Source organism: Rutilus rutilus, assembly GCF_951802725.1.
Source record: "Rutilus rutilus genome assembly, chromosome: 1".
In the NCBI taxonomy this organism is placed as follows: domain Eukaryota; kingdom Metazoa; phylum Chordata; class Actinopteri; order Cypriniformes; family Leuciscidae; genus Rutilus; species Rutilus rutilus.
The window spans coordinates 15,170,203-15,242,291 of record NC_140209.1 but is presented as its reverse complement, the minus strand read 5'-3'; the positions used below and the strand labels follow the sequence as shown (position 1 = coordinate 15,242,291).

General features: G+C 38.6%; 4 protein-coding genes across 5 annotated transcripts; 3 read left to right on the top strand and 1 right to left on the bottom strand.

The window, feature by feature from the left end:
• Positions 1–15,136: 15,136 nt before the first annotated feature.
• On the bottom strand, positions 15,137–22,626 carry LOC311306993 (uncharacterized protein). The gene is made up of 3 exons (XM_084435674.1): positions 22,535–22,626; positions 18,095–18,365; positions 15,137–16,322 (listed from the first exon to the last, which is right to left on the bottom strand). Exons 2-3 carry the CDS (start codon positions 18,150–18,152, stop codon positions 15,166–15,168), a joined length of 1,215 nt encoding a protein of 404 aa, XP_084291800.1. The 5' UTR covers positions 18,153–18,365; positions 22,535–22,626; the 3' UTR covers positions 15,137–15,165.
• Positions 22,627–28,101: 5,475 nt separating this feature from the next.
• LOC311290975 (uncharacterized protein) lies at positions 28,102–52,799 on the top strand. The gene is made up of 4 exons (XM_084409789.1): positions 28,102–28,139; positions 31,857–32,047; positions 46,835–48,569; positions 52,372–52,799. The coding sequence occupies exons 2-4, from the start codon at positions 31,990–31,992 to the stop codon at positions 52,439–52,441; spliced, it is 1,863 nt and encodes a 620-aa protein (XP_084265915.1). The 5' UTR covers positions 28,102–28,139; positions 31,857–31,989; the 3' UTR covers positions 52,442–52,799.
• Positions 36,377–41,906, top strand: LOC311297840 (uncharacterized protein; the record flags this gene model as incomplete). The annotated part of the gene is made up of 2 exons (XM_084420307.1): positions 36,377–36,578; positions 36,761–41,906. The coding sequence occupies exon 2, from the start codon at positions 36,966–36,968 to the stop codon at positions 41,904–41,906; it is 4,941 nt and encodes a 1,646-aa protein (XP_084276433.1). The 5' UTR covers positions 36,377–36,578; positions 36,761–36,965.
• An 11,551-nt stretch (positions 52,800–64,350) lies between the features above and the next one.
• On the top strand, positions 64,351–66,315 carry LOC311305775 (uncharacterized protein). Of its 2 annotated transcripts, XM_084433616.1 has the most exons (6): positions 64,351–64,858; positions 65,046–65,260; positions 65,400–65,461; positions 65,553–65,650; positions 65,742–65,860; positions 65,968–66,315. In XM_084433616.1, the coding sequence occupies exons 1-6, from the start codon at positions 64,519–64,521 to the stop codon at positions 65,995–65,997; spliced, it is 864 nt and encodes a 287-aa protein (XP_084289742.1). In that variant the 5' UTR covers positions 64,351–64,518; the 3' UTR covers positions 65,998–66,315. The 2 variants fall into 2 exon arrangements, with proteins under 2 accessions (XP_084289742.1, XP_084289741.1); XM_084433615.1 differs by lacking the exon at positions 65,968–66,315 and having other exon boundaries at positions 64,471–64,858; positions 65,553–65,646.
• Positions 66,316–72,089: the final 5,774 nt, after the last annotated feature.

Here is a 72,089-nt window from a genome sequence, read left to right as displayed (position 1 = left end):
CAGCGCCAGCATGTCTTCAGCATCCCAAAAGCTCTCACCACGATGTTGTGGGCACGGGAGTGCTTGCTGTTGAAACGAGCCTGCACAGGGTTATGTACAGGCTCTCTGTACGGGGTGATGAGGCAGATGGGGGCACTCAGGCAAGGATAGCCTCCATCCCAGAGGATGCACTTGCCTGCAGGTGGATAAAGGCTGCCAGCATACACAGGGCTGTTCCTCAGCACCCTGGCATCGTGCACAGACCCAGGATATCCCACAAAGACATCAAGGAATTTCCCCCGGTGATCAGTGATGGCCTGGAGTTGGATGGAGTGAAACAGCTTCCTGTTGAAGTAACAGTGGGTAGGCCTGTCGCGATAGTCGATAAGTCGATTAATCGCACGATAAAAAAAAATGAGCTCGATAATTTTTCCGGCCGCGATAATTCCATTTGCATGATTGTTTGTTTTCCTCGTCTCTCTCTCTCTAACAAAGAGACTGGATGACCACTCTCGCTCGGTTCTTTAGCGTATAGGAGGAGTGAACCCTCTTGTTGTCAGTTGCATGCGGTCTTTGTGTGGGGAGGCGGCGCCGCGGGGCTTGTCAGTCACATGGTCTTTGTATGGGAAAGCGCCGGCGGGACTGTTTGCGGCTACTGCCGGGAGAGAGAGAAGACGCTAGTTGTGAGTTGCGACAGCGAGCCCGATCACATGAAAATGCGTATCTATACCACGAATGTTATTTCTCGTGCCATTTATACGCCAAAAATAGTTTTTGCGTGCATATGATACGCTCTTTATGGCGTGTAATACGCACGCACTCCTCACCCCTAATCCTAACCAAGCATTTTCAGTGCGTAGCATACACGCAATAAAGCGCGTCTCCGTCTTCCCGACAGTACACAATCACTTGACAAAGTAACAGGAGGACAAAGTAACAGGAGTAACAGTGCAAAATTGAGCGATATGGCTTGTTGAGGCTTTTTTTTATTTGTTTACAAAGGTCCTAACTGTCAGTTTTGCCTGTTATGGAATGTATCTATTTAATAATGTCTAAAGCCTAATGTTTAATATTTTTTGAAGTGCAATTTTGTTTCATTTTATTTATTAACAGACATTTATTTTGTTAACAGACACTAAGAGTCCATTGCTTTCATTGTTTTTGGTTGTTTTGTTCATTTTTTTGGATATTTAAAATGTTTTCCGTTTTCAATGTTTAATATTCTTTAGAAATAAAAGTTTATAGATCGTTGAAAAGGTGTACCTGCATTATTATGCCATTATAATTTTATTAAATGAAAATGGTCTCAGAACGACAATATTATCGTTTATCGCGATAATTTCTTGGACAATTTATCGTCCAGCAAAATTTGTTATCGTGACAGGCCTAACAGTGGGAGTTATTTGATGGAGGTTTGATATGGATATGACAGCCGTCTATTACACCCACTGCTCTGCTGAAAGCTGCTGACCCAGACAGCTGTGCGAATCCTGCTCCCACTGCCTCCACGTCATCTCGGATCGGAAAGCAAATCACCCTCCTCAAAATTCCCATGATGGCCTTGCTCAATCTGTGCACAATGCCATGCACAGAGATCTTGGGGATATCGAAGGTCTGCGACGCCACCCTGTAAGATGCTGCATGGGCCAGCCAGTGTAGGAACACAAGCCCCTTGACCCATCCATGGTCAGATTCCAGTCTGACTGCAGCAATCAGGGACCTGATGGACGGCAGAGACAGGCGAAGGTGGGCACGGTGGTCAGCCGCTTCATCAAAATAAAGCCGCAGAATGGGAACAGCTCCGTTGAGATAGCAGTAGGATGTGGGGTTCACCGTCTGTAAATACATGATAGTTTGTTAGAACAAAAAGCTTGAATAAAGCGATGTTCATGTGGTATTAACTTGTATATGTATTTATTTATTGTGATTATTTCTTTTATTCATTCATTTACTTATTTGATTTCATGTTTCGTATTGTTTTCAGTAAATCAAATATATTCATTTCATGAATTCATGCATTAATCATTGCTTGAATAAAAATTGTATATGTATTCATGCATAGCTATGACAATACAATAGTTTGCTTGTTTTCATTTCATTTTCATTCATTTCATTTTATTGTTTATTTTTACAGGGACAATGCACAATTAAAAGTAATTGCACCAGAATTAGCTAATAGCTAGTTTACATCTGCTGTCCCTGGGCAGGTAAACAAATAAAATAAAATAACATACATTACATATACACCACATAAAAAATCACAATACATACAGGTCCAGGAATATAAAATTGAAAACAGATAATGTACAGTCACACAGTCGTTAGTGGTTGCAGATCTGTTGTGATAGTAGCCAGTACTTAAGCTTATTTTTAAAAATTGAGAAGCTATTGAGGCTTCGAATGTTTGTAGGTAAGGAATTCCATTTTACCAAAATATATCATTTTCATTAAAGTCCGCGTGAACCGGAAGTTGCAAACGACTTTTCTCCAGTGCTGTGACGTATTTCCCAGTGAAAAGGAATATTGAACAGAGGGCAGGGTTTTACTCTAGCGCTCCTCCTCTCCATCTCTCGCTCATTACAGACTAACGGTTTGAGGGGAGTGGTTAAGCGTTTCCCAAACCAAGCCGTCAAACATACGTCATCAGGGAAGGTCCTCCAATGCAGAGGGGAGGGGCATTTTCAGATTTTGATTAAAGATTACAAAGCCAAAAAAAATGTTTGTGTGGATTGACTTGCACGGATGAACAATTTAGGCAAACAAAGTAAATATGGTCAATTTTGAATTCATGTGGACTTTAAGAAAATGTTATATAATTAAGTGTTGGTCAGCTTTTGTCATTATTATTGTGCGTAAGTGTTGGGGTGGGCTAGTAAATCAATTCATTCTGGGGTAATCTTAATTTGGGTATGAAATCATGAGTCTTCTCCAAAGGCGAGATCTTCGAGCGGCTGCCCGACGTCTCCTTTGTGCACACATTCGTCTAACAATTGCAGACATGCCAACCATTTCAGACGCTGATGAAAACCATTCTAGTTAGGTTGTACAGATGCAATCAGATGTCGGTGCACCTGTTGCTCATAACTTTTAAAATGTTGCACTTGTGATAACGTCATAGGTCACATGATAACGCCAAGATGCCGGATGATGTCCGGATCGCATTCATACTCAAACGAGATTTGGCTATAAAGTACCTACTCTTTTAGTGCTCGTTAAGTAAGTACTTATTGAAATTAAGTATCTACTCGTTGAATTTGCAGTTTCGAGCGCAGCCTATGTGTATTTAAGGCTATAAATGATCGGCCACCTGCAGAAACCTCACACGCAGAATAGCCTACTAGATGGCAGCATCATTATTTTTTGGTAGGTCTATCAGTTATATCTGTTGACTTTAGCAATCTTTGTTGCATAATAAACAAATGGAGACAGTTGTCTCCAAAAAATGGGGGAGAAGCACTTTTCATGTTTAGTTTTTTTTTTTTTTATGTTAGACCAAAACACCAATACAAATACATTTATAATGCTTTCTCCTCAGCGTCCGTCTGTCTGGTGGTAGACACCAGTATTTCACAATATGAAATTAGAAAAAGAAATCAAATGAAAACTTCCTTGCGAATGGCCCGTAGCTAGACAGAGGCCAGAAAAACCCGGTGCATGAGCACTACATATAAAAACAAAAGGCAGATTAGGTAACCTAGATCAAACTTTATTACATTCATGAATCAGGTATGATTGAGATGAATTCACCAATAGCCTACATCTTAATGCGGTGGTAAACAGACGTCATGGCTTTTCAAATAGTAGGACAATCTTGCATAGTACACAAAGCCCCACGGTTTAACACTAGGTTATTGACCGGCAAGTTATTGAGCTTATTGAATGGCTGGTTGGATTCCAGGAAAGATACACATGTAATGGTGATGATCCATTCAATACATTACAATTGCAAGGGCTCTGCAGTGTTCAGCATGGTTCAACCGGTCATTTGCCCACTTTAGTGAGTAATCGGACAAATAGTGGGTTCATGGGATGGGGGCGTGGCTTGGTAGTGGTCTGTGGGGGTCAACCGTACATTACCTCACTTTAGTGGGTAATCGTAAAAGTAGCTGGTTAGTCGGATCGGGTGTGGTTTGGGAGCGGTCTGGGGGGGGGTAATTTGCCCACTATAATGGGTAATTGGACAAATAGTGGGTTCGTGGGATGGGGGCGTGGCTTGGGAGCGGTCTGCGGGAGACATTTGCCCACTATAGTGGGTTTTCGGACAAATATTGGGTTTCATGGGATGGGGGCGTGGCTTGGTAGTGGTCTGCGGGGGTCAACCGTACATTTGCCCACTATAGTGGGTAATCGGTCAAGTAGTGGGTTCGTGGGACGGGCCGTATAGTGCTATAGTACTAGGTCCTAATGCCCCATTACTGTGCCAGGGACACTATACTGTCAAAGAGCACGTCCTTCGGATGAGACGTAAAACCGTGGTCCTGACTCTGTGGTCACAAAAAATCCCAAATTTGCTCAGTGGCCTCTGTCCATCATGGCCATCATATATATATATATATATACTAATTGGCTTCATCACTCTGTCTCCTCTCCACCAGTATGTGTGTGGTGGTCGTTCTGGCACGATATGGGTGTCGTCACATCATCCAGGTGGATGCTGCACATTGGTGGTGGTTGAGGAGATTCCCCCCTATGTAAAGAGCTTTGAGTGCAGAGAAAAGCACTATATAAATGTAATGAATTATTATTATTATTATTATAGCATTGTTTGAAATTCAGCAGATCAACAGCCTTGAGGAAACCATCAGTTTAGTTCTAAAACGCCCTTCTTTGAAAGGGGGAAGGATAGTTAATGTATCAAATAATCAGACTAAGTTTGATACTTGCATGTCTGTCATTGGCTGATTGCTGTAATGAGTTCTTTCTTAAGAATAATTCTTAATATAAATAGCACACAACGTTGGCTATTTTTTAAGCAGTGTTTATTTGTGTTCGGGATCTCTGGTAGGCCTTATTGCAAGTTTAACTCCTTTACCTGTTTTCATCAATAGTAATGTTATGATGATGTGCAATTGCAGTGCTGTCACAACGATCAGACAATGTTTTAATACTAATAAATATGAATAGCGTTTTACCCTTGGAACAATAGTGCAACTACATGGAACAAAGTTTTATGATCATTTTCAATTTCTGCGCATATAAAATGTTAGTATTTTAATGATCTAACTACTTTTATAGTGATTAATGTAGTTATCATATGATCAAACTAGCTATGTTTAGATTAATTTGGACATTATGCTGCTTTAATAATTTTTCTGTAGTGGTTGATGAAGATGAGAGTGATTGTTTTTTTGTTATTGATGTTTTATCCATGTCATAGTGTGAGAAATAACAGTATTGTCTTTCAGTGGAGCAGTTTTACAGGCTTTTATCATGTATCCTGACTCAAATAATGTGTTTCTAACAGCAAACACTCAGAATAAAGTGAGATGATCTGCTGATGATCCTGAATGGCTTGTTGAATGAGTGTTGATAGTCTGAGGCTCATCAATATTAACAGATCTGCTGAAAACACTCTTTATTTCATGACAATAGTTCCTGTTTTCACTTCATTTATTATGCTGATGTCTTCAGATCTCCTGTGAATTGACACTTAAAGCTCATTTCATTGGTGTCAGCAGACTGAGGGGATTTGTTGGTTACTATATATACATTTATTTATGTGTTTATGATTTTAACTGTTTTTCTTACCATTATTTATATTTGGAAGAATTTGAATTATTTATATTCTTTTCTATATTTCTAGATACCTGTATTTTAATGTAGAAGCAGAATAATGCTAGGATTAGCAATACAAATAATGAATGGATTGGCATCAGTTGTGTACTGTATGATGAATAGATAGATAGACATAAATGCATAGATACAAACATAAAGCTCAACATATAACAAATAATAATAATAATAATAAAATAAACAATCCACTCCACTTGAATGCTAAACGCTTGTGTTATTTCTCACAGGGTTATTCACTTGAGCTTGTGTTTCTGGTGTCCCACTTTCACATGCGTATGAATGGAATTCAGTGCAGGGAAAAGTCTAGTGTGAATGGCCATTAATAATTCAAACATTTTTAGTAAAATAAATATCAATCTCAAAGTTGGTGTCAAAATACTAATGTAATACTCATCAAAATAATAATGATTTGATTGAACAATTTTGAAAGCTTTATTTCTAACTTGAATTGCTTCCTTACAATCAACTGACCACCAAGGTACCATTCTCTTATTCCTCATCCCAGAAGATTTGCCAAACACCTCCTCTGCTGCATTTTATCTTACCACTAGGAGTACTCCTAAATCGCAGTAAAAGATTTTAGCTAGGCTAAAAATTACAACTTGTGTCAAAAAAAAAGACAAAAATGAGTCTTCGTTGCTATGGATGACGTCATTACTCATGCACGAGCTTGACTGAAGTGACCACCTTTATTGGCTGATGATTGTAACGCGGGAATGATTCCAAACTCCTCCCCTACGATGATGAGTGACAGGTGACATGTCTGAGAATGCGTGCGCTACACAAGTATTGCGAAGGACGGAAGATGATGAATAACTGAATAAATAGCCTAAATGAATAAAGAGTAAGGCAAAACAAATAGCCTAGTAGCCTAATGAAACATATGGATTGATGCAATATCTTTGCAATATTATCGAATTAATCAGTCACTATATGCCTCTGCCTACGTTTGCAAAGAGAAGAACATTTTAATTTGATTCACAATCAAATGTTACAATTAGTTTACATGCAATGAGTAGTTTTGGTTGTTGGTGGCGTTATTGCATCCCTAGGCTATGCCTACAATGCAAAATTGTTCCCTCGCGATTGGAAGCTCCTGTAGCCGCCGCATACGCATTTCAAAACATCGCAACGTGAAATGCCACAAAAAGTGGTTTGTGAATAGGTCTTAGTGAGTTAGGAGTCCTCTCGACTTCTTTTAAGTTGTCCCAGGCTTAGGTGTTACTTTTAGGGCTAAAATGCTTCGTGAATTACTCTTAGTCAAAAATATTAGGAGTCCTAAAGTTACGAGTGACACGCCCATTATTTTTAGGAGTTGCTCCTAAATTCGCCAGTTAGGAGCTACTTTTAGCCTTAAAATTATTTGTGAATACGGCTCCAGGGCCCGTATCCCTAAAGAATTTTTGTGCAAAAAGTGGCTCCTAGCGGCCTAATTCTAAGAAAATTCTCAGAGTCATGACGTTTTCTTAGAATTTCCCCTAAAAGTGACACGAAAATCCCAGTTAATATAAAAGCTATTCCTCAAGATTCCTACCGCTTAAAAGGGCTCCTAAGGCGAGATCTGCTAAGAGCAGGGAAGAGGACTTTTAGTGGCTTAGGAGTTCCCCTAAGCAGCTGCACAAAATGGCCAACAGAGGAGGCAGGAGAGACATTTTCTGTGTTTGTAGGATATTTGTTAACAAGCCTTCATAAATAGACCAGCCAGCAATCACAGACATTGATAAAAGCTGAGCCGCGTTACCCTCGTTAAGACCACACTGAGTTGTAACGTTGCAATTTCTACTTCATTAAGGACAGCCCCTTGAGATAGGCCATCTTGTTTTCAATGGGGTCCATATGGGAGTGAAAGTACAAAATATGCCAGCTAGGATATTAATATGAGCAAATAAGACACGAATCATTATTTGAACAGGGTGTAATGAGCTTAAGTTTTCACATATTTTAGATTCTAATGTTAGGCTATAACCCCTACAGCTTACTATTCATTTTCCAGATATTTTCTTGAATGTGAAATATTATTTACAATTACAGTCTGCATAAGATTAGAGTGTATAATTATGTTTATTGATTTGAGGGTACATCCTTTGCTCATTATAACCAAAAGTTCATTTTCATCAAACTTGTAGGATCAACCAATCACGGCTTTTGAAATGATGATTCATACCTAGCAATGGGGTCAACCACACCTCCTCACTAAGATAGGATTTTCCATCCATTCCTTGCTCAGAGTTCACTGAAAATGTTCTGGAATCACTTCTAAGCTAAAACTCCTGGCAAGGAATTTTTAGGTTAAAGGCAGGGTAGGTAGGATTTTTCTAAAAAAAAAAACATTCCAAATTTGTTTAAACTGTCTTTATATACCAATACATAATTAAAATGTAAGTACTCTGAAAAAGAGAATTTAAAAATCGAGTGACTGTAGACCTTTTAATCTGCAATAAACACAGCTCATTATTTCCATTCACTCCACCCCCTCCCTTCTGAGCTCCTTCCAAAGCCACGCCCCCAAAACACATGAACGCGCGACGCCAAACGCTCAGGCTCAGCTGGAAGACGCATTTATTACCTGAGACGAGTGGAGAGGAAGGAGCGCAGTACATACAGTGACATCATGTCAGAATCACATGTAATAAAATACCTAACTTTTCATATATGAATATATTCATATATTCATATATGAATATAAACAAATAAGATTTATTTTAGTACTCACTATCAAGCAAGCATATCGATACTGGTAAAGTTTGATTCGGTAACTAGCTATATTTATAAGGCAAAACTAAAAACAGGTTGCATTGATACACGTTTTTCCATTACCATCAGTTACACTGTGATGAAGGTGAATTTCGTGTAAGATTCATAACATATACGGTGTTTTGCAAGTAAGAGTTTCCATGATGAAAACATTGTTGACTCTAATGAAGACTAACGTACACTCCGAGTCCGGAGACAAGTACCGCATCGTCGGTTCGAGGACAGGTCCGGGGTTGAGGGAGAAGCAGAGGAGGTCGTTCAAGAGTGCGGGCAGGGTCCGAGGAAGTTTTTGCCTTGTTTGCCTTCGCTGACTGCATATGCAGGTGCTTTGAGCTGAATATTTCCGGGAAGGGTGACATGTGATGAGTGCACGCAGGGCAGCGCGCGCAGTGGGGCTCGGGCACGAGACATGAAGGCATCTGATTGGTTCTTTACACTCGGACCGAGTGGCAGTGATTGGTCAGAGTTTTTACTGTCCTGCAGCTGCTACAAAGGTCTGATTGTTTTCATTCCTTTTTCTGAACACATAATGTATTGACTACTCTCAGGATGGAAGGACCATTTCACCCAGTATAAAAAAAAGTGTTTCTGAACAGGATTACCTACCCTAGCTTTAAGTTAGGAGCTCTCTGAGAGGATTCTCAGAATCTTTAGGGATACGGGCCCAGTAGTGTTGTTGTTAAAAATATTTCTATTTGAAAAACAGCTCTTTTTATTCATCAAAGTATCCTTAAAAAGTATCACGTTATGAAAAAATATTAAGCGGCAGAACTGTTTCCAACTTTGATAATGAATCATCATATTAGAATGATTTCTAAATGATCATGTGATAATGATCCTAAAAATTCAGCTTTGCATCACAGAAATAAATGATAATTTAAAGTATAAAAAATTAATTGATTTTCATTTTAAATTGTAATAATATATCACAATATTACATTTTTTTTCCTGTATTTTTGATCAAATAAATGCAGGCTTGATGAGCTGAAGAAAATTCTTTCAAAAACATTAAAAATAGTAATGTTTCCAAACTTTTGACAAGTACTGTATGTCTAATACTGCACCGCCTGTCTATACAATATAATACCAACCTTCCTTTGCAGTTTCTTCAACTAATACTGCCTTCTCTCTTCTCCTTTGTGCTCGTTTCATCTTCGTGATATTTGTGAAATGGCTGTTGCACTCCCTGTGGTAGCCAGTGTTAGCTGGTTTGACTAACTGGTTTGTAGGTTTCTGGCTTTGTAACTTGTATGCCTGTACTGCCTCTTCTGCAATGATACCTTCTCTGCCCTCAAGGTCTTTCCACAGAAACACTGATTTAATAAATTTCTCCCAACTTATGTCTGTGAAGGGAATGGTAGGTCCACCACTTCCCTCAAATATATGCATATACAGCACTTCATGTTTTGCCATTTCTTCCAAGTAAACATGGGCGAGAAAAAGAGTATTGTCTGTCTCGTTTTTTCATGACGTTGTGTTTTCAAGCAATACCATTATGTCAAATGTGTTAAATCAGAAGGGTGTATTTATTGAAGATTACAAAGAAATGACAGGACATCGTATGACAAAAGGTGGTTACATAAAATAAAAACAGTACGAATGGATAACGTTACCTCTACATTCTTGTTGTGTCAAACTGAATATGTAGCAAAATTAGGTAAAATAGTTCTTATCTTAAATAGTACAATCTTAAAGGGGTCATATAATGGTACATGCACTTTTACAAGTTGATTGCACTGAAATGTGTGTTGGCAGTGCCTGTACACAACCATCATAAAATGATAAAAATCCATCCAAATCTTCTTATATGTTTCCCCCTCTCCTGAATCAAGCTGTTCGATTTTGTGACGTCACAAAATCGACGCCCCTCCCACGATGGTTGATTGACAGCAGCGTTTCAACACAGACCCGCCCTCACGCCCTCGTGAGCGTGCTGTCAATCATCATAGCCCGTGCCAACCAGCGCGTTCATTGCTGATAGCTGGAGCACTGAGTAGAATGGCTTCTAAGCGATTGTGGTGTTCTTGGGTGTAATAACGAACACAGCAGTCATTTTGATGTTCCTAAATCCGAACCGCTGAAGACGCAGTGTCTGAGTTTGTTTTCGAAGGGAATATTCCCCACAACGTCAATGCTTTCATGTTTGCGCGAATCATTTCACCAGACTGCTTTACAAACGATGGTCAGTATAAAGCTGGTTTTACTAAGAAGCTGCTCCTGAAAAAAGGATCGTACCAACAATTCGTGTTCCTCCTGCACCTCCAGAAGAACTGAAGTGAGTGTAACGTTTTATTAATCTTTATATTAATCTTTGCAAATCGCTTGCTGCACGCTATTTTTACGCTCAGGGTACATTACGGCATGTTTTCTATGTACGACGTTCTCAATATAATTCATAATCCCATGTTTGTAATAAACAACGCATTGGTTATTGTGTTACAAACGGTGTCCGCACAGAACAGAGGGGCGGGGTGAGCAAAGCTCATTATCATTTAAAGACACATGCACTGAAACGGCGTGCTGAAAACAGAGCTGTTTTTGACCAGGTAAAATGAGTGTTTTCTTACAATACTAATGAGAATTTTTAATTAAAGTATATTACAAACTTTTAATTTATACCCTAAAGAATCATATTAGCTTGTACAAAAATGACATTATATGACCCCTTTAAATCCTGGGCGCGAAGCGCGCCAGTGTGTTCACAAACACCGCGTCAACAATACCGACACTTTCCACGCACGCTATTGGATGAAGGCAACAAATACGTCATGCAGGTCGGACCCCGCACATAGCTGCTTGATCTATTTGCCGGGAGAATAACCTGGAGAAAGTTACCGATATTATAATAATGGACAAAGTGTGTGAGTGGCAACAATTTTTATTTGCTTTGTTGAAAAGCGTAGCGGTTATATATATATAAAAACACTGGGTTATTATTGTATAGGCTATGTGTTAAAAATAGTACAAAATGATGCTGCATTGCTGTAGGCTAACATTACTCAAAGACAATAAAGGCCAATGTCATGTAACATAGTTATACTGGTGGTTGTATGGAATATTTTTACAAAGGTTTAGAGGAAATAAAGTTAATATTACTGGCATATAAAAACACAGTTAATGTACACCGTTTGTTTTTATTTGTTAATGTATCAAATGCAGTTACTCAGATCATTTAATTGGTTTTACTTACATTTACTCAGTTAATATACAGTGCATGTAATTGATTTCACTGCTTAAAAATGTTTATAAAAAATGTTAAATCATATTAAAAGTTTTTAGAGTGCATCACCACCAGAGTTCATGCCACATATACAAAAACATATTACAGTCAATTTTCAACATTTTAATCACTGTTCTAGAAACATATTTGACACAACTTTGTTCATTTGCAATAATATGTTATGATTTGTTCACAAACAACAGGCCCAGACAGTTCACAATTAATGTAAATACACGGTCTTACAAAGTCATTGCTTTATAACTGCTCTTTCAAATCCTGTGGGAAAATGAACAGTCTTCATAAAGGTCAGTGATACTCTGACAGTAATCCTCAAACCGGCTTCTGCACTGTACAATTTACAAATCTGCTAACTGCATATAAGTGAATCAGATGTTGGTCATCAAAACATGAAATCTGTATGAAACACATACACAAATGACAAAAAATGTGTATAAATTCAATATGACTTTAACTTGACTAGCACATGATTCAATATAAGAACTTTAAATGATTTATATATGAATTTTATATGAGTTTTATATATTTATCCTAATACCATACACATTTGCATATACTTTTATCATGTAAAACTCATATAAGACTTTTAACAGTATTCATATATAATGCAAACATCCCCTACAAGTTGTATGTGTGCTATTTAGTATGAAATGGGCCATAATCGGTCTGATTTTGTATAGGACATATATTGGCCTTACATGAAACACAGAAGGTAATTCTGGCCGATTTAAGTAAGGAAGATATATGGTTGCTGTTTATGAATCATGCAGGTTTTTTTCATATGGGTCTTTCCACACTGATCACACGTGTGTGGTTTCTCTCCAGTGTGGATCCTCTCATGTGTTTTCAGATTTGTTGACTGACTGAATCTCTTGTCACAGTAGCCGTGTTTCCATTAAAGATTCGCGCAAGACTTTTGCGATTTTTCCTACATATCGATAAAAAAACTATTGCGAAATGATGGCGTTTCCATTAAGCGATGTTATGCGACTAAAACGTAATTTTTTCCTCTCGCGATAAGTCATTCCAAAAATCATGGCAACGGACGTTGGTAAGTTTATATATATATATATATATCACAGCCACGTACCGCACTAGACATTATTATTAATGGAAGGAAACAGGCGTGTTATCCAAGCATTAATGTCCAGTAAAGTTATACAGTGTCTGTGAGCAGCACATATGAGGTGTTTCTGGGTTTTTCTCACTCATTTCTGCTCCGAGGTCTCTATTGTGGCATTTCTTTGAGGTTTAGAATCCAGTATTTCTGGATCAAGAAGTCCATCTCGTATTCTGTCCAAACACACCGCGCCTTCCAAGTCAGGTGACCTGTAAATGCGCAAAAACTGTTTCCATTGCAGTTTTGCGAAATATTTCTTTTTCGAATTGCCTGAAAAACCAGCTCATGCGAGCTAAAAACTTTTTTGCGATAACTGGGAGTTTTTGCGAAATTGACGTTGTAACAACAATGGCATCTGCTTTTCAGATTAAGTGAATCATGTGATGGCGAACACATCGTCTTTGTCCTCAGGAAGACAGCGCTGGTTAATAATTGCCCCACGAGGACCAATTTACCAGCACCCATGTGACCTTCTCCCCAACTTTACAACCTCGTGACATTACACACACACACACACACACACACTCGTGGACTTCCAACCAGAAACCCACCACGAGATGCAACTGAGGCACATTGCCATATATGGACTTCCACATAGTAAAATTTAATTTTACCATTCATTACAAATTTATAATAAAGGTGTGGGTTGCTAAGAGTAAAATCTTTAATTTTGAAGGTTCATTGAAAGAAAATCACTCAATAGTGTCTTGTAACACGACCTCGACCTGGTCATAAACTTTTATGGCTCCAAAGCTGCAGCTCATCCTTTTCCTGCAAGCCCACATTCCATACACTTCCACACAGGCAATCCAAGAACCATGTTTTTGATATGTATGTTTATGTGTGTATAATTTCCATGGTAGATTGAGATTTTCTATGTTCTATCATAAGAAATCAATTGACTCTTAAAATGCTCAGAATCCTACATTAGAAATGCATATCTGTATTCCCATGTTCTGTACACCATGTCTGGTATCATTCTAATCGTAGTGATCTCACGGAATTACATATATGTATGAGATTACAATGAAATGTATTCTTACGGGTAGTATCTTGTCTGAAAGAGGAAATACGAATTCTATCTCTCACATGACAAAGTCAAAGTAGGCGTCTTCTTCTTCACACAAAGAACTTTTTCCCGCTTCATATCAGGAGAGCTGATTCGCTCTGTCACAAAACAGGGCGTAAACAGATGTCTGTTAAAAGGAAGAGACTCCCACTTCTCTCTCTTCTCTCTGATCTCTCTCTTCTCTCATCGATGGCTCTCTTCTCTCATCCCTGACCTCTGAACTCCTCCTCTTCTCCCCGGCTTCAAGAAACATCTAAAAAGGCTCAGGCCTTCTCCTCGGACCAACACATGTTTGAGTCGTAGCTGCCGTCCTTTGCAACGAAGCTTTTGCAGCCTCTCCCTTCCCGGGAGACGAATCTGAACTTTCTCGGTAACGTTACATTCAGTGAGCCTTTCAAGCTTCCCGCGGCACCGGAAGACGCAGCAGAAACAGGATCGACACTGTCCACGCTGTCCTGCCTCAGCCTCACCAGAAAGAGCACAGAAACTCGCAAGTACATTATCTGATAAAAGCTGTTTCCAGGTGTCTCGTGAACCTAGGTTTCTGTATGTAATAATTACTAGCTTTTCCCTTCTCTATATTTCTTTCTTGCTTTCTTTCTTTCATTTCATTTTATTCTGATCACATATTTTCTTGTTTGTTTAAATGTTTGTTTGTTTTATTGTTTGCATTTTACGTACGTTTATATTTGTAGCTTATATAATCTCTTAGTGTGTGCCATTTTATTAATAAACCCATTTATACTTTTAACTGTCCCTGTGTTTGAAAAACCACTTTTTATGAAGTCAATGAAATCAAAGATCTTATTTAAGCTACACGCTCTATATTATAGGCTAGCCTACTTTGAGTAGGCCTAGTTTTAATTTATAAACCCAAAAAGGCTTTATCTTCGTGGCCAGAAGATAAACTTTCTTGGAGTTTTGTAAACAGGAATACTTCTTCTTAACTGTGATAGTCTTACATTTATTCGCTGGACGAATAACAAATGACAAGACCAGTTACAGAACGAGGCATTTCCTATAACTGATAAAGTAAATGCATATGCGATTTATGAATTATGACCATGAGTTATGATTATTAATATTTCTAAAATTCCCTATATCCTTGAGCTAATTCGCATTAACCCAGAGGCATTTACCCTTACAACGTGTTTCCATTGTGCGTATTTACAATTCGCAATTTGCGCAATTTGAAGGGTAATGGAAACGCGGCTACTGTGAACACTTGTAAGGTTTTTCTCCAGTGTGAATTCTCTGGTGCCGTTTTAAATTGCCCACTGTAGTAAAAGTCTTCTCACACTCAAAGCACATGTACTCTCTCACACCAGTATGAGTTTTCTCATGTCTATGTAAATTACACTGCAGTGAAAAACTCTTTCCACACACAGAACATGAGTGTGGCTTCTCTTTCGTATGAACTGTCAGGTGTGTCTTCAGGACTGATGTACAGATAAATGTTTTGCCGCATTGATCACATGAGAACGGCTTCTCTCCAGTGTGGATCTTCATGTGTCGCTTCAAGTTACTTTCAAAAGCAAAACTCTGTCCACACTGATCACACCTGTGCGGCCTCTCTCCAGTGTGGATCAAGATTTCATGTGATCTCAGAGATGATGTTCGACTGAATCTCTTGCCACAGTGTGAACACTTGTAAGGTTTTTCTCCAGTGTGAATTCTCTGGTGCTGATTTAAACTGCTCGCTGCAGTAAAAGTCTTCTCACACTCAAAGCACATGTACTCTCTCACACCAGCGTGGATTTTCTGATGTTTATGTAAAGTTTGCAGCCGTGAAAAACTCTTTCCACACACAGAACATGAATGCGGCTTCTCCTTTGTATGAACTGTCAGGTGTTTCTTCAGGTCTGATGCCCTAATAAATGTTTTGCCGCATTGATCACATGAGAACGGCTTCTCTCCGGTGTGGATCATCATGTGTTCTTTAAGGTTTGCAGATTGACTGAAATCTTTCCCACATTTATCACACTTAAAAGGCTTCTCTCCGGTGTGGATCCTCATGTGAACATCAAGGTTTGATGATTGCGTGAAACTCTTCCCGCATTGATCACATGTGAACGGCTTCTCTCCGGTGTGGATCATCATGTGAACATCAAGATTATCTTTACGTGTGAAACTCTTTCCACACTGATCACATGTGAACGGCTTCTCTCCTGTATGAACTCTCATGTGGCGCTCAAGACGATCTCTGCGTGTGTAACTCTTTCCACACTGAGAGCAGGTGAAAGATTTCTTGGCTCTTCTTTTCTTTAAAAATGTCTTTTTACTCTTTGAGCGACTCAAAGGTTTTTCTCCAGGTTTGACATGATGTTCCTCCTTCACTTCACTCAGTTCTTCACTCTCTTCCATCAGGTCTGACATGAAAGAAAAATGTATTAAATAAAATTTTCAGTACATCAAAATATTTAATTGAAAGAAATATAAATTGAAAGTGAGCCCTATAAAGTAATAATAGAAAGTAGACAACTGTTATAAAATATTATGATAATTTGATGCCTTTTTATAAATTGATTATTTATCAGCAAAAAAATAGTATTAACTTGATCTGATGTTGATAATCAATATAAAAATGTCTCAAACCTCCCTTTACTGAACATTTGTTGAAGAAAAACCCAGAACATTCTGTACCATTTCATAGAAAAACTGTTTGTCTAAATGTGATGAAGTGCTTGAATGTTTCTAACATGAATGTTCTTCAGCATCATGAATGAATGAAGAATAACCCTTAATCGCTGTTAAAAAAGGATACCACTTAAGATGTTTGGGGTCATTTTGACCCCAAACTTTTAAAGAGCGATTGCATAAGGAAATATACATTTTTTAAATGGAAAACTATATATCATTTTTTTTATTTACTTCTCAACTATACATTTATGCTGTGTTTTTGTGGAAATTTTGAAGTTTTTTACCTATTTACTGCACAATTACATAACTAGGCCATAAATCGGCTCATGAAAAAAGTTTTTTTAAAGAAAAAATCTAATTAAATCTAAATAGTTTTTGGACATTGCTCTATGTGTTAGGGATAGAATACTGACATCTGCTGGTTTGTGGAAAAACTTTAGAAATTATAATTAAAGAAAGAAATTGCAATGACCACATATATCCAATAGAGGGCCATAGAGACTCATTCATTTTCACTTCATTTTTCTTGATACTTAAACTTCTCCTAACAACTTTATGATATATATTTTGTGAATATTTATTTAAACATTTTGAAATACATAAAAATATGTAGTTTTGTCAGAGTTATAATTTGTTGTTGTTTTCAGTTATATTTTGAATTATCTTGCTTTTGCAGATTATTATACATACATTTGCAGTAACATTACAAGTCACCACTATGACATGACTGTAATGTGTGTGTGTGTGTGTGTGTGGTGGTGGTGGTGGTGTGGGGGGGGGGGGTGTTGGCAAGCTTGTTCCATGTTGCATATGTGACATTTTTCAGATTTATGCCAGTTTAGTTGATTTTATTTGCCAATTTCTATAAAAATGCTCTCTGTTGCAGTGACATACGTGTGTGTGTGTTTGTGTGTGTTTGTGTGTGTGTGTATGAGATAGAAAGTTCGTTCCACTTTGGGTTTATGCTCTAGGACCAGACCTTTATTTAAATGTAACATTTTTTTGATTTATGCCAGTTTTGTTTATTTTATTTGCCAATTTCTGTAAAAATGCTCTCTGTTGCAGTCACATACATGTGTGTGTTTGTGTGTGTGTGTGTGTGTGTGTGAGTGTGTGTGTATGAGATAGAAAGTTCGTTCTACTTTTTATTTATGCTCTAGGACCAGACCTTGGTTTATTTGTAAAAAATTTCAGATTTATAATGGATTTACTTTTATTTTTTTGACAAACAAAATTTTAAAAAGTAATTTTTTTCATTTTCCCATTCATTTTCAATGTGGGGTCATTTTGACCCCAAACAGCTTAAAAGGTACTTTTTTTTTTACACACCTTTAGAACAACCAAATCAAGCCCAGTTTTTTTGTGCATGTTTAGATAGATTATTTAGGAAAAGTCACAGAGTTTCATGCCCCTGAGATGAAGGTAACACTGTTAAAAAATGAAGGAAAAGTCCATTGGGGTAATTTTGACCCCAAACAGCGATTAAGGGATAAACACCAACCTCTTTGTTCTTCAGGATCTTCAGTGTGTTTCATTCTGCAGGGTTCTGGATCACTCATGTTCTCACTGTCCTCTTTAATAAACTCAGTCTTTGCAGATTTCAGCTCTTCCTGATGCTCTGATGCTCGTCTTCACTTGCAGCTGATGGGAATTTACAGCATTTAATGGATAATTGATGTGGGAGGAGCTTCACTGACCATGTGACTGGTGTGGGAGGAGCTTCATTGATGATGCAATTGGTGTGGGAGGAGCTTCACTGATCTGCCCAAAATCTAAAATATATCAGTTACTGAGTTTGTTTTTATACTAAATGACACTTCTATGCAACAAATAAATGGCACTTCTAAAATATTATGATCATTTGCAGAATGCATTTTTATAAATTGATTATACTGTATGTCCTTGAAACTTTCCTTGAATGAGGTAAATTTATCTTCCAATTATTATTTTTAAAACATTATCAAATCTGAATCCAGGGACAAATCCCATTGTTGCCATATTTTGACACCAACTTTGAGATTGATATTTATTTTACTAAAAACGTTTTGAATTATTAATGGCCGTTCACACTAGACTTTTCCTTGCACTGACTTCCATTCATACGCATGTGAAAATGGGACACCAGAAACACAAGCTCAAGTGAATAACCCTGTGAGAAATAACAACTAATTCATTATTTGTATTGCTTATTCTAACATTATTCTGCTTATTCTAACATTATTCTGCTTCTTCATTAAAATACAGGTATCTAGAAATAAAAAAAAGAATATAACTAGGCTAATTTAAATTCTTCCTAATATGAATAATGGTAAGAAAAACAGTTAAAAGTTCCTGTTCTTCATGATTCCATTTTTCAAACTTTAGTTAGTGTGTAATGTTGCTGTTAGAGTATAAATAATACCTGTAAAATTATAAAGCTCAAAGTTCAATGCCAAGCGAGATATTTTATTTAACAGAAGTCTCCTTTCAAAGACTACAGCGAACGGTCGGTTTGGACTACATCCCTCTACTTCCTGCTTTAATGATGTCACTAAAACAGTTTTTTTGACTAACCTCCGCCCACAGGAATACACAAAAAAAGGGGGCGTGGTCTTGTTGCGCTCCCACGGAGAATAGGAAGAGTTGCGTTTGTAGAGTGTTTGTCATACTAATGAATCATTACTAAACCATTTTATATGTACTCGCGTGTTAAATATGCGTTGTTGAGACGTTTTAGACAATAAAGCACAACTTGATTCTTGATTCTACTTAATGTTTCTGTTCATTCCTCAAAAAAAGGATTAATTTTAATTAAATGCATATGCTTGTAAATTTTAATAAATAAATTATTGTAATGCATGGCAACGATTTTTTTAACATAACATGGCAACTTTTCAGGCTATATTCATGGTGAAAATAAAGTGTATTTATATAAAATTGTTTGGATGAAAACAATTTCAAAAGAACTATACACAACAAAAACTTTTAATTAGGAGGTGTTACAGTACTTTCTGTATTTCTCTGCAGCAGATGTTTTCAATCTTCGTTGGCATTTTTTCAGTTACCAGATGTACTCCTATAAAACATATATTAGGCTACTAATCAAAACTCGTGCTCACGTGTAAATAAGGTAGGAATAAACAATGCACTTATTTAAAAAATTCAACAACACCATCGTTAATTCGACAGATGGACAAAACCATATACCACAAGCTTTTATAACTGTTTGTAACATTTAACATTACAATTTAACCAATTCAAGGTAACAGCTAACCGTAAAAGTATGACAACTTCTAAATAAACTGATTACCATTGTGAAACATCCTGCAAAAGTCGTGCTTGAACAGGTTCTAATTTATCCTGTTCATCTACGTTCTCCGGGTCTGATTCCGGCTCAAATTGATATGGTAATATTGAAGGCATGTTTATAATAACACTGAGCGCATGCATCTCCGTTATGGTAAGAGGCGTGACTGTTCCGGCAATGTGCGCTAAGTTGCTGTCCAATGCGAATTCATATCAACCAATTCCAACACAGGAACCGCTGGCACAATCAGAACTCGTTACGTATCTCTGAAGGAGGGACTTTATAGAACAAGGAAGTCATCAGCCCGTTTTTCGGACAGTGAAAACAGCGGTATACAGATAAGTAAATTGTGTGAAAAATACTGTGTTTTATACACGCGAAACATGAACACATGTTATATAGCCTACTGCACACTGTAAGTTATCAAAGCTTAAAAAAAAACAGGAAAAACGGGACCTTTAAAATCATAAACAGAAATAAATGTATATAACCATCAAATTCCCTTCAGTCTGTTGACACCAATGAAATGAGCTTTAAGTGTCAATTTACAGGAGATCTGAAGACATCAGCATAATAAATGAGGTGAAAACAGGAACTATTGTCATGAAATAAAGAGTGTTTTCAGCAGATCTGTTAATATTGATGAGCCTCAGACTATCAACACTCATTCAACAAGCCATTCAGGATCATCAGCAGATCATCTCACTTTATTCTGAGTGTTTGCTGTTAGAAACACATTATTTGAGTCAGGATAGATGATACAAGCCTGTAAAACTGCTCTATTGAAAGACGATGCTGTTATTTCTCACAGTATGGCATGGATAAAACATCAATAACACAAAACAATGACACTCATCTTCATCAACCACTGCAGATAAATAATTACAGCAGCATAATGTCCAGATCAATCTAAATATAGTTTGATCTTATAAGCTAATAACTACATTAATTACTACACAGTAAATTTAAAATCCGGAAACAAACACCAATATACTTAATTTCAACACTTTAAAAGTGTAAATATGGGAACAACCCTCAAAGTGTTAGTTCAACACTTTCAAGAGTGTTGCCTCTCGCAACACCGACACAGAGTTACAACATGAACACTAAGAGAGTAAAATATGAACACCAATTCTGCATTACCTACTTTAAATAACTGTAAAATACACTGACAAATCATGTAATCTGAAAAAAATAAATTCACTTTGAAATAAACACTTCACTCTCTATTACTCTTTCAAAACTATCCAAAAATTTAAATTGTAACCTTAGTCTGGGATCATAAAAGTGGTTTTCTCAAAGTAGTCATTAAAATAATTATGGATGCAACGATACAATTTTTTTCAGAATCGATCCGATCCGATCCCAAAAATATTTTTCCAAGAGTAAAACACTTCATATTTATTAGTATTGATTTAGGGCCCGTCCACACGGAGAGGCGTTTCGCTGTATATGTATACATTTTTTATCGTATTGGCGTTTCGTCCACACGGATCCGGCGTTTTGGGAGACTGAAACCGCTATTTTTTTAAACCGGCTCCCAAAGTGGATAAATCTGAAAACGACACCCTTGCGGTTTCGTGTGTACAGCCAATCCGTATATTTTGTGAAACGATGATGTCATCACATCACGTGTCGTCTGTGTCACGAGTAACAGCAACAACAATAAAGGCGGACTAATATGATCGTATTCGTGCTGCAGAAGCTACTAAGCCTACTAGCTTTATTACAGCAAAATCTATTGCTTCTCTGCAACTGTGGTGAGCAAAAAGCGATAATCTTTGTCTTCTTCTTCTTGGTTCGTATACAGCGCGCAAGGTTATGCGCATGCTCAAAGTCTTCTTCTCCGTGTATAGTGTATCTCTGTGGCAGAATTACAGCGCCCTATACTGGTCTGGCATATATACTACACCGTTTTCAGTCGGTTTCAGTGGTTTCGTGTGTACGCAGATATTTCTTGAGACGACGCCGTTTACGGAATTTTTTTTTAGAACGAGAAAAAAAAAATATCGGATCGGGAACGCACCGGCTTCGTGTGGACGTGGCCTTAATGTCTCACGTGGCTCATTATAGGCTCAATGTAAAGCATAACAGTATCTTTTCCTTTAATAAAATGCATTGCTATGCATTTAAAATTAGTTTAAAATTCTATATCTATAACATTTTGATTATTTTAAATCATTTTAATCAAACACTGGTGAAACAACCACTGATGTCTGTAATGGTGACTTGATAGCTAGGACTGTAACTGTAGCTAGTTGAGAATAGGTGACCACTGTGGTGCATCAGTAAGAAGGCAATCCAATGCTCTAATGCTCTTCAATGGATTTATTGACAGCCAGCAGATGATTATCTGTCTTCGTGAGTGTACAGTATGTGTGATTCTACAATAAGTAACTTTAGCTGCTTATATCAAATAACCAAATAATATACTAGATAATTAGCTCCTTATTAAATTAAAGAACAGCCTTTTACTGTTGGGTCTCAATAACAGCAACCCAAAAAACAGTTATCTATTACACCATTGTAAAAACTCTGATAATAACTATACAATGTCAGGTGAGTACACAAACACAATAATAGTGTAACACTAGTAATACTAGGCATTAGCATAATGCTAGCGAACTTTGTAAACACTTACACCAGGGTACTCACATGTCTCTGAACGCACACATGCACAGATAACGACACAGACGACAACTATGCACTTCAGAAATATCTACGATGTGCTGCACGTGGTCTTCTTCTCTTTCCGGCAGTGTAGACGCTACTGGGCGTATTACTGCCCTCCACAGGTCAACTTATAAACTAAATTCTTAAATACAGTCCTGTCTCATGCAAGAACTGGATGACTGCTTCAGAGATCTGTTTATGCTTGTCACTGTGTCCAAATAAAGAAGTAACAGAAAAGACTTTAAGTCCAAGTTCTGCCAATTTACAAAAAAGAGTTCTCCTTTCTACATTATACTTCCTGCATTCTAAAAAAACATGTCATATTGTATCCATATTCCCACATTCACATAGACCAGAAATGTGCTTTCCTATAATATGCAAAAAATTATTTAACCCACAATGCCCCAACCTCAATCTGCACAATTTAACTGAGTCCCGTAGGGGACGGAAAGGTACAAAAACATTTTTTACTAACTTTTCGTTGAATAGAAAAATAGTGTCTACCCTTGATTACCTTTTCCCATCCATTCTGCCATTCTTTAATTAAGCATTCTTTAACCCTTTCCCTCAGTTCCACCCTCCCCAAGGGTATATAAATAGATATTTATCTTCCTAGGCTCTCTTTTTGCTGCCCGTGGTCACTCTCACTACTAACTCAAAACGAAACCTATCAGTCAGCGCAAACAGATGTCCTCTCGGTGACCCCAAAACGAAAGCGCTGATTGGCTGATCCCCATTACATAAATAGTAAAGTCCTTCTTTACAATGTCTATATGGTGTGAACAATATTTTAAGTAACATTTTGTTTCGTTCTAAAATGAGCAGGGATATGCAACTTTAGGTAATAATTCATAAATAAATAAATTACTTTAAGGACTCAGTTTCACTGATCATTTAAATTTCATTTTTAAAAGAAATGTTTCATTGTTCAACACACAGCAATTAAAACCACTTTACAGTCTAAAAACATGAAACAAGCAGAAAAAAACAAGCAGAAAAACATTTGTAAATCATTCATGAAACCATTCTTATGTACACTTGTCTAGTTCAATTCAATGCAACAATTTATGTAAAAATGGATAAATATTCTGTTAAGCTCCAAAAATGTCCCAGAAAAGATCCTAAAGATAATCAAATGAGTTCACAACTCTTGTGTTATGGGTTGTGCTGTAAGTGTTCTGAAACCATAGTTTTTTTTGTTTTTTTTTTTGGTCTAAAAAGACTAAACTTGAAGTTATAATTCAGAGTTCAAATGTCTTATAATCAAATGCAAATGATTAAGGTATAAGAAAAAAATGCATAGCATTACCTGTAACATTGCCAAACCTGTGATATTATTTTACATGTAAAAATAATATGAATGAGATTTGAGAGCATGAGGGAAGATTTTCATAGAATAACTGATTAAAAAACACAAGAACACAGTCAAACAATACAATTTCACACAGAAAGGTTGATAGTAATAAAGTACTTGCTTGTGGTGCAGGTGTTAGGGGTTAACCGTTTAGGACCCAAGGACCAGATGTTTGAAAGAAGACCCGGAGTCAGAATTATAAAATAATTGAAGAAATTTTTTACTGAAGATAGTTTTGCAGTTTCATCAGCAGAAGTCAGCTTCAAGACTCACACAGGAGTTTGTAGGCCGTCCCGCCAACAGTTACAAAGATCACAGCAGTTATACCATTTCCAAGGGCACGAATGACACAGTACACACATGTGTTACACTAAAGGAGTCTCTGACTAGACTGCAGTATTTTGAAGTATTTTTATGAAGTTTTTATACTAAATAAATAGCACTTAAAAATATAATGATCATTTGCAGAATGCCTTTTTATAAATGTACTATTATGTCCTTTCCATGAATGAGGTAAATTTATCTTCCAATTATTATTTTTAAAACATCACGAATCCCATGTTTCTTTAGCAAGAACTATTAAATATATTTGATAAATGACTTATCTAACATGCTATTAAAATTTAAATATACAATACTGCCATATTTTAACACCAACTTTGAGATTGATATTTATTTTACTAAAAACGATTTAATTATTAATGGCCGTTCACACTAGACTTTTCTTTGCACTGACTTCCATTCATACGCATGTGAAAGTGGGACACCAGAAACACAAGCTCAAGTGAATAACCCTGTGAGAAATAACACAAGCGTTTAGCATTCAAGTGGAGTTGATTGTTTATTTTATTATTATTATTATTTGTTATATGTTGAGCTTTATGTTTGTATTTATGCATTTATGTCTGTCTATCTGTTCATCATACAGTACACAACTGATGGCAATCCATTCATTATTTGTATTGCTAATCCTAACATTATTCTGCTTCTACATTAAAATACAGGTATCTAGAAATAAAGAAAAGAATACATAATTCAAATTCTTCCAAATATAAATAATGGTAAGAAAAACTGTTGAAATCATAAACACAGAAATAAATGTACATATAACCATCAAATCCCCTCAGTCTGCTGACACCAATGAAATGAGCATTAAGTGTCAATTTACAGGAGATCTGAAGACATCAGCATAATAAATGAGGTGAAAACAGGAACTATTGTCATGAAATAAAGAGTGTTTTCAGCAGATCTGTTCATATTGATGAGCCTCAGACTATCAACACTCATTCAACAAGCCATTCAGGATCATCAGCAGATCATCTCACTTTATTCTGAGGGTTTGCTGTTAGAAACACATTATTTGAGTCAGGATACATGATAAAAGACTGTAAAGACAAAACTGTTATTTCTCACACTATGACATGGATAAAACATCAATAACACAAAAACAATCACTCTCATCTTCATCACCCACTACAGAAAAATTATTAAAGCAGCATAATGTCCAAATTAATCTAAATAACCCACTATTTGTCTGATTACCCACTATAGGGGGCAAATGACCCCTGGACCCCCGCAGACCGCTCCCAAGCCACGCCCCATCCCATGAACCCGCTATTTGTCTGATTACCCACTATAGTGGGCAAATGACCCCTGGACCCCCTGCAGACCGCAGACTGCTCCCAAGCCACGCCCCCATCCCACGAACCCACTATTTGTCTGAGTGTGTTGTTTGATTACAGTATTGTATTTAAGATGGTGTTAGACTAAATAAATGGTCTTTTAAATATCATCTGCATATCTCCGTTGTGTTGACTAAACATTAGGCCTAATCCAAGTTTATAACTGTATCTTTAATTTGATGTTACGATTTCATCTACACATTAAGTATAATTTCAATTGGTTACATATTTCTCATTCTTTAGACAGTTGTTGGAGGAGCAAGATGGTGTTGGAGGTGTTTGATGTTTTGTCAGATGAACCAGTCAGTACCAGTCATGTCAGTCCTCAACAGTACACAAAAGTTAAGGGAGTCTCAATCCTCTAATAGTGCAGTAACAGCCGTCATGCAATTGCTACACATAGTTGATCTCACCCTGCAAAAACATTTACAGTGAGCTCACAGTCACACACATGACATGGTCTGTCTCTGTATTATTCTGCCAACTGCGGCTGAACCCTAGTATGCTGCTGTTCTTGAATTCATACAAGTTATAGCTTATAGCTTCAACACTAGTCTGTTTTTTTTTCCCCTCCGGTCTCGACTTGGTCTCGGTCTTGGTCTTGTCTTGGTCTCGATACCCTCTGGTCTTGGTAGTGTCTTGGTCTCGGTTTAGGCGGTCTTGTCTACGAGTCTAACAATTAATACAAAACGAAATTAAATTTAAAGACAGGCTTTTTGCTTTCTGTTCGAGGTGTCTGTAAAAGTTTTAAAACAGTCTTTTAGTGCTGCTTTCAGAGCGCTCACGTCCCGTCCGTAAAACATTTTTTTTTTTTTTTTTTTTTTTTTGAAATAGGCTACATTTCTATATAAATGCGATTTATAGTCCAGTACGACTTAGGCTATATTATGTTTTTTCTTCTTCATGACGCATTTTTTTGACTAATGCGACTCCGGAGCGATTTATTGTCCGTAAAATACATTAAATTATATATTCTTTCTGTGCGGCCCGGTAACAAATGTCCCACGGACCGGTACCGGGGTTGGGGACCTCTGCTATAAAGGACATACCTGAGAGGTAAGACTTGAACCATTGGAGTGCGGTTCCCGGTTTACAATAAGGTTCATTAGTTGACATTAGTTAACTACCTTAGTTAACATGAAATAAGAATGAACAGGATTTATCAGTTTTAGTTCATATTAATTTCAAAATTTACTAATACGTTATTAAATTTAAAGGTTGTATTTGTTAAATGATGTTTTATAAACAAAGTTCGGGAGGAGCACGTTCAAATAATCAATCCAATCTACTCGTCATCAAACAATTATGTCTACCCTAATCAGCATGACAAGAAGTATATCCACTCTGTCAACTCACCTAATATTCCTTGACAGTTTTTCCAGCATCCCTCCACCACCCCGACTCCTCACTCTTGGCTCAATCTTTTACAGTCAGGAATACAGGGGGAGCTTACTCTGGGTTCGGGCCGAATACCGAGCCCGGAGCCCTCTCCTCGGACAGCACGCCAAATACGCATTTATTCTATCTGACTTATTTGTAAGTGTGAACTAGTGAACATTAGTTAATGCACTGTGAACAAACAATGAACAGCTGTATTTGTATTAACATTAACAAAGATAAATAAATACTGTAACAAATGTAATGCTCATTGTTATTAACTTGTTTGCTCATAAACGTTATTGTAAAGTGTAACCAAAATGTATGTCTATAACTGACAAGTTTGTTTAAAGTAACTGATGAATCTCTTGTTGATGAGGTTCAGAATCATGTTTGTATTGACATTAGTTGTTCTGTTCTTGAACAATTACACGTGTCTGTTTTTAAAGCAAAACACCAGCTATAGGAGTTCAACTGGAAAAGTTGCTTCTACTAAAATAAAATAATAAAGTCTGTGCGTTTACAGCTGCATATGCAAATCAAGTATTGAACAGATCTGTTGCTTCAATCACTGATATTTCTATGAGGACATTTTCAGTAAGATTAAAGTTTATACTTTCTTTTGTTTTGCCTTTTATTTTAGACATACCAAAGGTTTAATATTTACATTTCATATTTGATTGTTGTTTCAGATGATCTTGTGACTTCAGCTCAGAAATATTTGTTTTGTTATAAATTGTATTTATCTGCTTGGCAAATTTTATACAAAATAAAAACATACATAAATGAAAGTTTACCACCTTCAAAAAAGTTTTTTTTTTTTATAATTTAAAATAAAAATTTTAAGAAGTACAATGTTATTGATGTATAGTTCGTGTTCTTTCTCTCTATCTTTTTTTTTGTCTTTTATTTTTCAGCTTTCTGCTAATCACTGTTAACTCTTATTTTCTCATTTATGACATTGAACACATTGTTAATACATTTTGTATACAAAGTTGTATATCATAAACATGTCATCTCTGTACTTTTTGAAATAAAAAGTGCTTTCTTCCTCATTATCATGCATCACATTAAAAAAAGGAGTAAAATGAGTCTCTGATCCAAAACTCACAACAGATGGCGCTCGAGCCGCCAATAAAGAAGAAGAAGTAGAAGAAGAAGAGAGTCTTCTGAGGTGAGGAGAGTAACGTTAGTTCATGGTATTTCTCATATTTACACAACCATCACACACACTTTATACAGTTTGATTTACTTAAGCGTCAGACTCATTTCTGTATTGTTTTCATCGATCACAGCGATACTTGTGCGTCTTTTCTGGCGTCTTCCTACTGAAATAAACATTTAGTGCAGCAGCAGCGAGCATGAGGAGAATATGTTGAGTTCATTCAGACCTGAGCGAGTTTGTGTTCGTTTGTGTGATTGTCTCGATGTTTGGAGTAAGAACTGATACTAAATGTCAAGTCAAGAGTTAAAGTTTGAGATCTGTGAGAGGAATTGATGAGCTTATACCGATGAATTGATTTGATGAGTTTTTTTAGGATCATTGTCAGTTTTGAATAACATTATTGCAAGGATTGTAATTACTAGAAAATCAAAATAAATTTTAGATATTAGCATTATGCTGTTGTAGTTATTTAGATGAGGTGGTTAATTATGTTTGGTTTGTTTATGTGTCATATGGTGAGAAGCAACTGTATTTTCTTTCAATAGGGCAGTTTAACATGCTTTTATCATGTATCCTGACTCAAATAATGTGTTTCTAACAGCAAACACTCAGAATAAAGTGAGATGATCTGCTGATGATCCTGAATGGCTTGTTGAATGAGTGTTGATAGTCTGAGGCTCATCAATATTAACAGATCTGCTGAAAACACTCTTTATTTCATGACAATAGTTCCTGTTTTCACCTCATTTATTATGCTGATGTCTTCAGATCTCCTGTAAATTGACACTTAAAGCTCATTTCATTGGTTTCAACAGACTATTTGTTGCTCACAAATATACGTTTATTCTGTGCCCATACTTTCAACTGTTTTTCTCTTTTTCTGACCATTGTTAATATTTGGAAGGCATAATGATGTTTATGGGTCAATGACGTAGGATTTTCAACAGGCCAATTTTAAAATACCAAAAAACAATAGGTACCTGTTGCAATTATTCGAACATTAAGGATTTTGTGTACACATACATTCATATAAAAAAATGTAATTTAAGTGATTTTAGTGTTTTTTAATCTAGATTAATTGTCCGTAGCCTTAAAACTGTCATGTGGTGCGACCGTGATTTATCTTAGAATGAATTAATTTCCTTAACATGCTTAAATTTCTTTTTACAAGTTCTTAGTAATTAAAGTGTTTAGAAACCAAATATTTGCATTTCTTTTGAGTTTTTGTAAATAATGATCTCATTTTTTTTGTTCAAAAATTTCTACGTTGGCTTCTTAAATCTAGTTAACAGACTTATTTTTCCTGTAAATCACATAAAACTGATACAAATGTTTTAAAAATATCATTTACTAAAGCTGACTGTATCAGTGATTCATATTTCAGCCACAGAAATAAAATATTTTATTTTAAATTTAATACAGGGATTGCTTTTATTGGTCGCACCACATGATTAGTGGTCGCTCCAAATGACACGAAGCCCTTATAAAGTTAAAAATCTATTTAAAGAGATCAATGAACAATACATTTTATAAAAAAATAAATAAAAAATTAATTTAAACCAGATTTTAGACAAATTTCACAGAATTTTCCTGAAGACAAACATTTTCTAAAAAATTTTTTAAATAAAAATCACATAAACACAAGTGCACCATTTCATTTAACTTGACTTAGAATTTCTTTGTAACAAATAATAATGTTATAGATATAAATTATTTTATAAAAGTATTGTATCCAGGTAACATTTGAGGTCAATAGTTTTTTTTTTTTTTTTTTAATTAATACTTTTATTAATCAAGGACACATTCAATTGATAAAAAGTGACAGTAAAGATATTTAGGCTATAATGTTATGAAAGATTCTATTTCAAATAAATGCTGTTCTTTTGAAATTTCTATTCATCAAATAATCCTGACATATAAAATGTACCACAGTTTCCACAAAAATATGAACATTGATAATAATCAGAAATGTTTCTTGAATAGCAAATCATAATATGTGACCTTAGATCACAAAACCAGTCACAAGTCGCACGGGTATATTTGTGGCAATAGCCAACAATACATTGTATGGGTCAAAATTATGGATTTTTCTTTTATTCCAAAAATCATTAGGATAACTAAAGATCATGTTTCAAAATTTGTAAATGTCCTACCGTAAATATATAAAACATTTATTTTTGTGAGTGAATGCAGCACAATCGCGGACATAAATGGACAACTTTAAAGGTCATTTTCTCTGTTTCGATTTTTTTGCAACTTCAGATTTCAGATTTTCAGTTGTATCGGCCAAATATTGTTCTTTCCTAAGAAATCATACATCAATGGAAAGCTTATTTATTCAGCTTTGATATGATGTATAAATATACATTTTGTAAAAATTGACCCATGTGGTTTTGTGGTTCAGGGTTACATATTAGAATGATTTCTGAAGGATCATGTGACACTGAAGACTGGATTAACGATGCTGAAAATTCAGCTTTGATCACAGGAATAAATCACAGTTTACTATATATTCACATAGAAAACATATTTTAAACTGTAGTAATATTTCCCTCACACCTATCAAGGTACTCTGCTCTTGCTGCAGGGTCAGGATTTTTTCGCTTGGCAGTGGCATCTGGTAAAATTGATTAAAATTGTTTTAAATAAATTACTAATTAATGCATAATTACTAAACTGAAATTACATGCTCTATTTTTTTTATTTATTTTTTGCATTTTTCTCATATTGTACAAAAGGTAAACATAAACTGTCTGAAATATATTAAAAATATCCAAAATTGCATAAAAATCTATTCCAAATGATACTAAATTAAAGTACTTTTTGTATATAAACCGTCAATTGAATATAAAAGCATAAAACTGCCAATCTAGGACATATCATGGAAAACAGTCTGCAGTGGTCGGACCACGTGATATTTTCAAATTCAGTCGAAATTTACAGGCACAGAATTGGCCACCTAAACAAAACAAGCTAGCTTCCCAAAAAAGGTCACTATGAAATTTATATCAGAAATAACATGTAGAAATAACTTAAAATTTTTTCAATTTGAGAGAATTACAAATCTGCTTGCTGCTTCCATGGGTCCTTGGTAAATTGGTATATGATGTAACTTCCTGTGTTTGAATAGATTTCAGCATTAAAGCCCCAAAATGGTAGTTCCTTGATGGTCGCACCACATGATATTTCATTCATCGGACAAAGTTTGTTTGTATATTATGATGGAAATATAAATACAAATGCTTTGAATTTGTTTACAGGATTACAAAACATTTTGGAAATTATGCCAAATAGTGCAGAACATTTTTTTGACTAAATTTAGAGTAATTTCAAATACGTTTTCAAAAGAGAAGTTATGGCCGGACGGTTGCACCACCACATGATGTTTTGACACTTTAAATAACTTAAAAAAATGACAAATAACTAAAGGTTTTTGAAAAGTTAAAGTGAGTACATACATGGGAGAGGTACTACAAATATACAGTATCTTTTTCTGAAAAAATGCGATCGGACAGAAAATTTAGGTGTCACGTCATTGACCCACATATTCTTTATCATTTCTATGTTTCTGTCTATATTGTAATGTAAAAAGCAGGAGAGTGTTGTGGTTAGCCATAACATAAGATATACATATCAGTTACTTTACTTCAGACAGACATAATGCTTAGATGTGATATTTAGTATAAAAACAAATTCAGGAACTGATATTATTTTTTATTTTGTCAGATCAGCTCCTCCCACAGCAATTCTCCAATAAATGCTGTAAACTCCCATCAGCTACAAGTGAAGACGAGCATCAGAGCATCAGGAAGAGCTGAAATCTGCAAAGACTGAGTTTATTAAAGAGGACAGTGAGAACATGAGTGATCCAGAACCCTGCAGAATGAAACACACTGAAGATCCTGAAGAACAAAGAGGTTGGTGTTTATTCTTCATTCATTCATGATGCTGAAGAACATTCATGTTAGAAACATTCAAGCATCTATGCAACTTTCATGAAGTAAAAATCACTAAAAGCATTCCTTCCGCTGGAAAAAAATAGTCCCTGACCGTAAACAGCAACAGAAGTTACATACATTATTTCGCCAATAGATGGCACAATAGATGACTCTTATAAATGAGTCAGTCGGTAGAGAAGACTTTTATATTGAAAAGACTCAAACTTGTTTTCACGGAGAAGGAAGACGCAACTGACAGATGACCAGGGGCACGTTCAAGTTCAAAACGGTGCGCAACGTTTTGCTACGGTTTCCGGGTTGAACGTCATGTTTCCTGGAAACGGCGTGCACCGGTGTGCAACGGGGTTTGAGATACGCTTTCTCTTGTTTGGTGGGTGTGTCAGAACTGCAGTCCAATCAGCAGCAACATGTATATAAAGCACGCGGTATTAAAGTGAACTCGCACAGTGGGTTCAAGGAAAGTAATTTACAAATGTGTTCGATGCAGCTCGGTATACACAACAACTGAGGATATTAGAAGACATGTTTGTCGAAAGTTTTATTGTAAAAAATATAGGATATCAACATAATGATGTAGTTTATATTTTTAGCTTCATTGCAAGTGTATTGGTATAGAAATAAACATTGGTAATTAAGTGCTTTTCCTAAAAATGAGAAAGAAAAATACAGGGTATTAAAACAGTATGACCTACAAATAAAGTCAGTATGTGAGGCTAAATAGATGTGTTTTAGTCTGAATTAGGTAAGATGTGTGCTTCCATTTCAGTTTCCACAAATCCCTTCACTCAATTGGGATGTTCTCTTTTGTTCTGGGCGGCAAGTGTAACAACTGTAACATCGGGCATATTTTGTAGTATTAAACACATATTTATACCGACTTCATCAGGCTCAGAAAATTCTTCACAAAGAACACAAAGAATGGCCTTCTCAGCTGCCATAGTTGCAACTCTTGCGTCATCAGAACAGTGTGTTCAACGCATCACCATTTCTGTTTAAAAAACGCTGTGCAACGTTTTGTCGGGGCTGAACGCAGCCCAGGGCTTAATTTGAGCCGGAACACGCTGGAACATGTTCCGTCACCTCCGACGTTGGATCCGGAACCTTTTTTATTGGATCCGGCACCTCCTGTGTCACTATGGAAAATTAATTGCCTAAATTAAAAAAATTAAATTAGCCTACTGTTTGTGTAGTGTTCAATGTTGTTATTTGTCTGGTTAGTCTTTATTCCCCATTGAAGTTCTACAAAAATCTTGTGTTTTGAGATTGCTGTTAGCCTCGATGTCAAAAATGACGTCAAATGTCGATGAAATGTCAAAAAGATAGTAAAGTTTGCTTAACTTTTTCAAATACGCTGGCTAGTCAGATCCCAAACAAGCAAAAATCGTTTCCGCTGATCAAGAATGTGGAGACGGTGGACACAGCAGTAGTATCGACATAATATCTCGTTATTTCGACATAATAAGGGGACATTCTTATTAAGGCGAGACACGGCAGGCAAAAACATCAATTTTTTATGCAGTGGTCAGTTTTGAGATTTTGGGCTAGTTTACTCCTTCAATATGTGTTCTTTCAAGCTGCTATAAAGATAACGTTGGAAATATACATTAAGATGTTTATTTTATTACATTTTGTTTACTTGCGGCAGTAAGTTTCTCCCGAATTTACCAGGAAGTTTGCATTCAAACGCGACACGCCGAGCTCCGTCTGTTTACTGAATTCTGTCATGACCGGTATCATTGTGAAGCTCTGAGTCTCCTGCACAACGCTATGTAACCCAAATATGGGCATTTCCTTTCTATCAGTAACCAATCGTGAATGTCCAAAGGGGGATTTAAAGTTAAGGACGATTTCTCATTTAGAGCTATTTAAATCTTTTACTGCCGTTTTCTCAAAATGATTTTTTTGCGTTTTTTTGTCATTCTCCAGTACAAACTTCTCAGCCTATGTAGCACCTGTGTACACCAAACTTTCCAGTTATACACTTAGCAGTATTCTGCAGATATTTTCAGAGGGATTTGTTAATAAATCATTCCTGGCCTGATTTATGTGACATTTTAATAAAACAAATATGGCGAAAATCTATTTTTTATGGCTATGGACAGTATATTTTGAGTTTTTATTTTCATCTTGTGTGTAAACAAAATGAAAAAAGAATTTTACACCTGGCTTTATCATATGTTCAGATCTATCTACCAAAAATATATGCAAAATCGTGCATATTTAATTAGATAATGCCTAATTTGCATAATTAAACATACAAATTTCTAAAACTTGTAATACATTTTTTGATATACTTGTGTAAGTAATCAACTGAGGAAGTTTCATGGTGATATCTATTATTTTAACATTTTACCCTATTCACTTGTAGTGTCTCGCCTTAAGCCAAATTAAGCGTTCTTATAATGGTTTTCTATGGGAGGAAAATGCTTAACGTGTAATTGCGTATATATTCTGGGCTCATCTGATTTTTTGTACATAGCCTACTTTAGTATCATAATGCATAATGCATAAAGAGAGAACATTCTACTATTTTAGTATCATAATGATTAATAAATGTACGCACAATTATCCGTGAACTTGATTTGAACAAATTCCTTTCAACTTGTGTGTGCAAAATTCAGAATTAAATATTTGTTAAAATATTATAATGTTATTTTTTTTTCCATTTATGTTGATTTCTGAAAAGTGAACAGCACGAGATAGGATGCGCAATATGAGACGAGTGGGTCAGACATGATTTTGACCACTTCATTAAGTTTTGTTTTGTAGAAAGCGTTTCTATAAAGTGAATTTCGTTTTGTATAAATTGTCTCTTAATTTTAATCAATTTTTTATCAACCAATTGCCTGGATTTAATGAATAAGAAGCAAATATAACAGACAATAATCATGGAGGCGCCCGCGCGGTCACTTGCATTGCACGTTAACTGGAGCGCATCTCATCCTAACTTAATGAAACTCAGTGTATGCCTCACACAGACATGAGAAATACATCAAATACACAAAGCTTGAAATGTCTTTAAACGAAATAATTCAAAACGAAAAGAAAAAGGCTACTCTCTGATTATGTAATCCATTATGTGCATAATTTCTCTCTATAGGCGCGTTCACTATATGGCGATCGTCAACTTCATCTTTGCAGCTGACACTGTCAGAAAACACTAGTTTATTAATAAAAATGAATACACGCGTCAACAGATTTACAAATGCACATCTTGCTTGCATGCACACATATTATGTCGAAATAACGAGATATTATGTTGAAATAACATTATCATTAATAATAGCCTACATCTTTTAGAATATTTGATTAAATGCTGAATGTTGCGCTTGTTCAATTTAATAAAATTAAAACTTTAATTGTGATCATTAAAATAATTGAATATTAAATATTTAGTGGCCAAGTTTTGCGCAGCTCCCCCCGTCAATGATCTAGCACCCCCTCAGCACATGCGTTAAAAATTCTCTGGAGCCGCCCCTGCAGTAGCTACATATAGGCAGTGTAATTTTTTTTTTTTTTTTTCGTTACCTCCAACCCCGGTTTTGAGTCGCCGGATCCACCCCCACCCAAAATCAAAGACGGCGCCGTCCGCAGAGCCAGTTAGTGTATGTCAACTACTTTATAAGAGAACACTTTAGTCCACTGACTAGCCTACCATGTCAGAAGAGACCATTGTAAAAAAAATTACTCAGCATACGTTGTGGAGAACATTAACACACTTATGGCCGTGAGGGTTTGGGATTGCACACTTGCTAAATTATAAACACATACTCATATTTATTTCTGCATGCACATATTTCAATGAGCCCCGATAAATGCAGTTTGTACTATTTATAAAACGCTTCTTTATAAAGAACATTGTTTTCTCAATACTTTACCTATACCGCTGTGAAGGAAAGAGTGCACAATCGATCATCGAGGCATCGATATCAACCTATTCAGCGCCTCCACCATGGACAGCACCTGCTAAGGTCGAACTTAAGAAGGTTTACCTTAAGCAACATCCTAAGGTATAGTTCGGAAAACACACGTAGGAAATGTATACCTGTAGTTAAGGTGTACCTTTTGAGTCTTCGTAGCGCGCTAAGAGACAACGTTATCGGAGAACGCAGCCCAAATCTCTTTTGAAATATAAGATGTAGTTTGTCCTGTTGGTTTAAGATATAACTGACCGTGTTTACATTCATTTTGCGTCATAAAAGTATTTTGAGATGCAAGTACATTTAACCAACGAGTCGCTCACAGCCGCATGCGCAAGCGCTATCCACAAAGCACCCGAGTGTTGAGCTGAATCTCAGAAATGAGTCTCAGAGAACTACACTTCCCAGAATGCACCAGCAGCAAACCGGCTGCTAGTCACCTGATCAATCATCACTGATTTGGAGCACCTGTGAAGACTTGGAGGTCCTCAGTTATTTAGAGGAACAAACTTCACAGAGAAGACACTCCAAGTTCACTCACTCGTAGGTTCGGTCCAAAGACGCCAATGGTTGGTGAAATATTTTATTTACTTTCATGGTGTTTGAAATGGTGTTATTCAATGTAAAAGGCTTAAGTGGGTAATTAATCATAAAATGTATTTAAAATGTTTATTTAAACGTTTAAACTCATTAAAAATGTTTAACTGAAATGTTTAGTTAAAATGATAACTTTTGTTCTCTGTCTTTAAAGGTTTACAACCTAATTCATTGAACATACCAATCAACTGACAAAGCCAAAATAAAAATGATTGAGTTGGAAATTTGAGTTGTCCTTGTGTCCTTTGGAAATTGAACAAGAGTAGGACTTGACAGTTGTAAACCACGCGGAGCGGCCTGGCCCTGAGGATAAACGGCTTCAGATCCAGAAATAAGCTGTTGACGCAGAGGAAGTCAAGATGGCGGAAGATGTCCTGGGGAAGTCGGTCCAGCAGCTCAAAAAGGAGAGGACCACTGCAAAAAGCAGCTTCACCAGACAAGCCAACTTCATTTCAAGAGGAGCAAGCAGCATGCTTCAAGTGGAGTTAAGGGAAGAATTCACTAAGCTTTCAGTCTGTTTCAGAAAGATGCTCGATGCCAATGATGACTACAGGATTGGACTTGAGGCTGACATTAAGACTGAAGATGAGGAAGCAGGTCTTGATGAACAGCAAGAGGCTGACATTGATAGATCTGTAAATGAAGGTGAAGCAAAGTTGGAGGAGATAAGGGACATGGTCCAAACAAACCTGTGGTCGAGGTATGGAAGGAGTGAACTTCTTGTGGCAATCCTGGAAGCAGAAAAAGCTAATGATAAAGCGGCTGATGTACCTGTGGAAAGTGCCAATTTAGAGGGCTATGAAGTGCACCTCGCTCTCTTGGAAAAAAGAATAAAAGAGGCCAGCTCAGCAATGTCAACATGGGAGAGATGGATCCCTGTAGAATTAAAGGACGAATTAGATGGAAGAGTCAAGGACGTAAGAGCATCCTACTACAGGCTTGAGTTAAGGAAAGCCGAATTTGCCACTGCACGGACAATCAACGAGCAAGGCACAGGAGGGAAACTACTACCCCTACCGGCAACATCCACTCCAATAGTGAGAATCAAACCAACCTCTCTACCTATCTTCAATGGAAGCAAGAGAGAATATCACAGATGGAGGAAAGACTGGGAAAGCCTGCAAAAGCAGGGAGAGCCATCCGGATCAATTGAAGTGAAGAAAATTCAACTCTTGGGGAGTGTGGATGACAAAATCTCAAAGGACCTCAGACTTTCAACCTACACCACTGCCAGTGACATGTTCAGAGTCCTGGAAAACAGATATGGCAACAAGTCAACCATCATAGTGGAAATCCTTGAGGAGCTGGAGAAGATGCCACATGTGAAAGGGAACCAGCCAAGAAAGGTCATTGATCTCATACAGTCAGTAGAGAAAGCCCTAGCAGATCTTACAGAGTTAGGAAACTCTGGAGCCATAAAGAACCCACTGGTAATTAAGACCATTGAAAGCAAGTTGCCTGACTTTATTAAAAGAGACTGGGTGATGTTCATGGTTGAACCCAGAAACAATGTCACATCAGACAACCACTTTGTCATGCTCTTGAAGTTCCTGAAAAGTCAAGAAGAAATACTAGAGAGACTCGAACAGCTCAGAACTGTGGAGAAGGTGGAGAAATCAGATCGTTCAGACAAGAAGTATGATCGAAAGATTGCCTCAACAAAAACCACAAAGAAAGAAGAGCTTGATGAGGTATGTGGTGTCTGTGGTGATAGTGGGCACAACAACAAAATCTTCTTCTGTAGAAAGTTCAAAAGACTTAAGCTACCTGAAAAAAAAGCTGTTTTGAGAAAGCTGGGAGCATGCCGAAAATGTCTCGGATGCCATGATGAAGATGGATACTGCAGAGACACTTTCCTATGCAGAAATAAAGACTGTAAAAGGGAAGGTGGTGCCCCAGACCACCATTTTTTCCTCTGCCCAAAAGGAGAAGTCAAAAGAGGGGAAGAGAGAAAGCGTGGAAAAGACGGCAAAGGTGAAAACAAACTAACGGAGGAACAAGAGGAGATCTTGTCTGAACTTTCCCCAGAAATGGCAGATAGATGCAGAAAGGCTTTCACCAACACCAGCAAAACCGCAGTGACACTCGATGCTTCAGGCCAGTCTGAGCTACTGCAGAGGAATGGGCTCTCTGAACTTCCTGTCATCATGATGTTAATGCAAGTCACTGCAAACGCAGGGCAGAAGATTGGGACTTTAATTGACCTTGCTTCAGATACAAATTATATTACCCATAAGGCTGCTGAAAGACTGAGGTTAAGACATGAGAAGATAACTTTAGTTGTGCATGGGGTTGGTGGTATGGCCATGGAAGTGAAAACACAAAGGTATCTCCTCAAAGTCAGAGTCAAGACACCTAAAGGAACAGAGAGAGCTCATGAAATGGTCTGCTACGGCTTGGATGAAATCGCCAGAGTGCATCAAGTAATTGAACCTGAGAAGTTGAGAAAATTCTTTCCAGAAGTCAAACTTAAAGAATTGGAAAGGCCAGAAGAGGTTGAACTTCTCATTAGCCACCGAGAGGGAAGACTCGCTCCCCAGAGGGTAAAAATCATCGGAGACCTCGTCTTGTGGGAGGGTCCATTGGGGAAGACGGTGGGTGGAGCACATTCCGACTTATTTGAAGAAGTGGAGGTTGGAGCATATGAGTCCAAAACACACTTCGCTCGCTCCATGAGAACAGCAGCTGTCAAATATCAAGAAATCACAAGTCCAACAACTGTCACAGCTCAGCTACAGCAGGAGGATGTGGCTCAGACCAATTTTACAGCTGCCAGTAACCGTGAGTTCCTTGAGTGGTGGCACTGGGACAGCATCGGAGCTGCATGTGAGCCAAGATGTGGAGGTTGCCGATGTGGAAACTGTCCACCAGGAGGAAAAGAAATGACCCTGGCAGAGGAGAGGGAACTGGAGATTATTAAAAGAGGCCTCACCTACAAGACCCTTCTGGATGCTCACACACCAGCTCCACATTGGGATGCAATGTATCCTTGGATGGTAGATCCAGCCTCTCTTCCAAACAACAAAGGTGCAGTCCAGGCTTGTTTCTTAAGGATGGAAAAGCAACTAAGCAGAGAGCCAGATTGGAAAATGGCATATGCTACCCAGATCCATGAGATGGTCGAACGAGGCGCAGCCATAAAACTCACCAACAAAATCATGGACGAGTGGATTGGACCAGTGTGGTACTTAAGCCACCTGGTGGCGCCAAATCCTCATTCGGTGACAACACCAATCCGTATTGTATGGAATAGTAGCCAGAAATACAAAGGTGTGAGTATGAATGATCTTCTTCTGAAGGGACCAGACGTTCTCAACCCTATCAGAGCTGTTCTGCTGAGGTTCAGAGAAGGGACGTATGCATCTCTAGGAGACATCAAAAAGATGTACAACTCCGTATGGCTGGAGGAGCGTGAGATGCATCTTCACAGGTTCCTCTGGAGGGACAGCCCAGATGAAGAGATAAGTGAATATGCAATTACCAGAGTCAACATTGGGGACAGACCTGCTGGTTGCATTGCTCAGTTGGCTATGAGGGAAACAGCACGCCTGCCCAACTTTGTTCACTTGGCGGATGAGCGCAGAGTCATTGAAGAGGACAGTTATGTGGATGACCTCTTAACCTCCCAAAATGACCTAAATAAACTTGACAAAATCACAGCAAATGTTGAAGAGATCTTGAAAGCTGGAGGTTTCTTCCTCAAACCATGGGTCCGGTCAGGGCAAAGTGGGAGGCAAGGAATGGAGACGGAGGATCTAACAGAGACACAAGGTAAAACCTTAATTCTTCCAAATCAAATGAGGGACGAAGACAACAAAGCCTTGGGTATTGGCTACCAAATGGATGAAGACAAGCTCTACATGTTAATCTCAGTTAACTTTTCCAAAAGGAAAAAGAAGATGAGAGTTGGGAAAGATCTTCTCAAGGAGGAGGTGAGAACTGAGACACCTAAGCCACTAACTAGGAGAGCTCTCTTAAGCCAAGTGGCTGGACTGTACGACCCAATTGGCTTAATTACACCTGCCAAACAGAAAGGAGCAATTCTTGTAAGAAAGGCATTCCAAGAGGGAGGAGGTGGGAAACTAACCCAAGAAACCTGGGACCAACCTCTCTCAGAAAGCCTCAGAGAAGAAGCTATACAGCTTTTTGAAGAATATGTGCAGCTTGGACAGGTGAAATTCCACAGGAGCCTCACACCAGCTGGCTGGGAAGGGAAACCTTGGGGCATCACATTATCTGATGGAAGTGACAAATCCTATGGAGCTGTGATGTACTTAAGATGGGAGACAAGTCAAGGCACTGAAGTTCGATTTGTTGAATCAAAAGCCAAGCTGACACCCCTGGATCAGAAGGGAGAAGCTGTAAAAGCTGAGATCTGTGGAGCTGTTTTCGCAGCCAGGATTAGGAAGTATGTGGAAAAGCATGCTCGAATGAAGATTGAGAGATGGTTCCATCTACTCGACAGTCAAACGGTCTTGGGAGCCATTCAAAGAGTCAGCTATGGGTACAAAACCTTCTTTGCAAATAGAGTGGGTGAAATCCAGAAGGCTGGACTAGTGCAAGACTGGTGGTGGATCCGTGGAGATCTAAACATAGCTGACATTATAACAAGAGGGGGCGCTCCTGAAGATTTGAAGGAGAACTCCACATGGCAAAATGGACCAGAGTTCCTGAAGTGGCCAGTGGAAAAGTGGCCTATAAGATCAGCTGGAGAGGTAGCAGCTCATGCCAGGGAGAGTGTAAACAAGCTCCAGAGGAAGGCATTCTCAGGTGCATTAACAAGAGCTCAAGCAAGAAGGAGTCAGCAGAAAGAAGACCAACGAGGCACTCAGGAAAGTCCAAAGAGTGAAACTCAAGAGGGAATACCTGTGGAAAATCCAACTCTTCTTCTAAAAAGGAAGCCCACTGGCTGGGTTAAAGATCTTGTGGAAGTAAGAAGATCCAGTAGCCTGTCCAAACTGGTGAGAGTCGTTGCCTGGGTTTGTCTAGCTGCCAAGCAGTGGCTGAAGAGGAAGTGCCGGGTCTCTAAACAGTCCAAGTGGGAGATAAGATCACCCAAGCAAGCTGTGCTAACTGTCAAAGAACGAGAAGATGCACTCAAAGACATCTTCCTTGCAGCTCAAAAAGGTACAGTTTTTTCAGACACAACTCTAAGCAGATTGGCAGTATACAAGGATGTGAACTCTGGATTGCTAGTTTGTGGAGGCAGAATTCAGACTTTCAACGAAGAAAAGACAGCAGTGCCAGTTTTACCATTTGAAGCATGGGTGTCTACACTGCTGGCACAGGAATCCCACTAAGCAAACCATGAGGGAGTGGCAGGAACCCTTCTCCGGATGAGGAAGAAAGCCTGGGTAATAAAAGGCCGTAGACTTGCCAAGAAAATGGTTGACAGCTGTGTGGTCTGCAGGAAAAACAAGGCAAAACGGTGTCAACAAATCATGGCTGACCTGCCTCTAGAGCGAACAGGCCCGGCTGCACCTTTTGAATTCACCACTATGGACCTGTTCGGCCCTTATGAAGTGAAAGATGAGGTCAAGAAGAGAACTAGACTCAGAGTATGGGGAATAGTCTTCTGCTGCATGGCTTCCAGAGCCATACACACTGAAGTGGTGAGTGACATGTCATCTGAAGGATTCCTGCTAGCCTATCAAAGGTTCACTTCACTGAGAGGACACCCTAGGAAACTCTGGTCAGACCCTGGCACTAATTTTGTGGGAGCCAAACCTGCACTAGAGAAGCTTCACAAATTCCTTAACCGACTAAACAAGTCTGATATTGAAGACACAGCTGCCAAGTATGGTACAGAATGGTCGTGGAAGATTCACCCTGCAGACTCTCCCCATAGGAATGGTGCAGCAGAGGCAGCTGTCAAAGTAGTGAAGCGGGCGTTGAGCAACCTTGGGGGAGATGGTGTTTTCACATGGGGAGAATTCCAAACTTTTCTCTTCATGGCAGCCAATCTTGCAAATGAAAGACCCATCGATGCAAGAACTCAAAGCAGAGAAGACTGTGTAGAGTACATCACCCCAAATTCTCTGTTTTTAGGACGTGCCAATCCAAAGGGAGACCCTGGAGATTTCCAGTTTGATGGCTACCCTTATAAAAGACTTAAACATATTCAAGCAGAGGTAAGCAATTTCTGGAAGAAGTGGAGCCAATTGGCTGGACCTAATCTGTTCATTAGAAACAAATGGCACACTAAAGAGCGAAATGTGGCTGTTGGAGATGTGGTCTGGTTGGCTGATCAAAACGCCCTGAGAGGACAGTACAAGCTGGCTAGAGTGGTCAGTGTCAATGCTGACAGCAAAGGCATCGTAAGAGATGTGCTTGTGAAGACATTTCCCAGCTATCCTGTTCACATCACAAAGGCAAACGGCAAAGAAGGGCCTACAAGAGCTAACGGAGAAAGAACCAAGAGACTTCAAACCAAAATCCCAGCCACAATACTTCATAGAGATGTCAGACGCCTTGTCATTCTACTTCCCACTGAAGAACAAGCAAAGGTGTGAAGGGCTTGTGTGACCTCTCTGGTTTTGAAAAAAACCAGGAGCTCAAGTGGGAGGTGTTGAGCTGAATCTCAGAAATGAGTCTCAGAGAACTACACTTCCCAGAATGCACCAGCAGCAAACCGGCTGCTAGTCACCTGATCAATCATCACTGATTTGGAGCACCTGTGAAGACTTGGAGGTCCTCAGTTATTTAGAGGAACAAACTTCACAGAGAAGACACTCCAAGTTCACTCACTCGTAGGTTCGGTCCAAAGACGCCAATGGTTGGTGAAATATTTTATTTACTTTCATGGTGTTTGAAATGGTGTTATTCAATGTAAAAGGCTTAAGTGGGTAATTAATCATAAAATGTATTTAAAATGTTTATTTAAACGTTTAAACTCATTAAAAATGTTTAACTGAAATGTTTAGTTAAAATGATAACTTTTGTTCTCTGTCTTTAAAGGTTTACAACCTAATTCATTGAACATACCAATCAACTGACAAAGCCAAAATAAAAATGATTGAGTTGGAAATTTGAGTTGTCCTTGTGTCCTTTGGAAATTGAACAAGAGTAGGACTTGAGTATTTTAAATTGAAAGCAGCCTTCGCAGTGATTTTCATATTTTTTATATACAAGCCAACTGCATTTCAAAAGATACAAATGATGCCTTAGCAGAGCTTTTGTGAGGAAAATTCTGGCAGGAGAGTAACACTGCAAGAGTAACATCAATCAAAGCGACATAACCTGTGCGATAAAGCCCGCGAATGTCCTTGTAATTTGCTTAGACCTTTCCAAACTTTATGAAATATTATTTTTCGGAAGGTTTGAGTGGTGTCGTGTGTGTGTGTGTGTGTGTGTGTGTGTGTGTGTGTGTGAAGACTCGATTCTGAAATTCTCTGAATTGATCCAGAATCGTTGGAGAGAGAATCTATAACTTAATATATCATTATATATTAATTATATATATTATAACATAAAATCACATAAATTAAACAAAATGATCTTTCCTGTATGCCAGGCATATATGCGTAGCGCGCCAAGTTGATGCTACGTCTGCAGACTGTCACGTGACCAGAGTGTAATCACAGGTTTAAAAATTGCGTTTCATCATATTGCGATATTATCGCAAATGCAATTAATCATTCAGCCCTATCACAGAGGTATATATCGCAATATGCATATCGAAACGGCTTGCAATAACTGTGGTCATGAACAAAAGACAAAGAAAATCACTCACTGCTTTTGGCTGAATAACTTTTGTAGCTTTAATAAGAATCAGAATGAATAAGCCATGTTTTATTTTCAGATTTGATCATTCAGTTTCTATTGTTAAATAACCCTTATTAGTTCGTAGGCTGCCCCACTTACAATTACAAAGAACACAGTAGTTATACACTACACTCCACACACACACACACACACACACACACACACACACACACACACACACACACACACACTCAGCAGTTATACCATTTCCAAGGTCTAAGCTACGTCATTGCTTACATGTTGAATGATTCTCAATCTCTAAGAAATAGAAATGTTGTGGCAAAAAAATCATTAAGCATTCAATAAACAATCAATCACTGTGTAAGAGACATTTTCTGAGTCAAATAGTCTTTTCAAAAGGTATTTATTCTTGCAAGAAGGCCCAGTTGCCACATAGAAGTCCAGTACAGTCTGTGAAACAAGTGCGACAGAGAAAGGGACGGCAGAGCAGCTTGTGTATATTTTTTTCAAGGTTTCTGACTTATCTAAAAAAGGGAAGATTCCCTAGCTCATGGTCTCATCTTTTGCTGAGCTTATGCCTACAAGCTCACAAGTTCTAAATTGGACGACCTCTATCCCTAGGGGTCAGAGGTCTCTCTTTGATCTGCCACCTCCTTGCTGTCCCACCTGTTACCCAGTTTAAAAACACACTCACACATTGAGTCAACTAAAGCTGAGACCACATACTGTCCAGCAAAGGTCATTTCAATGTCTTACTAAAAGCAATGAAAATCAATACTGTAAATCTATGAAAATCAAAATTTTCCATTACAATAGTAATTTTCCACATATATACAGATAGACTGAAGCATATCTCCATAGCTTATGCATCTGACACTCGGACACTGAAGTCAGGCACGTCATGACCTTCCAGGTCGCAGATTTGGGTTGCTAGGCGCCAACATGTCCCGAACAACAACTCAGTCAATCTCCAATAATGCCAGTGGTTCCTTAACCTGTAAGCAAGAAGACTAACACACACACATCGACACACAGCTTTTCCAAGGTTGGATTTGGCCAGGCTCTAACTATAAACAGGAGTCTTGTCTCAAAACATCAAGATAACAAGTTCTTAGGACACTTTAGTCTAAATGGAAAGTAAGGCTTTAACTGAGAAATGGTCCCTTAAACCAGGAGTTCCCAAACTTTTTAGTCCGCGACCCCCATGATACATGCGCTGCTGCCCCGTGACCCCGCACCTCCCCCACCCCACCCCACCCCACCTCAACAACCCCTCCCATCGTGTGAAATGTACAGCAAATCGATAGCACACAAAGGTATATTTTAATGTTCTACGTGCAAAATCAGTGTTACAATTTTGCATGAGTCGCTCGATATCCACCTCGAAAAGTAAATGTGCAACTATGTTGGGTTGAACTCGTTCATTGTTCTGCCATCAGGAACCAATCGAGCAGGTCTGAGCGGCTCACACACACACGCTCATGCTAATCCGACGGTCAACGTGTCAGAAACACTAATTACTCGGTAAAGCATTTCTGTGTCATGCTGAATAATTCTTCCTCATTTCTCTCAGCATCACACATATAATGCAATATCAATGTCAGGTTTACACATTAAAACGATGCCCTTCATTTACAACAAACATGTCATAATGTCACAGTATCTTGAAGCTACCTGTGTTTGTTTCTTGCGGCTCACCCTCACTGACCTCCGCTGCCCTCTCGGATGTTCCCTCCGCAACTGCAGTCTTCGCACCATCAACCTCATCTGTGGCACATGTGACTTTTCTCCGCCTCTCGGTTTTTCTGTTGTGGATATTAACCACCGTTTCATTTTAAAGCAGGTTTTATTTGTTTGTAGCCTCCAAACACCTTTAGCTTTAGCAAACAACAGCGGGACACGTTGTGTTGCTGCCCGTGATGTACGTAACTTGATTGTGATTGACGCTGACGTAATCTCGTAATGTCTGGGACAAAATTACAAATTGAATTCAAATCTATATATTACATATATATATTTTTTTAATCAGACTTTTCTGCAAACACCATTTAACAAGTACTGAATTAAATTAATTGCAACAAAAATAATGCGCTGGGGTCCCCTTAAACTATAGACTTCAATGACCCCTATGTGTTTTAACATGTTGAAGACCTTTCTCAAACACAAAACATTTCCTTATTTCATTTCTTGAAGCAGAGTTAAATGAGCAAACATTGTTACTTCATTCAAATATCAACTACAGACATTAAAGAATACATGAAAATAATTCATGTATTCACCATTTACTTATTTTCCTCACTGTACAGTACATTGAAGCAGCAGTTTATTCTAATCCCTTTTCTAATCCCTAGGTTTATTCTATTCTAAAAGTTTCAAGCACATATAATCAATTTATAAAAAGGCATCGGATTATCATAATATTTTATAGCAGTTGTCTACTTTCTACTATTACATCAGGGCTCACTTTCATGTCCTTTCACATTATATTTCTCTTTTAATTAAGTGGAGGAGGAGAGTGAAGAACTGAGTGAAGTGAAGGAGGAGAGTGAAGAACTGAGTGAAGTGAAGGAGGAGAGAGAAGAACTGAGTGAAGTGAAGGAGGAGAGTGAAGTGGAGGAGGAGGAGAGTGAAGAACTGAGTGAAGTGAAGGAGGAGAGTGAAGAACTGAGGGAAGTGAAGGAGGAACATCATGTCAAACCTGGAGAAAAAACTTTGAGTCGCTCAAAGACTAAAAATACATTTTTAAAGAAAGGAAGAGCCAAGAAATCTTTCACCTGCACTCAGTGTGGAAAGAGTTTATCAAGCAAACAAAGTTTTGAGCAACACATGATGATCCACACTGGAGAGAAGCTGCATGTATGCTATCAATGTGGAAAGAGTTTCACAACTAAACAGACTCTTAATTTTCACATGAGAGTTCACACTGAAGAGAAGCCATTTAAGTGTGATCAATGTGGGAAAGATTTCAGTCAATCTTCACACCATAAATTTCACATGATGATTCACACCGGAGAGAAGCCGTTCACATGTGATCAATGCAGCAAAACATTTCTCTGTACATCACACCTGAACAAGATGCAACATTTACATGAACATCAGAAAATTCACACTGGTGTGAGAAAGCACATGTGCTTTGAGTGTGGGAAGACTTTTACCAGAGCGAACTGTTTAAAACTGCACCAGAGAATTCACACTGGAGAAAAACCTTACAAGTGTTCACACTGTGACAAGAGATTCAGTCAGTCAGACAATCTGAAAACACATGAGAAGAACCACACTGGAGAAAAACCTTACAAGTGTTCACACTGTGACACGAGATTCAGTCGGTTGGGAAATCTGAAAAGACATGAGAGGATCCACACTGGAGAAAAACCTTACAAGTGTGATCAGTGTGGGAAGAGTTTATCAAGCAAACACAGTTTTGAGCAACACATGATGATCCACACTGGAGAGAAGCCGCATGTATGCTATCAATGTGGGAAGAGTTTCACAACCAAACAGACTCTTAATGTTCACATGAGAGTTCACACTGAAGAGAAGCCATTTAAGTGTGATCAGTGTGGGAAAGATTTTAGTCGATCTTCACACCATAAATTACACATGAGGATCCACACTGGAGAGAAGCCGTTCACATGTGATCAGTGTGAAAAGAGATTCTCAAACAAACATACTCTTAATCTTCACATGAGGATTCACACCGGAGAGAAGCCATACACATGTGATCAATGCGGCAAAACATTTCTCTGTACATATGCCCTGAAGAGACACCTGACAGTTCATATGAAGGAGAAGCCGCATTCATGTTCTGTGTGTGGAAAGAGTTTTTCAGTGCGGCACACTTTACATGAACATCAGAAAATTCACAATGGTGTGATAGAGTACATGTGCTTAGAGTGTGAGAAGACTTTTACTAGAGCGGACAGTTTAAAACGGCACCAGAGAATTCACACTGGAGAAAAACCTTTCAAGTGCTCACACTGTGACGAGAGATTCAGTCAGTCGGCAAGTCTAAAAAGACATGAGATGATCCACACTGGAGAAAAACCTTTCAAGTGTTCACACTGTGACAAGAGATTCATTCAGTTGGCAGATAAAACAACACATGAGAGGATCCACACTGGAGAGAAGCCGTACACGTGTGATCAGTGTGGAAAGAGTTTCTATTTTAAAAGTCACCTGAAGCGACACATGAAGATCCACACAGTGGAGAAACTACATCAACACAGTCTGAGATCAAGGTAGGGGTGCACGTTATTGACAAAATTTGATATTGCGATATTGATATTCATTTTGATATTTTTAAATATATGTAAAATTACAAAAGTTATAGGAAAACGCATCAAAATAGATTCATAACAAATAAAACAAGTTTTCTTACAACACAATGTTTATTTCAACTGACAGTCATATTGGACTGGTACAACATGACTAAATACATAATAACCATGTCTACAGAACAGGACATGTTAGATACAATCAAAATAAATCTTAAAAAAAAAAAGTAAATAGAAAATGTCATGAAAAACAGGGCCCATCAACAACCGTGTAACCTTTAGACGGCAATTTGCACTTTCCCCGGCAACTCACAGGTGGTCACAACTTCAGGAGGAGGTCTGGGCTGCATTCCAGACGAAACTGGAAAAGTGTAAATTAGGGCTTTAGTCAAGACCACCTTTGTTGAGTCCAAGTCAAGACCGAGTCCAAAAAGGTTAGAGTCCGAGCCAAGACAGAGTCTAGAACAGAAAAAAAAAAACGTATGCATGACATTATCAAGACAATCATTTTGGGTTATTATTTGTTGATCTAAAAGCAAAAGCAGTGTCACAACACCCAGGACTTTTAAATAAAGACATTCCCTATCATATCACATGTCACATCCGGTGGCGCTGCTCTGCTGGCGACCCGGACTCGCGTGCTGCTGCTGTTGCTGCTGTTTTTACTCTTTTTATTCTTGTTTTACGTATCTTAGACGAGCACTATGGCGTTATATGCACAAGGACTATTACTTGTACTGATTGTCTGGCAGTTTTTAAGGATGTGCCAAACTTTTCCACAATCGATGGGTGGATTACCAGTCATCTACTCCAGAGATATGCTGCTGTCTCTCCGTTACCCGAGAATAACATCGCCGCCCGCGGATTTACTCAACCTGCCGGAGGAATTTAAAATCCTGCCGTTTCGCGGGAAACTACGGAAGAGAGGCCGGCGTGGGGGGACCCGACAGCGTCTCCGCCGGAGAGGCAGTAGACCTCCGCTGCCCGGTGTGATCTTGAGCAACGTTCGCTCTCTAAAAAACAAAATGGAGGAGCTTCGTATCAACATGAGAGTATGTTTTGAATACCGTGAGGCGGGTTTGCTGGTATTTACTGAGACTTGGCTACACGAAGGCATCCCCAACTCCTTGATCGAGCTGGAGGGTTTCTCCCTAGTCCGTGCAGACAGGGAAAAAACTTCGGGGAAAAGCCGAGGAGGAGGTATCTGTGTGTTTGTGAGTGACAGCTGGTGCAGGAAATATTCTGTGAGAGAGACTGTTTGCTGCCCTGATATTGAACTGCTGTGTATCTCTTTAAGACCCTTTTACCTCCCGAGGGAGTTCGGCAATATTATAATTTGCTCAGTGTATGTGCCACCCAGCGGGAATGCGGTGGGAGACTGTGTTCACCACCAACTGCAACGTACGCCGGGAGCCCCTGTCTTCATTCTTGGAGATTTCAACCACTGCAAATTGGAACTTTCCCTTCCTGGATTCGAACAATACGTTAAGTGCGGCACCCGAGACAACAGAGTGTTGGACAAATGTTACGGTAATATAAAACATGCATACAGGGCCAGTCCAAAGCCCCCTTTGTCAAACTCTGACCATAATGCACTCCATCTTATACCTATATATAAGACTGTTTTGAAGAGCAGCAAACCAGTAACCAAGACAGTGACTGTATGGTCGAATGACAGTATTGAGACATTGAAGGGCTCATTTCTCTGTACTGACTGGGACATTTTTCATGATCTGGCACACACCATTGGCCCTTACCAATCATGGCCTCCTAATAATCCCCTTACATTGAATTGGCTCTATCACTCTCTCTCCTCTCTCCACCTATATCCGGTGTGTGGTGAGTGCACTGGCGCCGTTGTACTGTGGCTGCCGTCGCATCATCCAAGTGGATGCTGCACACTGGTGGTGGTTGAGGAGAGATCCCCTGACATGATTGTAAAGCGCTTTGGGTGTACAGTAGTACATATGAAAGCGCTATAAAAAAAAAGAAAAGAATCAAGGACTTTCAAGTCCATCACACTTTTTCCAGCACTTAATTTTTTTTTAATATCTAGTTTTAATGTGATGACCAAAACCATTTACATTTACATTTATTCATTTAGCAGACGCTTTTATCCAAAGCGACTTACAGATGAGAACAATAGAAGCAGTTAAACTAACAGTAGGACAACATGATTTGTTCATGCTTCAAAGATTGTCCGCATTTGTAAAACTAAATGCTTCAAAATGTAGGAAAACTTATACTTGGCAAACCAACATATTTATTTAAAAATGTACTATAAACGGTAGATGGCAGCAGAGGACCGCTTATTGACTTATAAGCCATTTCCACTCCATAATAGTTTTTTTCTAGGGCTGCCACTAACGACTATTTTTGTATCGATTAATCTATTGACTAATTTAGTAAAAAATTGTATACAAACATAAAATAAAAATAAAATAACAGTACATATTAGTAATAACAATAGTAAGGCTGAGAAAGTCAGCATGTTCTGAATGTCAATATGTCCACATGTTCTGGGCTTCTGTTCAGCACAGCTAGATGAAATAAATAAACAGAGGACTTCAGTAGTGAAACTCCAAATTAAATCCTTTTTTAAAGCAAAAGTAAAGTAGGACTGCAGCTATCAATTATTTTAGTAATTGAGTATTTTACCAATTATTCCACTGATAAATCGATTACAAAAAGTAATCGAACAAAAAAGATAGATCCAAGTGAAACAACAGCCATTAAAATGCAAATATATAATAACAAGCAATAATTGGTTCAAATAATATATCAAAGTAAGTAATAATTTGGGTTTTATTGAACAACACTGTTGTACTGTCGTAAAATCTGTCATGGTTACACCGTAGGATACACGTGCATTTGTTGACAAGCCGATACCCCCGAACTCTGCAGAAGGAGTTCTCACGTCTTGTTCGATTTTTGAGACATAAGTGTTCATTGAATCGATTGTAAAATCGATTTCCATGTCTAAAGACGTTTCCATTTTAAACGCCAAATATGGGCAAATCCACGGACAACTAACAGGCATTAGGACGAACGTGAAGAGGGCGCTTGAGACGCGCACAAGTCAGCAAATATTCCTGATGATTTATTGCCGTGAAGTTTCGTGCACAATGACAAACAGGATTGCAACATTCTCGAAAAACAATAAGCAGAGTGGACTGCCATAACATCAATGAAAAACATTACTGTAGGCTTCAACGTGCCTGTGTTTAGGATTAGCATGAGACTGCCCTATCCCAGGTGCAGTGGCTATATTTCAGCATGTCAAATGAATATAATTTCATGGTTTTTTTTTTTTTTTAAATGCCAAAAGATCGCGTAGCTCACGTTTACAAGCCAGCGTCATCATAGTAGCTTATTGGCTACTGTTTTACAGAATGGATATGCTAATTCAATTCAATGTTTGTGTGGTAGGTAATAGCCATATATCGTCAATATTATAATATCAAGCTACCATAGATGAATCTGCAAAGTTGAAAAATCGATTTGCAAGTTGCAAGTCAAATTTTGTAGTTCTTTTTGTGCTCGGGTTACTACCCGAACCCCAAAGTTCCATAGTGCCAGTAAAAGCAATACAGACCTCGTCAGGCTATGGCAGACGTGTCATTCAACCTATTTTAAGGGTCTTGGAAATATATTATGAAGGTTGAAAAACTACAGTGTTGCTTTAACATGTGATTAGCCTTAGTACTTGTAATATTGATTATTCCTCTCGTATCATGTCTGTAAGAAATTAAACTTTTGTTTTTAGCAGAACTGCCAGAAAGCATCTGGAAGGAGAGGACAGAGAGAACACCATTGATCCAGAACCTGCAGAATGAAACATCAAGATTTCCACAGTTATCCACAGCGGAGAGAAGATTTTTTATACATCTTAAAGGAGAACTCCGGTCAATTTTAACATTGAGCTCATTTTTTTGTACATTTGGAGTGCTGTCAATACAGAGAACAACGACAAAAATCGGTGTTGCCTACACCGTGTTATCCTCTTTTTAAAATGTGCACCCTCTTGACTTCAATGGGGCAAGTTTTAAACCTGCTTTTAGCCTCTTAAAATCCTTGATGTGTCATTACAAGTGCCCAGCCATGTGAGTGATTCCTTTAGAGTGAACACGGGTGAATCTGACTGCAGTAGATGTGCAAGATATGAATAAAAATGATGTTTATTCAGCCAGTGCAAATACCTGTATTTTCTTCCTGTTTTCGGGCAAAGTCCGAAGTAGTCGATTGTCGAGTTCACGCGCATAGGTTATCACGCGAGTGAACTCGACAATCGACTACTTCCGGGCACCGGAATCCAATCAGGCACCTGTTATGCAAAATTCCCTTTTACATGGTGTTTGAACATAAATGTGTGTTGACAGTGTGTGTTCACAACCATCCTATAATGATAAAAATCAAACCCAGTGCTTTTTTATAATCCCCATAAATCATAAGCAGTGTCTCAGGACAAGCTGTTCTCGGATTCAGGGCAATGTGACGTCACTTTGCACAGGCCCCTCCCACAACTGTTGATTGACACTGCAGTTTGAGCATAGACCCCGCCCTGAGAGAGCTGGGCACAGAGTCTGCCATTGTTTCGACGCTTGAGCAGCTGTAGACAATAATGTCTCCTAAGCGATTGAGGTGTTTTGTTGTTAGTTGTAAGAATGAACATAGTAGTCTTCATTTACTCTCGTTGTTACTCGAGGATGGATCTGTACTGTTTGTGATCCAGCTTACAGTATCCAGAGGAGCGACAGGCCTAACGTTACTGACCACGGCAGAAATGAAAGTGAGAGCATGCACTTTATGACAGCTCATCGAGTCATTTTACATATATAATTTTTACCAGTTTATTAAGCACCCACTGAAAAGGTGTGTATATATTTGTTTACTGTTAGTTGTAACGAGTGTTTTGTGTACTTCGCTGTGTATGTTGATGATAATGAAAGGGAGAGAGAGAGAGAGAGTTTATGGATAAGACTTTAAAGATGAACTGAACTGGAATTTTGAGTAAAGGTGATAAAACAGGTGTATTTTATTTATTCCCATTGGTACAATTTTCAAAGTGGCAGAATTTGTTAAAAGGGATAAAATGGTATGTTGAAAATGTTGTTGTTGTTACACGGGCGCCGCCATGTTGGATTTCAACATTCGGCTACGTCACTGGAATGGTTAGCTACTCCATTGCTAACCAACAGCAGAGCAGCCATTGCATGCAGCCCCTGGATTTCGAGTCCGTAGTGAGCTTCTTTTTTTTTTTTGCGACAGACTGTTTAGAGAGTTGTACTTTCAATACAACAGGTTCACTGGTGAGGGTTAAACCTGAGGCCATTCTGTCAATGTTAAACTTTTCAGGCTGTAGTACAGGGCAGACCGATAGACCAATGTACTAACACCACCGATGCTATCTATGTTTCCGCAGAGACAGGGCGCTAAAACGCTCACGTCAAGGCAGAGGACAGAGAAGTATGTTAACTGTTATCATGATAGCAAGTTATAGCAAGCTAAGCAAAGGGCTGGATGTGACGTTGTCACATACACAAAACATGTACATATTCACTTACACGCACATATAACGTGTAACGTTAGGCTTTATAGCGTTCAAAAAAACTGAGACACTCATTAATTGAAATTGAGTAACAAAATCAAGCTAGATACCAAACGATCCAATCTAGGGAAAGAGCTAGCAGCTAAACACGTTGGAAGCACTTTTGTCAAACTCCACAAGCTAGCCACCACTCCGACCATATAAACTGTATAAATCATGAATCGTCTCGATAATAATGCGTTTACTAGCTGCTAATTAAACCACAGCAGGTCTGTAAACAGATTCCAATGTCCTACCCACCCTGAAGCTAGCTGATGTCCATCGTCTCAGGGCACATTGTTGATACAGAGGGAGTTCAGGTTGTTGTTTTTATTTTTTATTTTTTACGTTTCTTCATTCGGATCTATTTGCAATCCATTCCATTCTGAATAAACAAACAACGCAGTTTACATGCTTCATCCTTGTTGCATTATTCATTAAGATAATAATTAATAAATGCACGCACAATTATCCGTTAACTTGATAAATGTTGCAGATATGTTTTATGCACAAACAAATGCCTTTCAACGTGCACAATTCAGAAGTAAATGAATGTGCAGCAATTTGTACAAATAGAGAGTCTGTAAGCCTACTGTACGTGTTGTAGCCATTAAATAAGCTCATTTAGTTTCATATTTGTTAAAATATTAAAATGTTTTTTTTTTTTTTTTTTTTTTATCTATGTTGAATATAAAAAAAGTTAACAGCATGAGTTTTGTATAAATTGTATCTTAATTTTAATATTTTCTTCATCAACCAATTGCCTGTATTTAATATATAAGAAGCAAATATAGCAGACATTATAATCATGGAGGCGTCCGCGCCTCCACTTGCATTGCACGTGAACTGGAGCGCATCCCATCCTAACTTAACCGAAACTCAGTGTATGCCTTACAGACATGAGAAATATAGAAAGCTTGAAATGTCTTTAAACGAAACAATTCAAAACGAAAAGAAATAGGCTACCCTCTGATTATGTAATGATGTGCATTTGTCTCTATAAGCGCGTTCACTACGGAGATGGCGATCGTCAGCTTAATCTTTGCAGCTGACACTGTTTATTAATAAAAATCAATGTTTGCCCATCACCGGATTTACAAATGCACATCTTGCTTGTTGCACGCACACATCGTATGTAGGCTACATATTACGAAATAACGAGATATTATGTTGAAATAATTAGGCTAATTATTAATTAGCATTATTAAAAATAATACATCTATAAGAATATTTGATTGAATGCTGAATGTTGCTTGTTCAATTAAATCATTAAATATTAAGTGGCCTATGTTTGCTCATTTATTAATACTCTATTTGTATATAATATATCTAGCACCCCCTCAGCACCTGCGTTAAAAAAATACCCATGCCATTAAAATGACTCACCTTTGTGTTTAGGACCTGCAGCTGCAGCTGCCTATATACCTTCGCAGGTTCTACCATGCCGGTGACGTCATCAGAATTGCCAGCGCTCTTATACTAACAAACGCAATTTTTGTGTTGCTTAAAAAAAGAGCTATATTGATATTTTTAATTCAAATTTTTTGTGTAATCTACTTTTAATTGTCATAAACAACACGTTATCAACGTTGATTATTTCAGTTCAGTTCATCTTTAATGCACACTTGTTTTACTGTGTTTATTCAGCTCTTACAGTGATTCTCTGGAGTAAAACTAACGCTCATCTTTTGTGTGATGTACAATAAACTTCACTGAACTCGTCAGCATATTTTGTTCATCATTCGGACAGGGTTTGCTACAGCAGACTTTTGTTAATAGTGGATAAAAGCAGATGACAAATAAGTTATAACCAAAATTAAACTAAACGATACCTGTTCTATTTCCATACAGCATATATTATCTGGCTCCGTGGGCATTATTGTCCGACTCCGAGTCTAAATGAACATCGCAACTGAGAGTTTCTGTTCTGATATTATTAGATGAGTTTGTCTTGGCTCTGAGCGTGAGCTCGTGAGGCTCCGCCCCCTGGGCCGGCAGCAGCAGTCATTTGCATTTAAAGGGATACACACTACAACAGCATGTTTTTCTGAGCTCCAAAAAATGACAATTTAAACATGCTGTAAAAAATTATATGTTGGGTATTTTGAGCTAAAACTTCACATACATACTCTGGGGACAGCAGAGACTTATTTTACATCTTGTGATAAGAGTCATAATAGGTGCCCTTTAATGCAGTGTACGCCTATTCATCCATCCATCCATCTTCTTCCGCTTATCCGGGGCAGGGTCGCGGGGGTAGCAGTCTATGAAGGGATGCCCAGACTTCCCTCTCCCTAGACACTTCCTCCAGCTCTTCCGGGGGGACACCGAGGCGTTCCCAGGCCAGCCGGGAGACATCATCCCTCCAGCGTTTCCTAGGTCTTCCTCTGGGTTTCCTCCCTTTGGGACATGCCTGGAACACCTTCCCGGGAAGGCGTCCAAGAGGCATCCGGAAAAGATGCCCTGGCCCCTCTCGATGTGGAGGAGCAGTGTTGCACGTCACCACAAACCCATCCTTATACTGAAAAAGAAGGACTTTTGAAACAGTCTGTGTAGGAACAATAGTCAGTGATCTATCAAAACTATCAACTTTCTCACAACCCCAAGAAAAACCAGGTGCATAACATCTAATGGAAATTGGGAGACCATACCAATTCCAACCCTAGTCAACACACACTGGTCCCTTTATGGTGAAACTCATCGTCTTTATTAATAAAAGACGTATCTGTCCGTAAAGGTGAATCGACATCAGGAAAAGTCATGCGATTTTACACCCATGTTCCCTCCTGTGTGCATTTTTTCACAGCCGTGGTATGCATTGTGGGCTTTAATGTTTTTTACGAAAGCCCTCGCACTTGCATCGCAAACAAAATTGAAATTTTAATATCTACACATTTGCCAGTTACATCCACACCCTCTAATTTAAGCTTTCCATATTCATTCACAAATGATTCTAGGAACAGATTGACATTCTCTGTTTTTTTTAAGATCCAAAATACAAAGCGATGACGAATGGTTGCTTTGCTTTGTCTTCCTCTACCAAGCCTAGAATGGGCCAGAACTGCTTATTGCTGTTTTTGAACAAAGGTAGTCCATCAATATTTACTTGTAAATAAATGGCCTTTGGGAGAGGTTTAACTCTACACTGTAAAAAATTTGTAACACTCCCAAATCAAAAATTTCAATTGACCGATAACATCTAAATTTTTCAATTGGCCCAAGTGAAAATCTGTACATTTAATTTTAGAATTTACAGAATTTCACTTGGGCCAATTGAAAAATGTAGATGTTATCGGTCAATTGAAATTTTTGATTTGGGAGTGTAACAAATTTTTTACAGTGTATCTTGTTTAACACATGCCTAATGCCTTTCCCAATTCCAAAATAAGGCATGGTGCCACCAGCAATCTGCTGGACCTCATAATTAGTTGGAGTGCCTAAAAGAGTGCGGGCATCCTTTGGGAGATATGAATGAATGATGTTTTCTCAGGATGCCCAACAGCCCATTTAGATGGCATTGTGGTATTTGGATGTCTATTGCCCAACCTCTGAGCTCCTCCCCAAGACACTCTGCAGACTCAACAAATTCGTCATCACTTGAGTCAGTTTCTGTCAGAGCATCTGACCAAAATCCATCAATCACGTTAACGTCAACATTAAACTCAGTCTCTAACTCGTCTGATTCATAGGACATGGGCCAATCAGATGCAGCATCTGACCACACATTATCAGCAGTGGTGTTTTTTTCCAGGCATATGTTTACGTCGAGTGCTAACGAAATTAGCACTCTCTGGTTACTTCCGGTTTCTGGACTGGCTGCAGTAACACGTCTCTGTCCATGCGGGGGCACTTGCAGGCGAGTGCAGAATGAATGGAGGTCTATGACGCTGTACCCCTCAAAATGAGGTAAGGCTCTTTCGGTTAAGACATGAGTTACAAAGAGTTCTAGTTAGCTAATGTAAAAAGGAAAATAACAATCGTTCCATGTGGTAAAAAAAAAATGTATTTAGAATACTTGTTTTAAACTTTTTTTTATGTTAAGAAAAAAACCTCTCCACAGGAACAGCAACAGCAATATGATCTTCTAGCTCCAGCTCCATTCAGGCCGTGAAGGAGGACAGCTTTCTCTGAGCTGCTATGGTGCTTTGCTATTTGCTCAGCCTCCTGTTCCTCTCGCGGATTTCCGCCCGAGCCTGCACATTACAAATTTTTTAATCGCTATTGTCTCCAATAGACTGGCATGCTCAGGGTGCGAGCTAAAGAGGCTGTTGAGCCCCTAGACTCCCCAGAGTCCTTTCCATGTTTTGGGTGATCTTGTTGTGAGGTCAGAAAGTGTCTATGTGCCTCGCAAATTCCCCCTCCAAAAGCTGGATTGCAGCGAAAAAAATTTCCGATGGCTTCATGAGGTTCGTCGATGCCATGTATTCTTTGGCTTCCAGGCAGGGGTGGTCCACACTTGCGGCATAGCTGTGGTCCTGATGTCGGTCACCCAACAGCAGCACCTCGCAGTGTGGACAGGCCTGGATTATTTCCTCCTGCTGAAGGACCCGGACAAGCCAGTCAGCGACACAGAACAGGCCCTCCTCGATGCAATCGCCAACAGTCTACAAGTAAGAGAAAATACAGTGTTACAATGACTACGTTTACAAGCTGTCAATATTCGGGTTATGGTCGGGTTAAGGTCACTATTTGGGTTTCTGAAACATTCGGAATAACCCATTTACATGCGTGAGCAGAGAGAGTTACTCCTGTATACACAGAATTTGTAATCAATTGGCAATATCCCGATGTAAACGGCGACGCACGGTTAGCATCTGGACGTACGGACAACCTTAAGACGCAATATGCGTCTTTTCCGATTCTTCTTCCTGTATCCAAAGACAACAACAACAGCAGCAATACGCGGATAATGAATAGTTCGGGGCAGATAGCGATCGCCTTTGTTTGCGCTTTCCTCCTTGCTCCAAAAGTGTGGTGCTGTGCTGCGTCTCGCAATGTTTACCTCTACTTCTTGTTTACTTCCGGTATACTACAAGCGGGTTTTTGTATGCGCCGTCTCTACTCAAAAGACCAAGATTCCTTGTGAATAGAACATGTGCAGAACACAAATCAATGTTCCTTTTGATGGGGATATGCCGATACGCGTTTACATGACTAAATATTCGGGTTAGAAAAGGGGTACCCCAGGGATCATATTCGGGTTTTTAATAACCGGGATATGAGCATATTTGGGGTTTTGCCGGTGTTTACATAGCCGTGTGATCGGGTTATTGCTAATATTCTGGTTTTGAATGGGTTATTGGCTGCATGTAAACGTAGTCATTGAATATGAGCATTAATATGAGCATGATCATGTCTGTTCCATGTGATTTATGACTGTAGCAGTGTGTCAATGCAGTGTTTTGTGTTGTAGAGATGACCTTATCTTCCACAATGTCCGACATCAACACCAGTTCTTCGTCCTCGATCTCTGTTGTCAGTGAGGTAGGGAGTGCCAGTGAGGTCATTGGAGCTGTTGTGGAAGAGGTGGAGGGGATTGCGTCCTCTGAGACTGTGGCTAGTAGGGTTGTTCCATCATCCACCTCGCAATTGGATGCAGCCGATGCAGAAAGGGCAGGTAGGATATTCGAAACACTCAATCCCCTGAGCGCAGCAGTGAACTCTCTCGCACTTGGATTGTATTTGTCCATCCCTCCAGTTTTTCGCAATTCGGCGATCACTGAATACAACGCAAAATCAACAAAATGGCAATTTTTTTTGTGATTCTGCATAATTCCTAATTTAACCGCAAAATAATCACAAAAATGAAAAAGACCTCACAAAACATTAAATTATAATCACCCAATTGAAATATCTCTAGTTTAATTAAAGTTTCAATGCATTTTTACGTGGATACAGATGTTGGGGAAAAGGGGAAACTTCTTTTCTTCGATTTACTGAAGTCTATAATGTAAAACACATTTTACAGCTGCACAGCGAGTGTCTGGCTTACTCATTGGCTGTGCTGCAGCAACTGCACATCCAATGGCGCAGGCGCCTCTGACATGTGTGCGAATGAGCTAGCATCACGCCATTACAGGTCAGAGCCCGCCAAGGGGGCGCGGCCTTAACCTATATTATTATTTTACTGTCTATGATATCAGTCCCCGAAAAACGCCATTTTAGCAGGTTTAAAGACTGAAGCGACAACTTGCCAGGTTACTATAGTGCGGCCGGCTACGCAATACTCGTTCCCTACTCTCAGGGAACTGAGGTTACGATAGTAACCGAGTAAGTTAGTTTCCTTTCGAACGGTCACTTCGTATTGCATAGCTATACACAGTGGGGAAGCCATGCAAAACACCGCACTGTAAGTAACCCCTCAACTCAGGATTTACACACAGTTCTACAGTATAAATTACTACACCTGCTGTTAATATTTACATAGGTCAGGTAGAAAAATTATCCATAGGTTGTTTTAAAAGTTAATTTGATGAGAATTTGATTAAACCAAAATAAACAAGCTTTATGCATTGTTTGTGATTTGTCTCATGTATGACTATTGCGCATCTGATATAATACTATTATAGTAAATGTGAAAAAATATAAAACTTTCTGGAAGTTACCACCTCAAAATCAGTCATTTTGATCGCAAAAAATCACACAAAAAAATTGTGAAATCCTGGATGGACTGATTTGTGACCCCCTTTGCCCCGAATCAAGGAGAACATGTTCTAACAGAAAAAAAGCAGGTGGTCAAAATCCTAGTTTTCAGCTTTTTATTTTATTAACTTTTTATTTGAAAATTGTGTGTTTTTTGAGGTTCACAAATACTTCATTCCAGCATCTGTGCACCTCTTGTGGACTAGAAAGACGCTCTTTATGGAGAGGCACATTCCGTGCTGGCACGGTGCTGGTTTACGTTGAGATCTGGGGGGTTAGTTAGTGTGTGCCTCAGCCTAGATGTTGATTTGGTGTAGTTTGGTTGTTTGTCTTTTCTTATTGACTGACCTGAAATGGCAGCCTGCCACCCAGTTGATGCATTCACTCAGGAAGTTCTCTTTTTCCAGGTTTCCTGCACCGAGGGGTCATCGCCAGTGGTTTGAGTCCTTGATGAATCCGCAAGTAGGATAGTTGTAGGTAGATAGTTAGTGGGGTGAAGGTAGAAAGGTTGGTCATAATTAATCCAGTGTAGTTAGTAAGTTGTATGTTTGAAGTTAAGGTGCAATTTTTTTACATAATTAACAAGAATTTAGCACATCGAAGAGGTGATTTAACCCTTTGATGCGCAAGCTATGGAAACCCATTCTAATGCACAACATGGGTCTAAAAAGACCCGTATTCATTTCCTATGTTATTTCATGCATGGCTGGACTTTTTTTTTTAATCTTTTGAGATCAATTTATTCAAGCATTTAACATTCCATGATCTATAAATTCCATGATTTATAAATATAAAAAAAAATTCTTGTTTTCAATTACAAAAATTATTATTTAATTTTTTTCTAGGTTTTGCGTTACTATATCAAATTTACTTATCAAGCATGATAAAACAAAAGAATAAAGACAACATTTTGTCGAATTAATAATTTTAGCAGTCATTTACACAACACATTTAAAGGGGTGGTTCAGGATTTTGAACATATATATCAACGGTATATGCTAGCCTGCCATTAAAAACAGTTTTACCCACTCCACAGTACACCAAAAGCAAATCAATTATAACGCCAGACTACCGATGTAAATGTCTGTTGAGAGAATAATGTTAGAAATCAAACTACCGTTTCATCGCATTGCAATAGTTGTACATTGTTCCCTGTATTTATTAGCACACAGTCTACAGCAGCGGCGGAGTGATATTAAGTTACTTAGGCAACCGAGAGAGCCTGTCCACATGACAATCTCGAAAGTGTATTTACCTGCCGTGTTTACTTTTCGGCGCAGTACTACTAACCGGAGGAAAGTAAAATTCCGCCGCTGCTGAGAAACTAGTTCCTGTAAATGTAATGCGATCATTGAGATGCAAGAGTAGTTTGATTTCTAACATTGTTCTCTCAATTGATATTTACATCGGTAGTCTGACTTTATAATTGATTTGCTTTTGGTGTACTGTGGAGTAGGTAAAACTGTTTTTAATGGCAGGCTAGCATATACCGTTGACTCACGCTAGCCTAGCACCGGCGAACTATGCAACTGGAAGGACTGGGTGAACATTTTTGAAAACTGTCTCCACTGATAAATAACACAAAGGCTAACTTGGAAATGAGGTCCGATGTTCAAAATCCTGAACCACCCCTTTAACACTTGAAATGTTTATTTGCCACTTTGTCTCACATAGCATTCACATATCACAAATATCTGATTACACTGAAATTGAACTGTGGTGTAGTGTAACTGTATTGAATTGTGGTGAATGTGATCAAATAAAATACAGTTTGAAAATGAAAAAGGCGAGAAAAAGAACCCTAAACTCTTAAAACATTAAATCCCTGCCTCTGACAGCTGTGCCTTAATGAAGTTCCGGCAGCCCTCAGGACACCTCAGGAGCATCTCAGCCATAATTTCATGGGGACTACGGAAGAACAAGTAGATTTTAAGATTCAAGATGCATTCCCTTTTTGTTAAATCAAGGGTTTATAATTCTAAAGGCAGCTTTTTTTGCCTTTTATTGACATTACTTGGGTTTTTTAGGCCTGGCAGCAGACCTCTGCTGTGGGTGATTGTAGAATGGAATGTGACCACAAGTCTTGCAAACCTTTGTGCCATCCCGTCCGACCTCGTACGTTTCAGTTAGCACGTATACTGCCATACATTTTGGACAAACCACATACTGTAAGAAGTTGTCACGGAGGATACCAGTCCATTTCCTCAAGGAGAATAAAGTCTTTGGAATAATGCTTGCAAAGGCAGTGAGGGAATTAGCACAGAGAACATTTCCCATTATCCACATGAACTGCTTAATGCACAGAAGAAGTGATGTGATGGCATTGTCAGAAATCTTGAAGGTGGATTGCCATGACAAAAGCATCATGGCCAGAAGTTTTATCAACAAGTCTTCTGGTTTTTCACTTCTGGACTGATCACTTCCTTGCTCCTCCTCATCTTGTATATGAAAGGCTTCACTCTGATCCTCAGCAAAGCTTTCCCCCTCTTCAGTCACATCATCCTATACAAATATAAAGTACACATTTAAAACACACACAATTATCATACTCATCACCTCAAACGGCCGTACTTAACGCATGAATGTGTACATTTGAGAGTGAAAAGTCAATCATTATTATGGCCATTTAAGAGTGAAAAGAGCATTATTATGGCCATTTGAGCATGAAAATGCATCATTATTATGGCCATTTGAGAGTGAAATGTTCATCATTATTATGGCCATTTGAGTGTGAAAAGTGCATCATTATTATGGCCATTTGAGAGTGAAATGTTCATCATTATTATGACCATTTGAGTGTGAAAAGTGCATCATTATTATGGCCATTTGAGAGTGAAAAGAGCATTATTATTATGGCCATTGAAGAGTGAAAAGAGCATTAATATGGCCATTTGAGAGTGAAAAGTGCATCATTATTATGGCCATTTGAGTGTGAAAAGTGCATCATTATTATGGCCATTTGAGAGTGAAAAGAGCATTAATATGGCCATTTGAAAGTGAAAAGAGCATCATTAAGATGGCCATTTGAGTATTAAAAGACCATCATTAATATGGCCTTCGGAGTATGAAAAGTGTTTTTTAGTTGCTTTCATAGTTCCTTAACAGAAATTTAAACTGTACACTGAGAGTAAAGATAGTAGTACTGAAAGTGGAAACAATAATGTTGGTGAAACATGTTGGGTTTTCCCGTTTGAGCTCTGGATTAGCATGGAAATTTATACTTGTATTCAAAAGTAATTTCATGCTTACCACATCACAGGAGATGTCTTCATCATCTTGCACTGATTCTGAATCGCTGGTCTCCAGGAAAAGATGAATGCTTTGGTCATCTGCTGTTTCGTCTGGAAAACCCATACAGAAGATACAGTTATGCATTATAATGCGATATTCGTATTTAATTATTACTACAATAATCACAACAGTTATAATAAACCACATTTAACTAGACAATTTAAATGGGAAACCAGGTAACTTAGGGTTACAATATCTGTAGCACATAACCATGTCTGTTTATATGATCGTCTTTCAAGTACTGCTGTACGTGTCGTCATGCCCATGACCTCGCACGTGATTGGACGAGAGCTAGAAGGCTCGTCGGGCTCCTCCAATCACATGTGAGGTGCTCGCATGCCTACCACTGTTTGCCTATAAAGCTCTGTGAAGCAGTGTGCCAGCAGTTGAAAGATGGAAGTCCCAAGACTAAAGAAAAGACCTCGGCGCCTATGTGAACATTGCGACACTGAACTCTGTCATACACAGTATTTTGACCACAGAAAGCGCTATTTCAAAAATGGAGTTTGGGAGAAAAAAAACAAAAGGGCTAGGTCAGATGAAGTACAGAGCCTACATCTATCCAGTCATGACCCGACAGGCGGGAGTTTTGTACCGTCGATGTGTAAAGACCTCGAAGATAACTTGGCTGGAGTTGGAGAGATTGATGAAAGTGAAATAAACTCAGAGGAACCAGAAAGAGGGATGGAAGAATCTGAAGAAATGCATCCAGAGATTGACAGTTCAGACAATGGTGAGCACCACAATTTAACTTTTACACCTGTAACGTACAGTTTTACTCCCGTACTCAGACCTTTCATACATTTCCTGTGTTTTTGCTGCTTTGTTGTTTCCTGTTCTTACTTGCAATGGCTGGACGACGTCTTCCCTTCACCTCCCCTTCAACTCCTCTGCATCTGGACGCGATCAACCCCTTTCAGTCAGTCCGCAGACCGGCGAGAAGAAACTTCTGATTGCTATCAGTGGGCTGTCTCGTCAGCTTACTCAGTTTGCTGCCGATGTAAATCAGCAGTTCACTTTAGTAAATTCCAGGCTGCTGTCTATAGAGGATAGATTGGCTGCTTTGGAGTCGAAAAACTGTGTGGAAGAGACCAACTCTAAGAAGAGAAGACGGGTGCACAATCCTAAGATTGCGGTAAGACTGCTATGTTATCTAAGCTAAAAGTAGCATAAAAGCAAAGTTTTTTTTTTAAGTGGCACAAGCTAAAAGTAACTTACAAAAGTAAAAGAACGAGTTGCTTTATAAAAATCTATTTTTTCCTTGTAATTTACAGGAAGCACTACGCCGTCTTCACAACTCTGAGACCAATTCCATGCACTACGAACCGGAGCAAAGGTAAGATTCAAAGAATATGCTTTCATTCTCTTGTATAAGGAAATAGATCCGTTATAGATACCGATCTTAATCATACGTTTTGTTTCCACAGAGTAACCTCGCCTCATAACGAGGGCGTAACCTCACATTTACTCAGAGCTATGTCTGCAAGTCCAGATTTTCATGACGCTGATCATGACGACATTGTGTGTAAGTAACTTTTACTATTTTCTCCATTGTTTAATTTTACTGTGACTTGCGTTGTTTTTATTCATATCACTCTCATTAAATTGTTTTCCAGCTGCCTGTAAGACATACTACGAGACAGTACGCAGGAGCTTCAGGTACAAACAACCAGATCTGGCATTGCAGGCCGAAGCTGTGACGAGTTCAGCTCGGAGTCGAGCGAGAAGAAAGAGGGTAAGATTTTTAGTCAATGTGACTATTTTTCACGTGCATTAATAGATGTTTTGTGTCCATACACAGTGCATCACAGTACTGATTGTCTGTATTGGTTGTTTTTACAGCTGCTAGAAGCGAGACGGTGTGCTAGCTGAGGATGACGTGGGCATTTGGAAGTGCGCCACCATAGATCTGATGTCCGATGAAGTTCAACCACCAGCCAGGAGCTCACAGAGCTCTGTGCTACGCTGCAGTCGAGATTAGAGGCGACTCCTAAATACAGGGCAACGCACCACAGACGTTTTCAAAGTGGATCGAATTCAGAGAGAACGCCGCTGGTCACCTACAGCTCCGAAGATGAAAACAGACACTGAGCTTCCAATTTGTTGTGTGTGCAGATGATCTATGCTTTGTACATAGGTGTATATTGTTTTGTGTTTGTGCTAATAAAGCTCTTTCTTTGAATAAACAGCATGTCCCTGGCAAATTTTCCTTTCCTTGATAAATTAATGTCCTTGATGGTAATAATAGTGTAGTCCATAGGTTAACAATGACATGAATATACCACAGAATAGCATATTATGAATATAAAAAAAATAATTTATATATCATAATTTATATAAATATATTTTTTTGAATTTATAAATATAAAAAAATATATATATTATTATTTATATGAATATTATAATTTTTTGAATTTATAATGAGCGAGGGTGACCAATAGTAACAGATCTGCCAACCAATCACGAGTGATTTTTCTTGTTTAAACCACGTGGGTTCAACCAATAGTGAGTGAGGAAATTCAAGCCTTTCTCTGGCGGGAGCTGCTATTCATATGGTAATTAGAGCCATTCACACCTCCGGCGCGAGCGCTCTGCATACGTCATGGTTCGTTTCCGACAATATTCGGCACAGACGAACGCGACGTTCACAGGCTGTAAATTGTCGTTAACTGCCGAAAATTAGGGAGATTTACGGCCGTTTACGGGGTCGGAAATCCCAATTTTCATGCAGTGTTCTGGGCTGATTTCTCACCTTTCTTAGGATCATTGAGATGGGTTAACCCCACGAGGTGAGATCTTGCATGGAGCCCCAGTCCGAGGGAGATTGACAGTCATGTTTAGCTTCTTCCATTTTCTAATGATTGCTCCAACAGTGGACCTTTTTTCACCAAGCTGCTTGGCAATTTCCCCGTAGCCCTTTCCAGCCTTGTGGAGGTGTACAATTTTGTCTCTAGTGTCTTTGGACAGCTCTTTGGTCTTGGCCATGTTAGTAGTAGGATTCTTACTGATTGTATGGGGTGGACAGGTGTCTTTATGCAGCTAACGACCTCAAACAGGGAGTGGAGGTGGACATTTTAAAGGCAGACTAACAGGTCTTTGAGGGTCAGAATTCTAGCTGATAGACAGGTGTTCAAATACTTATTTGCAGCTGTATCATACAAATAAATAGTTAAAAAATCATATATTGTGATTTCTGGATTTTTTTTTTTTAGATTATGTCTCTCACAGTGGACATGCACCTACGATGACAATTTCAGACCCCTCCATGATTTCCAAGTGGGAGAACTTGCAAAATAGCAGGGTGTTCAAATACTTATTTTCCTCACGTATATACCATATAATATTATGTCCCAGGCCAGCGAGGGGGCAATAAAACTATGTGTGCTGCCATATCTGAGAATGGTGTGGCCACTCACATCCCCAGTCTTGGCCCATACAATACACAGAAGCTCCTCATCTTCTTGGACCGCCTTCATTTTGATTTGATCCCTGAAAATGAGAGAGGTCTCGTAGGGCCTCACCTACCACAATATGTCATTGAATTTTCACCGTAGCCCGCTCATCAGGGCCTGGTTCACTATTCATCCAAGGATGGTCATGGTGTTCCTACCACCTTACTCTCCTTTCCTCAATCCTACTGAGGAGTATTTCTCCGCTTAAGGAGGTGGAGAGTGTATGAGCATCGGGCTCAAGATCAGAGGTCCCTGCTCCATGAAATGGACGCTGCGTGTGAAGATATTTCAGGAGATCAGTGTAGGGGATGGTTGCGACATGCACGCCGTTTCTTCCCTCGTTGCATCGCAAGGGAGAATATACGCTGTGATGTGGACGAGATTCTGTGGCCAGACAGACAGCCAAAGTCATACCTTGAATGGTTGTAAAGATATACACATTTGAATTATGGTCGTCTGCCCTCTTTTTCCAATTGAAAACCTGAGAAAATCGCTTTTAAATTTTTTTGCCCGTTTTTTGTTGATATCTTTCAAAATCCATTGCATTGGGATAAACTATGTATTTTACAACTTAATTTGACCAAAGACATTTATATTTATTATATATATATATATATGCTATTAAACCAGGCTGAAGCTCAAATTATTTAAAAGTTTTTATTTGAATAAATAATTTAAAAGGCACTTTTACAATAATTTACTAAAATCAGAAAGATTGAACAGAGGTGCTACATTCCTGCTTGAGAGAGAGGGTGTGTGTGTGTGTGTGTGTGTGTGTGTGTGTGTGTGTGTGTGTGTGTGTGTGTGTGTGTGCTAGTTGACAATAACAGTGTAACAAATTCATAACTGAGATACCAACAGTTAAATATTGGGTTAAATTGAATCAAACACATTGTAATGGATTCTCCTTGCAGATAAATACACTCACAGAATAATTGCACTCACTCACATCCATACACAATAAATACCACAGGGCTGTCACTTTCGCTGTATCAGAGGATGACACGTCTCCAGATCCCAAAAAATCACTAGCTTTAGCCACTCTTGCTGACCAGTTAGAAGCCTCCAGTGAGTTCAACGCTTTTGGCGACTTTGCTCTCTTTTGCCAGCGACATTTCTCAAATTAATAATATTTAATCTTTCTGAGGAGATCTACTAGCTTGTTTACACAGAGCGCTGCGAGTCTGACAGGAGGATGGCTGGACCAATCGCGTGCCGGTCAGTCGAAACGGGGCTTCCCATTGACAAATGATCAGCGTTTGTGTACATTTCTAAGCTTTTTGATTGGTTCTATAGGCTACAAACGTGTAACACCATATTTGGAGAGCAGAGATAGTGACGTTTCAGGGGATACCCAGGAAATGCTCAGAGGTGAGGAGAGGAGTTGAGAATAGCAATAGGCTTGTTTGAGGTGCGCCTTGCCTCGCCTGAAATGTAGTCGAGAGTAGGAGCGGCTGCAGTGAGAGGAGGAGTGAAAAAAGCGCAGGCAAGCCGGACAGTTCTCTCTTCAGGAAGTGGATCTGACACCTGTGAGATCGAAGGCGGATATCGCGGGATTCACGCTCGTGCACAGTGTTGCTAATAAACTGGATGGAATTTCTGTTGCTTTTATATGAAAATAAATATAATGAACAAGACACCCAAAGTACTTGTTATTTAATTCCATTCCAAATACATGTTTATCAATCATTTTTTCTTTAATACAGACATATGTGTTTTTATTTATTTATTTTTATAAAAAAATAAATTGCATAACCCAAATAGATCGCACTGTAAGATAGTTTGGGAATATTCACACATAACATACACATAAAACATGATATTAGAGTTTTAAAATCAAACATTTTAAAAGAGAACAATACATCACGTTGTTTAAACCAATGAGCATTAAGCTGTGTTGTCAGCAAGTCGTTTCCCATCGTGCTTTTGATCAGCGCAGTCGGTGGAGAGCAACTGCGCTCGACTGCAGAATCCGACACGAACGCCTTGCGATTGCAAGAGTTTTTTGACATACGTCAGCATGACATCAGAGCAAGGCGGACCGCACTCGGACACATTTCTAACCGGCATGCATCTCGCGCTAATCACCGGTGATCGGTTCTGCGCAGATTTTGCTCATCTTACCTCTTGTAGCCGTCACTGATTATGGCCCCCTGGAAACATTTCCGTTGTGTCTTTGCAGTTTGCAGTTCGTTTCCCTATTGCTCATGCTGTGAATATTTGCAGCGTACGTACGTGATGTGAAATCGACGAAGTTGTTTTCTGAATATGTAGTTGTTGTGGCGTTTGTATGTGTTTTCTGAATTTGGAGGTGTTTTCTGAATATGTAGTTGTTGTGGCGGCGTTTGCATGTCTTTTCTGAATATGTAGTTGTTGTGGTGTTTGTTTGTGTTGTGACCCTTCTCGGCCACCGTAGTGTTATCCTCTTTTTAAAATTTGCACCCTGTTGACTTCAATGGGGCAAGTTTTAAACTTGCTTTTAGCCTCTTAACATCCTTGATGTGTCATTACAAGTGCCCAGGTCATGTGAGTGATTCCTTTGGAGTGAACACGGGTGAATCTGACTGCAGTAGATGTGAAAGATATGAATAAAAATGATGTTTATTCAGCCAGCGCACATACCTGTATTTACATCCTGTTTTCGGTCGAAGTCCACAGTAGTCGATTGTCGAGTTCACGCGCATAGGTTTAGTACACCTATGATCACGCGCGTGAACTCGACAATCGACTACTGTGGACTTCGACTGAAAACAGGATGTAAATAGGATGTTAAGAGGCTAAAAGCAGGTTTAAAACTTGCACCACTGAAGTCAACAGGGTGCAAATTTTAAAAAGAGGATAACACGGTGTAGGCAACACCGATTTTTGTCGTTGTTCTCTGTACTGACAGACACACACAGCAATTTACAAAAAAAATGAGGACTCCTCCTTTCTCCTTTAAACGGCGTGCTGAAAACAGAGCTGTTTTTGACCAGGTAAAATGAGTGTTTTCTTACAATACTAATGAGAATTTTTAATTAAAGTATATTACAAACTAAAGAATCACATTAGCTTGTACAAAAATGGCATTATATGACCCCTTTAAAATGGAACGTTGCAACTTCCAAATCATTTCGCCAGAGCGGGTCACAATTGCTTCTCTGGTCTGTAGCTTTCGTCAGTCTGTAAAAATATACCTCAGATTTCTTGTCAAATCTATTTATACAGTCAATCTCAAAGCTCTTTCCCGTTTTAGATGTGTTTTGTGTGTTTTTTACGGCATTCACGCTGAAAATCAATTGTGTCACAGTGTTGTGTAACCACAGTCACAGGTGTAGGCCGACGGTGACTTCACACGCATACACACTATATGTAAGGATTAATTGTCGACGGGCTGTTGTATACTTAGAGAAATAATGCACACCTGATGGTGATGCGACGACGAGGTGAAGCTCTGCTTCTGTGATCTGATTGGCTCAAATCTCCGGTGTACAATTCACAGAATTGGTTCACTATGTGGTGATGTAATCAGCCATCATAGGGTTAATTCCCAAATATGGTGTTCTGCGGGTATAAAAAGAGATGCGGCAGACATCTAGGCAAGCGTGCTATTCCGAGTCCGGGAAGTGACGTCATTCTGGGGCGCCGGTTTAGGTTCAGGAGTGTGGCGGAGGAGAACGTGGAGTGAACGCTTATCATGGCGAGCCTTTCACCTTACAGTGACGAAGGTCTATGGGTGTCACCCTTATATTTGTATATTATTAGGACTGTTTGGTTTTCTTTTGTATTTTCTTGTCTGTTTGTGTTGAATTGATTTTCTGTTTGTGATTTTGGATATGTGTTTGTCAAGACATAGGGGAATGACCCATTAACGCCCGCTATCGTGCTGATCACGGTCCACGAGCATCAGCTGGTTGGCTGGTATTGTTCCTGAGAAAGACAGGCCTTTACGGCCGGGTGTGATTATACGCTTCATTGACAGAGTTTTATGTGGAAAGTGTATGTTTTTTTGTGTGTGTTTTTGTTTATTGTTATTATATTGATTGTTCTTGTCTTTTTCCCTTCAGAATCTGGGGTACCCGTGGTTTCTGAAGTCTTCTGAGTGTGGTGAAGGTTTGACTGACAGTCTGCAGTGTTCACAACGGGTGGAGTGTTGTGAGAGAGCATGAGTGGTTGCTGTGTTGATCTGATAGTCAGGACAAATCCCCCAGGTTCTGAAGTGGTAGGCGTGTGTGTGTGTGTGTGTGTGTGTGTGTGTATGTGTGTGATTTGTTGATTTATCTGACTCTACGATTTATTACTGAAGATCGTGTTGTATTTTATTAAATGGTGTTTTTTTGAATAAACTGTTTGTACTATCATCGTTGTCTGCTATCTGACTCAACGTATCTGCGTGCTTTGTGTACCTGAACAATCTGTGGGTTCCCGGACTATTTCCGGGTGGCGTAGTCGGACTTAACCTAAAATTGCAAACTGCCACAACTATATGCTACTGTATTGTAAATGTTTGGTTTATGCTGAAGTTTTTGAGAT

Bases quoted from the DNA above. Each gene is read 5' to 3' on its own strand.
- LOC311306993 (XM_084435674.1), bottom strand. From the start codon at position 18,152: ATGAGTGATCCAGAACCCTGCAGAATGAAACACACTGAAGATCCTGAA. The intron at 16,323-18,094 runs GTTGGTGTTTAT...CTTTCATGTCAG, and splicing joins AGATCCTGAAGAACAAAGAG to ACCTGATGGAAGAGAGTGAA.
- LOC311290975 (XM_084409789.1), top strand. From the start codon at position 31,990: ATGAGTGATCCAGAACCCTGCAGAATGAAACACACTGAAGATCCTGAA. The intron at 32,048-46,834 runs GTTGGTGTTTAT...CTTTTAATTAAG, and splicing joins AGATCCTGAAGAACAAAGAG to TGGAGGAGGAGAGTGAAGAA. The intron at 48,570-52,371 runs GTAGGGGTGCAC...TTTTGTTTTTAG, and splicing joins CAACACAGTCTGAGATCAAG to CAGAACTGCCAGAAAGCATC.
- LOC311305775 (XM_084433616.1), top strand. From the start codon at position 64,519: ATGGAAGTCCCAAGACTAAAGAAAAGACCTCGGCGCCTATGTGAACAT. The intron at 64,859-65,045 runs GTGAGCACCACA...AACCCCTTTCAG, and splicing joins GATTGACAGTTCAGACAATG to TCAGTCCGCAGACCGGCGAG. The intron at 65,861-65,967 runs GTAAGATTTTTA...TTGTTTTTACAG, and splicing joins GTCGAGCGAGAAGAAAGAGG to CTGCTAGAAGCGAGACGGTG.